The sequence below is a fragment of the Strix uralensis genome, chromosome 2, assembly GCF_047716275.1.
Source record: "Strix uralensis isolate ZFMK-TIS-50842 chromosome 2, bStrUra1, whole genome shotgun sequence".
In the NCBI taxonomy this organism is placed as follows: Eukaryota; Metazoa; Chordata; class Aves; order Strigiformes; family Strigidae; genus Strix; species Strix uralensis.
In genome coordinates, this window is record NC_133973.1 from 123,586,445 (window position 1) to 123,658,533 (window position 72,089).

At 37.6% G+C, this 72,089-nt stretch overlaps 2 protein-coding genes across 2 annotated transcripts; one reads left to right on the top strand and one right to left on the bottom strand.

Annotated features, from left to right (window-relative positions):
* Positions 1–334: 334 nt before the first annotated feature.
* Positions 335–42,608, bottom strand: CEP126 (centrosomal protein 126). The gene is made up of 10 exons (XM_074860793.1): positions 42,351–42,608; positions 41,185–41,279; positions 31,822–31,967; positions 24,714–24,937; positions 11,910–14,043; positions 7,182–7,306; positions 6,813–6,900; positions 6,144–6,347; positions 3,714–3,778; positions 335–1,907 (listed from the first exon to the last, which is right to left on the bottom strand). Exons 1-10 carry the CDS (start codon positions 42,606–42,608, stop codon positions 1,800–1,802), a joined length of 3,447 nt encoding a protein of 1,148 aa, XP_074716894.1. The 3' UTR covers positions 335–1,799.
* A 3,240-nt stretch (positions 42,609–45,848) lies between these two features.
* Positions 45,849–58,200, top strand: ANGPTL5 (angiopoietin like 5). Its single transcript, XM_074861045.1, has 8 exons — positions 45,849–45,947; positions 47,656–47,803; positions 48,784–48,887; positions 49,449–49,542; positions 50,452–50,552; positions 55,353–55,473; positions 56,471–56,656; positions 57,881–58,200. The coding sequence occupies exons 1-8, from the start codon at positions 45,849–45,851 to the stop codon at positions 58,198–58,200; spliced, it is 1,173 nt and encodes a 390-aa protein (XP_074717146.1).
* Positions 58,201–72,089: the final 13,889 nt, after the last annotated feature.

Here is a 72,089-nt window from a genome sequence, read left to right on the forward strand (position 1 = left end):
TATGAGGGGGAATAACAAAGCTTTAAAAATACTTTTGCAAAATAATTAATTGCTTCTTTTGCGAAGATGCATTCCATTTAGAGAAATGCCAGTGTCCCTCTGGGTGCATGTTCCTATGGTTGCACTGGTTCAGCACTGAGCCCCCTCCTGAAATACAACTCTCCTAAGCCCCCATACGCTTTAACAAAGACTAGTAGTAACACTTGTGTGGGATTCAGGCACATCTCTGGTGGAAATATGGTAGTACTTAAGTCCCCAGACAAACCCCACAATTCTTACTGTGTAGATATGAACAGAAAATCAGGCATCTAATAGGGAGTTATAAACCCAGAGATTTAGTAAATTGCTTTTATTGCTTCTTACAGCTAATTACCAGCCTAAATTTGTTGACCGATTCTGTGCATTGTATGTACCTTCTACAGCTTGTTTCAATGTTTATCTACTTTGTACTGAAACAGCAGAGGAAGAGTGAAGAGAGGAAGTTAAAAAGTTACCACTCCTTAGCAATTAACTAACTTCACAGATTTAGGTATCATGCTAGTTAACTAACAAAAGGCCTTTAATCAGAATTGACATAACAATGCAGACAGGTTTATCACCAGACACATCAAATCTGTTGACATGTTAATCGTCATGCCTCAGATGAATTTAAAACTGAGGGATCAATGTATAATTTGCCAATCCAAGACTGCCAAAACCAATCTGTCCCTCCAACATAACCACTTGCAAAGACAACTGCAAGTGCATCTAGCTCTGCAGAAAGACACTCAGACATGTTCTTAGACTATACATGCCCTTATGCAGAAAATACTAATATTTGGCTCCATCTGGGTATCTTAAAGACAGGAGTGGAGTCCTTGTCTCCAGGCCTGTTGTCCCCACTTAGCTTCCTTTTATGTAGAGATTTTGTAATATGGCTTAAAAAGGTCAAACCAATCAGGAAAACCAAAATCCAATTTTTGCGGATGAGTTAGCTGGGTGCTTATGGTTTTGTGTTTCTAGAATACTTGTTTTAGTCTAAAGCTGACACTGATGTAAAGAGGTTTCCTTACGTGCTTCAATGAAAGTGCATCTACATACCATTAGTAGTATATTTCCTTCCAAAGCACCTTTCTTTCCAATTTTCTGACAGGTTCAGCCTGGGGTTCTTTACAGAAGGAGCTGGGGAAGAATTCTTCTTTAAGTGCAAGTGTTGATAAAAGTTGTTGGGAAAATCTGGAGAACAGGAATCTCCAACAAATTCAGCAAGACCTGCAGGAGCACATGCTATGAGAAGTATGATGTTGGGAGCACAGTCAGTTTTAGAGTCATCAGGTGTGGCTCCTGAGTAAGGGCAACACACAGTCTGCAGTCATTTGCAATACAGCCATCAATATAAAGATAAAAGGTGAAACTGCATGTATTATTTACTGATAATCAAATCACGTTTATAACACATATTTTACAATTGTAGTAGAATCCATTAGCAAATCTTAAAAAACTTGAGAAATTATGAAAGTAGTTTACACATAATCTATGTAGCAAAACATTTGTTTTCCTTTCATTATTATGAAATTACGGGTACAGGAAATTTACGCAAACAATACAGACACTAAAAAATGTGAAGTATTTTCATTCTTTTAATAAAGTGCATAATAAAATAGACTTAATAAATTATCCTAAAAATGCTTACCAGTCAGTTGACATTGATTATTTGAATTACTGTTTTGTCTTTATTTTGTTGCTAATTTTATAGTGTCAGATAGTATACACATTACATATAAAGTACATAAAGCTGCAATAGCCTGGGTCATATGATGTCAGTATCTCCTGTACAATCGCAATTGATTGTTAGCTGAGGCATCCTGGTACTGCTGTGAGGCTATTGCAGTGTTCACCAAAGGGGAGGATATACGTTGCTGAACACTCTATAATAAAATGGAGAATATTGAGATATACATGTATATAAACAGAAATGTGATTATGCATAATATAACATACAAGAAAAATAATTTGATGATATCATGTGATCTGTTTTCCAGTATATAAACAGCTGTGCACCTTCATCTCGATTTAGAGGTTGGTATTACAGGGTACAATGTCATTCACACAAATTACTGAGTTTATTTGGATGTTGTGAAACTAGGAGAGCCAAAGCAGGTTGTTCTCTTGGTGAAGTAAAAATTTAAAATCCCACCACTTCTCATTGCAGAAGATTTGATGAAATCTTGGTCATCTATACCTTTTCTGCAGCTGGGAACTTATACGATAGTGGTTCACTCTTATCAAGAATTCCAAGCCAGTGCCAGAGATCTGAATGTATCCCTACAGCAAGACACCTGTTTAAATGCTTAAGTATATACTTGTAGGGAAAGAAGGGTCTTAAATGTCCATCAGAGAACTTACAGTTCCAGAGACTGGACAGCCTGAGTAATGTCTAGTGTTTATATCTTATTCGTGAAACAAAAATCTTGCAGATGAAGAATCAGTGGGAGAAAGCTTTGTCACAGACCAGCCAGCCAAGAACTCTGACTATTGAAAGCCAGGAAAATGCATTGGTGGGAGAAGAGCTTTTTTTTTTTTTTTTAAAGTAGGACAGGCTATGAAGAAAGCCCCAGAGAACACACAAGCTCAGAAATGCTTTAGTAAAACAGAGTTAGATCCAATAAAGGTACCTATGTTACACTAACTGCTGAAAAATATAAAATTTACAAGTTATTTAGCCATAAAGAATTAAATTGGTAAGACAGGAGGTAGAAGAGAGGAAGCTCAGGTTCCAAGTCACACCTACTACTAGGATTCACAAGAAGAGAGGTAATGATGTGCTCCCTGTTCTTTTCACAGTCCCACTTCAAAACCAGGCAATCATTTTTAATTTAGGAGCCTGGATACTTTCTGGGGTTTTTCAGTCTCAAGCTCAGTAAGTGGCAAAAGCTTTCTGAATAAAGAGTATTTTTCTCTAACATTTTTGGTAACAGTTTATCCAGTAAAGTATATGAAGTATGTGGAAGTATATAAAGTCTGTGAAGTATACAGTCATGTGTCTGTATTTTTCCCTCAGTACAAATATATAGTAAAGGAGGAGACTGATAATACAGAATTATAAATACTAACTCCTGCATTATAAACTGAACATTTGAAATGTGTATTTTGTACTTTGGACACTCATCTGCCTATTCAGTTCTTCATATTCCAGGTATCATAATTATTTTGTTTCAAACTGACAAGATTTAGAATATATGAAACAAAATACAAAACCTTATTGAAGAAAGATAATACCTATCACTTATAGAACACGGCATACCTGCAGGTCAGACTAAGAATTTATTGTATTACCAATTATTTTATGCACCACCATGCATCATTCCTCCCTTCCTCTCTATGTTATTAAGAAATACAAATTAATTATGACCAATATATAGTTCAAATGGACCCTACTAAATCACTATTCCTTAAAAGTTCTTGGAATTTCCTGGACTTTGGAAGTGTCTTCAGATTCCAAAAGGAAAATGAAGCCAGAGGGTGAGGCAGTCTGGTATAAACCATTAAAGCCTATTTACAGTACTATAAGGTTCATACGTGTATTTTTTTTTTACATAAATAGAAATCTGAAAATCTGGCAAGCCAGTTGAGCAGATTGATGTCAATGTTTTCGATTATATTTTTGCTATAAAATAAGCCATAAGGTCAGTTTGTAGGAATTAAAGCTGAACATGTTTAAGTTAAATACTTACTAAAGGGGTGGTTATCTGCAAAACATTTGAAGCAGATGGGTTTCTGGTAATGGCTTCTTGAACATCTAAAAATAACACATATCATAAATATTACATAAACTAAATACTACAGTGGAAATATGATTCACAGTCAAATATTCAACACAAACCTTCACGAAGATTGTGGAAATGTAGTTTAACAGCCCTGGTTTTTTTGCCCTTACCAACAGCTGCTGAAGTATATGCTATATCTGTATTTTTAAAGTTTGCAGCTAGATATTATTATCTGAACAAAAAAATTAGTGTCAACAAAGAAATCTAAAGCTAGAGAAAAGAGTGCCAGCTACTCTAGGCTGGCAACAAAAATTCCAGACTTGGATTGGTTAGTGACTGTTATTCATTAAAAAGACCACTATGAATGTACACTGTTTTAGTCACTTAATTTGGTCACATGTGAAAACTAAGCCAAAAAAAGGGGTTCAGAAAGGTCATGGTTTAAAAACATGTTTTTAAACTTGTTTTACAACACTTTACTTACTTACAGGTACATACTTACAGGTACTTATATGTCCCATAAGTCTACCTGTAAAATTTCCCAGTTTCTTATTACCAATTTTAATCTCCAAATAATTAGGCAAGCTAATTAAATTTCTAAGATACATATATATATGTATTAATTTTCACAGTTACTTCATTTGCAGTTAACTCCTATGATTCTTTCATATTCCTTATGTACTTTTTTTAGTTTTCATAGTTTTCCTTTTCACACTTTGCACACTTCAGCTTTCTTTCTCCCAGTTCTTTTGCTGCATTTACCTTTGCCTCTATTTCTTTGTCATTTCTTTGTTATTTATACAGCAATTTATTTTCTATTTTCTTGTATTTCGTTTTTCATATTTACTTTCTTAACCCGAGCACATCATACTAAAACTCCTCTCTGACAAAAGACAGAATTGTTCACGTCTATTTGCCCGGAAGCATGAGGTACAATATAATGAAATTTGGAACTGCTGTTTGATGGAAGCAGGAATTGTAGGATACAGCTGCAAAAAGTTTCTAAGTGGTTGCAAAGATCGTTTACTCTGTTGTTGCAGTTTACAGGAAACTGAAGCCTTTTTCCTCAAAGTCAAGAAATTTACCATTTGACGTAGAAACGTATGGGTAGTGTGCAGAAGCTTAATAAGCCTGGGTTTAGTTTGATTCCAGTCAATAAGAGGGTAACCTTGGGTATATGTGACCATGAAATGATGCAGTCCAGAAGGAAAAGTAGTGGAATTGTAAAATAAAATCAATGGACTTCAAGCAAGCAGACTCTTATAAACTCAAATAATTGGCATGTAAAATTTCATATGAAAAAAGTCTGAGGAACATGTAAAATTCAGGAGACTTGGCAGTTCCATAAACAGCAAAAATAACAAGCAGAAGTTATTCCAATGATATGGAAAGACAAGCAGTCCAGTGAAAAGACCACATGGACTAAGTCACAGGGTCCCCACTGATTTCAAATACAGGATGGAGCACACAAAATACAGAAACGATGTCAAACTAATGAGAATTTTTGTGAAAGACCTGTATGATCACATAGGTCAAAGCAAACACTAACCATTAGTTACAGTAGTAAAAGACCCAAGAAGTAAGTTTGTTCTACAAGTATGTTAGTTATAAAAGGACGACGAATGAAAGTGTTAGCTAACTAATCACTGGAGAGAAAAAATTATCAAGAACACGTAAATACTTTTCCCCCACATTCTTCAGCAAAATGGAAGCTGTGATTGGAGTGCTCATGTCAAAAATACCAGTATAAAGCAGGTAAGAAATCTGCCTGGCATAGAGAAAGAACAGGTTAGAGAACACTTAGGTAAATTTGACATTTTTAAAATAGTTGCATAAGTGATATTCACTTAAACATTCAGATTTGGTTGCAGCATTCTCACGACTCAGTATTTGTGATCTTTAAGAATTCATGGGGAAGACTAGAGGAAAGAAAATTAAAAGCCATTCATTATAAACGGTTACATTTGCAAAAATGTAGGATATATAAAGGGTAATTATTTGCAAAAATAATTGCAAATAAATTAAGATGAATAATCATTGGAACAGATTCTCAAGTGAGGCTGATACATCTCATACATCTTCAAAGAACAATTGTAACAAACGTGTTAGAAACAACAGCTACAGTTGGGCTGAGCCAGCTTCTGAAGGTGTCTAGTCACATTTTGAATTATTTTTTTGACCAAGACAAAGTCACCATTATTTTAAATTAATTTCATTGACTGTAAGAAAGGTTTCATGATTTTGATCTACCATTTGCTGCATTTAGTAAAGAATAATAATAATAAAAGAAAAATATTTATATCATAGGATTCATGTTTTTAATCCAAATTAATCCATGACAACAAAATATAGTTATTTAATCACTTGACGTAGGATCCTATTTATTCTCAAACTTACCTTGTAGCCTTTGATTGAGATGATCAAGAGACTGGAAAATCTTCTGTTCTTCTACTGAAAGTGCACTCATGCCTGGACATGGAGCCCTGTTAAGCGGTAAGGGCTGTCTGGCCAGTTGCACACTTTCCATAGCTGCCAGGATTTCATCCTTTGCAGTGGATGTATTTGCTAGCTTTTCTGCCATAAGAAACTGAACAGTGCTTTCTGAAATCGAAGAGATTACAGGGGTAACCTCAAATGAGAAGAGCTCATGACATTTAAATATACTTGCTTTCATGACTATAGGTCTGTGAAACACACAAAATTAACATTAAAAGATCAAAAAGGTGGCAAAGTCAGGAAGCATGATATGTTAGAAAATGACATAATTAAGATCACTAATGCATCTTACAATTGGCACCATATCATGTAGTTATGTATGATCCATACAGCTACAGTTAAATGCAAACAGGAATGGAATGAAACGAGTATATATTGTAATGTATTTATAAAACCATCAATGACACATGATGCTATATCTTACATTTCCATGAAAAAATTAGGTCTAGACAACTACTTTTTCTTACTTAGAATCGCTAATGCCAAAGACACAAGTGATGTTATACAGGGGATATATTAGGTCACTACTTTATGTATAAAAAAGAATTGAAATGGGATGTGTTACGATACCTTCATCAGACTTATAGGTGTTATTCATATTTTGTACTGGATCAAATGCAGATTGAACAGGACTCAGCGGGACAGTACATAATGAATTCTATCAAAAATATTATAAGAATATTTTAAGTGTAATTTAAGGCAACTATACTACTTTCTGAACATTTTTAAAAATTATTTCATATTACTAAATGTTTTCAAGTGCTAAAATACTAGTGTATATTAATACAGTGATGTATGCTGTTATTCTTTTCATTAGCAGTGACAGCAAGCTGACTGAATCAAAATAGCGTGACACTGAACAAATCTTTGATATTCCTGAAACTCTTTCCATTTTGAAGATAAATACGATTTTTATTTTATACAGTATTTAATATTTACCTGTGCATGATGAGTAGGTTTCCATCTTTTAGAGGCTACACTTTGTCTTCTGTGTTCTGAAAAAGCTCTGTGTTTATTTTCATGGTTGTCAAAAACCTGGTTTTGTCTTGCAACAGGAACAACACCTTAAATGACATGCATACAAAAATAAACCAAAAATGTGCAAAACCACAATAAAGATAGCTGTAGCAAAACTAATAATGGTGAGTAAATGTCTGTCCAAATTTAGACCTTTACCTTGTGTATGTTTACATCTGATCTCACTAAATGTATTTTCTTACAGTGAAAAGAGAGAAAGAGGCACTTCTAAGGCACATTTAATTTCATGATAGCATAGGACTATCCACAGATGTGGATTGTATGTGGACATTTATAAGCAGGCTAAGTGAAGTCCCACTTTGAATCCCAGATAACAAAGATGGTCTGTACAAACATACAAGGTGGTCTTACCAAGTAAGAGGGGGAATGAACAGTGAACTATGATATAACAAATGTCAAATAATGTGCCAAAAAGTAATGTTTTAGAAAATAAGTTGCATTTAGAGAATAATCCTAAAGTCCAGTTGTCCAACACAGTAAACGCCTGTTGCCAAGATGCTGTATCTTACATCTTAATAGATTCAACATTTGTTAAGATTACATAGCACTGCACAGAAAACGTGTAATAGCTCACACAGTTTATTTGATTCATAGAATCACATAATGGTAGAGGTGGGAAGGGACTTCTTGAGGCTATCTGGTCCAGCCCCCTGCACAAGCAGAGCTGGTTACCCAGGACCGTGTCTGGATGGCTTTTGAGTATCTCCAAGGGTGGAGATGCCACAAAGTCTCTGGGCGACTTGTGCCAGTGCTCTGTCACCCTCACAGTAAAAAAAAAAGTGTTTCCTGATGTTCAGAGGGAACCTCCTGTGTTTCACTTTGTGTCCAGTGCCTCTAGTCCTTTCAGTGGGCACCACTGAAAAGAGCCTGGCTCCCTCCTATTTGCACCTTCCTTCCAGGTATTTATAGACATTGATAAGATCCCCCTGAGCCTTCTCTTCCTCACGCTGAACAGTCCCAGCTCTGTCAGACTTTTCTCCTAGGACAGATGTTCCAGTCCCTTCATCATCTTCACAGCCCATCATTGGACTCTCTCCAGTCTGTGCATGTCTCTTGTACTGAGGAGCCCAGAACTGAACACAGTCCTCCAGGTGTGGCCTCACAGGTGTGATTCGAATGCAAAGTCCTGGTTTAAAACCTTAGTTCTGCAGCTTGGGATTTTGTAGTTTTTATTTTTTATTTTTTACTAATTTATACATCTGTATACTAATTTTAATGACAGTACTGCTGTATAGTATTTTCCCTCAGCTAGAAAGGCCTAACCTAGACACTGTACCTCAAATTTATCTCAGTTTTGTCTGGTGTAATAATACATTTTCAAAATTAAAGCATCAAGTTTCAAAATTAAAATTGAGTTCTTAATTAAACATTCATGCATCAAACTGGAGATGCAAATCAGCATTTTCATGTCCAAGTCAGGAATCTACACATCCAAGAAGATACTGTATTCTCATCTGTAAACACAGTTACTTGATTTGTAAATGCAGTTACTTGATTTATACATTTGCAGCAAAAGAAAACAATTCATTGATCCTAGAAGCAGATTTGAAACTAGTCATCTGGCTGCTGCCATCAACAGTAACATGAGACACTTTAGCTTTAAAAGGCTGCCATTTAGTTATATGTGAATTACTGTGATGTGACACGTGGTGCTGAATAGCACCTGAAAAGAAAAGGAAATGTGATCATGTTATATTAAATACAGGGGAAAATTTAAAAAGAAGCAGAGAAGAAACCCCTTGTTATATTAGTAATCACATAATGTTTTTCTGAAAAATAAAATCCAAAGTTGCTCTATTGATATGCATTGGCACTTAATTAGTCTAGCAAGTCATGCTACATCTATGCCAAGGAAAAGACTCCTTTGAAAAACATAACACAGAAGTATACTAAGCAATAGTATCTTTAAGGGCATGAGATACTGGGCAGTCTACCCCTGTTTAACTATAAGCATGTGAATTAGTTCCGTATTTGTCGCAGGCTTAAATGTTAAACATATTTTTAAAGCATTTTACTGACTGAACACCAAAGGACTTAAATCTAATAAAATAATTAAAAAATAAATAACAAATTCTAATAACAAATTAAAAAATAAATATTTCTAATATCCAGCTACAGTATAATATGTGTCAGCCAGAAGATATACTTGAAGCCTGGAAGCCCAATTAAAGGAAGATCCTCATGGATAACAATTTTATTTATTCATCTTGTTCTCACTTATTCTTTCTGTATATTTGGCCAAGCTTTGCAACTGATCACATTTTCGAGTGTCCTTACAGACCTCACTGAACTCTGTAATAGAGCCACAGCAGATATTTTACTCAAGGTATTTTACTCAGTATTCAGTCTCTCATAGCAAGCACTTCAGGACAAAGACGTGGTGATCTATGTGCATTTGCAGGCAATCGAACAAATAATAGCAAGTCATTAAGAGTTATCTAGAGTATTTAAAATAAAGAAGACTTTTAAACACAAAATCTAAGCAGATACTGACAGAGGGCCACCCAACCAAATTTTAAAAAGAGGTTACTCAGCTCCTCCTCTAAAAAAGCTGGAGCTATGTGACACTGGGGATGTAGCATGTAGGAAGTTGCAGTGAAGACAGTATTAGTAGCGCACACAACTCTGACCCAGTACATTTTCTGATTCATTGACTTGATGTGCAAATAAGGACAAGAGACAAGTAACTCTGCTGGAGGCAAGGCATGGTAATGCAAGACTTCATTCATTTCCAATGTAAAATCAAATAGGTTAACTTAAGTCACACATATCTTAAGCTCATCTGTTTGACTTCGAACTGGAATGGACAGCTGATAACATTTCTCATTTCCCACCCCTGCTTTAGGCCAAGAATATTCATCTACATCTGATCTTACACAACAGAGCTGTTCTGAATCACTCCACAGTTAAAACTATGTATTAGTAGATAAAACTAGAAGTTTAGTTTTTTTAAGTTACGGGAATTACGTATTTTGCTAGACAGTATCTTTGAGCTGCACGTCCAGTCCTCAGGGTGATCCCAGCAGGTGAAGCAGTTTGTACCTGAAGCAGGGTCTACAGCTTCAGGAGCTCTGCGTCCAGCTGCAACCCTCAGCAGGAAGCAAACCAGCACACAACATACAAATTATAAGCATGAGGATGCCATCAGTGCCCAAAGCACAGAATATAGCTAGGCTGAAACAGGGCAAATCAAAAAGCTTGAAAGCTATTTTGAAATGTGAAAACTAGGAGATTAAAGTTTATTCTCCCTGATACAAGGAAATATGATCATCTGCTTTGCAATTTATTTACTTATAGCAACTTATAGCAATTTATAATGATTTCTGCTTTAATGCTTAATAATCCTGCTTGCCCTGACTGTTCTGTGGAAACTTACCAAAGACTACTGTGTTCATCAAAACAAAGCAGTTTTCTGTGGAAACTTACCAAGAACTACAATGTTCGGCAAAAATAAGAGACACGTCCTTGGAAAGCAGATGGGTTCTATCAAGTTTAGTCTTTGTAGTGTATAGATAGTCATATATGGGTGGTAGAATCTAATATACTGGTGCTTTTAGATAAGATAGAGGTGGTAAACCAGCTGGAACCACTCTTGTTGTTCAAGAAATTGGCTAAGAGAATCTGCGCATGCTCCGAGGAAAAGTACAAGGTGAGGAGGACTGTGAGCCTTCCTCCAAAAGACCCCTGAAGACGACCACCAGGAGGCAATGCGCAGGCGCAAAGAGAACATAAACTGCTGACACCAGCCTTTTGAACTAACCCAGCCTTACTTATGCATATGTATGTTTGTGTTATGCAATCCAATGAATATGTATATCCACACTCTATAAGTTTCTGGTAAAATGTGCTGTTGGGGTGCAAGCTTTGTGGAGAAATCCCCTTGCACCCCGGTGCTGGAGTAAACATGTCTGCTTTATAACTCTGAGTTGTAGAGTCTGTTTCCGTGAATCATCCCAAAATTTCTTATGTATCTTTCCTCTATCTTACCAACCAATCTCTGCATCATATTGTTCCCAAGGTTAATTTTTAACAAAATGAAGGATTAGTCCTCAAATTTCTTCAAATTCTTTGTAAATCGACATACTTTGCAGCACAGGAAAATTTGTCTGGTAGAAGCTCTTTAACTTACATTTAATTTTTTTGAGCATTAATGTATTACTGGGACTAAAACTTAAAAAATTTAGGCATTTACAGTGTCATCATTTTAAAAACATGGTAGATCTACATTTCTTTCACTCTCAGGTGGCAGTGACTGTTGGACAACAAGCTATGAGTCCCAGTTACCTTGTAAAACTTGCTCATATAAACTTAGTCACTTCCTCCTATATCATTACTTAGTCCACCTGTCACATTTGCTCATTAGTCAGGAATATAATCTCAGGGAAAATACTTCCTTTTCATTGAATACTGTAGAGAGCTATTAAAGATGCAGATGGACGTTTGAGAGGCCTCTGGGCACCACTAGAATAGAAATGACAATGACAAATGGTGAAAACTTGTTAAAACTGGCTGTATTGTGTGAATGGATGAAAGGCTGGATGTTTTAACTGAAAACAAATTTCTGATGTAATTGAAAAAGACTTTCATCTGAACATCCCCCCAGCCCAACCCCAGAAACATGACTCTTACCAGCAGCAGAGTCTTGAGGAGCTCGGGCAGTATGTGCTCCTTGCCAGGAGGTACTTGTTTTTCCAGCTGCTGGGGTATGATGGAGATATAATCCATTTTCTGCATTAACAGGTCTTCTTTCAGTGCAGGTCACTGAACAATCTTGACAGGCGCTTGTCTGAACACTAGATACAGAACAAGTATTTTTTGCCCAAGGTTTGTATTTGGCCATGCTGCAGCCAGGTGTAGATATTGCAGTGGCCAAGTCAGAACGACAAGTAATACTCTCACTGCTTTCTGTACCGTTTCTATTTAAAACCCGATCTGCTAACACAACATGCCTTTCAATTAAATCATTCCTGCTTGTAGTGGTAGCTTGAAGACGTGAAGGCGGCAGTGGCTGACACCCAGGGCTGGCTGTGTTTCTGACACTTCTGTTTCCCAGCAGAGGTGCGGATGGTGGGTGAGGTGCTAGCAATTTCCCTGGAGCTTTTCGAATTTTGTAGGCTTCAGCGGCTGACTGCGGTTGGATTATAGTGCCTGTTCTCTTCTTGGGCATAAAACTTGACTGGGCTCTTACAGATGTTGTTCTTCCAGTTATTTTTGACTTACTTTTGAGTTGATTACCTTCATTAATTTTAGAATTATTACTACATACTGGGGGTTTACTTTCTTCATCTTTTGGTAACGTCCAAGCTTTTTTAGCAGAAAAGGATCCAGTAGACATAAATATATTCAGAGACGTGCATTCTTTATTTGATTCTTCAGAGTTAACATTTGGTTTTGATATATGAAAGTTTTCCTGATGATTTTTTATGAACATGGGGTTTGAAGGTTGAGCAACAATACTTAAATTAGTCTTAGGAGCATTATTTGTAGTTTGAACATATTGCAGCTGTGCAGAAGATATTTTAGTGGTGTTTTTTTCATAGCATTTTTCATTATTTTCTATTATTATCTGGTTAATTTGATCACACCATGTTAGGTTTCTATTGTATTTTTCATTTTCTGCAGTTTTCTTTTTTATTTTTGCCAGTTCTAAACTGTCTCTGATAGAAGACATGGGTCGAGTTCCAAAACTGATCCCGTGGTTCAAAACCACAGCTTTGACATGACTGGGTTCATATTTAGAATCCTTCTTTAAGATACTTCTGAATAACTTAGCTCTTTTTCTTTCAAGAATATTGTTTTTCAGGGTTTTGTGCTGGGCAGGAAGGCCAGAATTGAACTCTGTATCAGACACCAGTGACATAGTTTCAACCATATTTCCCTTTTCTTCCTCATTGTTATTCTGTTGCTTGACTTCGCACAGAACTGAGGCATTTGGTATGTCCTGAAATAAAGATGATCCTGGATTAATGTCATCAATACATTTAATATTTTCTTCTTTTGTTTCAGTCATTTTTCCTGATTTTTTTTTTAAAAACTTTGTACAGATGTTTTTGTCCTTTGGTAATGTATCAGCTGTGCTGGGAATGACAGTGGAACATCCCTGATTAGGAAATAAGATTATAGATGTTGCAATAGGTTGACTGGAGGTTTGCACAGATATAGTTCTTTTTTGTGGGGTCATTTTAAAACTCTGATCTTGCATCAGATCCTGATCTCTTTCTCCTGGAACAGAATCAGGGCTGGCCCAAGCTTTGCTAGGACTGAAAACAGGATGACCAGTGGCTAATGTGCTAGACATTCCAGAAGCAGGCTTGCTTCTTTCTTCTTTTATATTTTTCAGAAAACTAAATGTATTACTTACAGAGTTTTCTTGCTTACTAGAGGTAGAGAACTCTGCGTTTTTTCTTCCAGATCTGTGAGAAGCAGATGATTCCTCTTCTGAATTGTTTACATGTTCAGCAGGAGTTAGAACATTATGTTTAGCTAAAAGATCATGAATAGGTAAATTGTGGTAGTATTGCAAATCTACATTTCTCAGACAATTATTTAGATGCATATTTTTAGAAGTACTTTGAGCTGTATAAAGCAAACCATTATTTCTAGTCTGTGATGTTTCTGGATTGTACAGGACACAGTCACACTGTGTAGTCAAAGATGATTCACTTGGTGTTGTGTAATTTCCATTTTGTTCTCCAGCCTCAAGACTGTCAAGGCTTGACAGGCTTTCTGAATCATCTGTTTTCTTGACTTCTTGATGAAAATTCTGAAATACAGGCATAAAAGCAGGCTATTGCATTTATCAAAAATGGTTTTTTTGCTGATACTAATTTTTCATTAATGAGAGCTTCAGTTAAAATACAATCAATACGGAGCCTGGTGTTTTTATGAATCAGCATCACAGCACCATAACCGTTTCCATCAGGTCAAAATTTACCTGTGTTCAATTGCAAAAGAAAATGATGTAGTTTGTGTATGAAATTCAGAGGAAAAAGCTGCATAGTTCAACAAATTTAATCTTAAATTTTATATAAATTCTACAGTATCAAAAAACGAACAAGGTTTGTCTAAACAACGCTACTGTTTCTGGATTGCCCTATGACACAGGATGGTTTTTGTGCTCTAACATGTAAGGGAGTTTACAAAATGAAAGAGAATACATGAAAATGCAGATTTGACAGTGGATCTGCCCTAAGCTGGAATTTTCCATAATACTAGACTGAATATTTTCAGACAAAGTGCCACAAGTGATGAGGATTTAAACCTTGTCATGGCAAACACAGAAAACATCTCTCAGATGTCCTAATCACAGTGATTAACACCTCCCCGCAGTGAAACCCCCTCTTCTCATCTTTCAGAAAGAAGAAACCATCATCTGATCTGTGAGGAGAGATCAGGTCTAAGGGCATATGGGAGTCCCATCCACACCCCCAACTTCTCCATCGTACTTTAATATAGTGATGAATAAGAGCAACTGGCACCATCTGAATCACCACTGGGACAACTTTATGTATGTACTATACAAGCATTTTCTTCACTATTACTTCTCCATCCAAACACTGAGATGGTTGAAAAGACATACTTTTTTAAGGCCAAGATTCCAAATACATGTAAACATAAAGGAAAATAAACATATCAACTGTTTTCACAATCTTATCTACTCTCTTTTGTGGAAGTGGAAGTTCGCTTCCATGCAACCGAGCAGTTAAGTGATGTTAAACCATATGCTGAAAAAACTTGGCATGAAAAACTAAAAGAAACTGCATTAGATATGCAATCTTATGCAATGAAGATTTTTTTTTTCATCAGTGACTTTAAATGGAAAACGTTTCAAGTAGCAAAATCTGTTAATCTAGGTAAGTGATTATATATCCCTAGGCAATTAAAATAGAATTAACATTTTGAAAATTTACCAAAGAATGCATAAAATTCATTAGTGAATAAGAATGTATTTTTATAGTAAACCTTTTTTTTATTCTAATAAAATTGTTATACCATAATACTGTATAGTTTATAGCTGTACAAATATTTTAAATTGCAGAATAAAAGCTTAGTGAGTCCTGAAAGACTTTATGATTGAATTAAATCTTATCTTGCACTAAATGTTCAGAGGTTGGTGCAGTCTTCCATTATAGTTATGATTTGAGATAAAGAAACTAAATAGAAGAACAAAGAACCAAGTGTAGGGAAAGATTCCCCTTTAGGCAACATTTTCAAACTAAAGCTATACAAACCAGTGTCTTTCTAATTGAAATGAATAATTAATGCTTTGTTAGTTATTTATTAACCTTTACGTTTGGCTAAATTATATTGTTAACTTCTGCTTGAACTTCAAAAAACAAGGAAAAGGCATATGCTCAGAATTTTCTGTACCAGGCCAAATTTAAGAACTAACTTTGAAATTTTCAGATGGGAAAAAGCCGTAAAAAGAAATTACAGGTGTCAGGCTTACTTCTTGTCTAATTTGGAAACTGAACCTGTATAGCTAAGTATGTGTTTCTAAAATGACTAAGTTTAGCAGAGGAAAAATTTTGTAAGGATTGATTCAAAAGACCCTGTTCCAATAGCAGGTTAGCTTAAATTGGTAAATCTGGAGGGTGCCAGAAAAATTACAACTTTTAAAAATTAAGATCAAAAAAATTCTAGCCAGTTGTGCTCCAGAGGTTGAAAATAGACTTGATCCTGCATTATATATAATTTTACTCTCCTTGTAAAACAAAACCTCATGGGAACACAAAATCTCAGTTGAGGCAACCTTCAGAAATGTTAGGAACGAAAGAATAAAGGATTTCTCGTTTAAACACATACCCACTTTTACTTAGCTCATGCAAATTTAGTTCATTTACATTTATTTTGTTGCATCATACAATTTCATCATGTCACACATTAAAGATGCTTATCATTCTCATTAAAATATTTACATATTTTATTTCCCTTGTTAGCCTACTCTGTAAAGAAAATGAATGTCATGTTTTCTTGTAAAAATGCATAAGTAGAACTACTTCTGCAGACCTAAAAAAGCATTCACAATTACTCTTTTTTAGTGGTCAATAGATACAGGGAAATAAACCTGGAAATCCCAATGTTTTAATTTGATTTAATCTGTGACAATATTATGGGATGATAAAGAAACAAAATGTTCATATAGTGAACTATCTTTATATTTTCTGGATTTGCATATTGTTTGTGTTATGTAAGTACAATTTATTGTTTTGCCTGTTGCCTGCATTATCTTATGTCCTAATGCATGAAATCTAAACCCAGCCTGTCCACATACTTGGTATTCTAGGAAAGGGAACACTTATGAGGACTTAAAGAGGTCACTTGTATATCTTAAGACTTAGAACAGCTGTGTCAAGGAATTTCATTTCAGTAAACCACTAAAACAAGAGAAAACATGAGCCTAAGGAATCTTTCATGAGGCCAATGAAAAAACAACATTGCAACAAGTAAAATTTTAAGAGAACCTGACAAGTGAATTTTCTGCCAAAGGACTCTGTCAGAATGCTATTACACTGAAGAGCTGCTATATGTATATTTGACATTTTCTGCAAAAGAAATGCTGACTGTTCGCAATTCCAAGAGGTAAATGGGAATATTCTTGTGAAGATAAGTGCTGGAAAAATGCTACCTACTCTGAAAACCCAGGCCCCTCACCTCTCACACTACTTGCTATTCTTGATATTTTTGACCGGTTTATTTATAGGAGTTCTTTGTGTGTTATATGTGTGTATATATAATGTTATACTTCACATTAATTGTGAAGAAAAAGACACCAATGGTCACACAGATACAAAGCTACCTCTAAAAGACAGTGAGGTATCTAAACACCTTTACGGGTTTTGAGTTTACCAACTATGAAATGGGAAAGTCCATTACAAAATTAATAATCTCTTTTCTATGCGAGTTTGGAAAATATAATGTACATGGCACTACACAATATTGATTTCAGAGAAGATGTGGGCAGATCCAAGAAAGCAAATGCCACTGAGGAAGGATTTTGGTGCTTATGTTGCACAAGAGATCCATTATATTGTGCCAAACCCACCAAAGAAGCTATGAAGGTGTAGGATGACCAGAGAAAAGCTTCCTATCAACACCCATGTCTTTCCTAGGCTAACTCCTAGGTGCCTAATTTTCCCCCAAGCTACCTAGGATACAGAAATTAGCTATCTATGAACCTGAGTATTTAAAAGGACCTGATTTGCCTGTTTGGGAAATCATCACAGGATGCTAGAAATACAGGTTCAAACCTCTTGGGATAAAAAGAACTCAAGTTTCCAGTTTTGTAGGCACTCAGGCACTTCAGTAAGCGATACTGTACTGAAGGATTGTTAAAGAAAAGTGATCTGAACACTGAACGTCAGGGTTTCAAGTTCTGACTTCCAGTTTTAATGAAGACCTGAGGTAAATGTACATAACTGTGTAGGAAAAGGTTTTCAGCTAAATGTTTCTCTCTTGCTTTCTATTAATTTATTTTGCATCTCAATACTGAGAGTGATGATTCTCAGGATCCCTGTTCCAGATGCCTAACGCCCACAGACTAACCTAGTCATTCAGCTCCAGAAGTGGAATTCATAATGCTAGTTTTTAAATACTTTAAAAATTATTAAATGATTAGATGTTGAGGCAGTGAGCACCACTGCATTAGTCCCTTTTTTGTTTGTAACCTATTAGTAAATCTGTTTTGAGCAGGCGCCATCTACCCTGCAAATTTAAGGGATGGGGTCATGTAAAAATAGTATGGGACTGCATAACTGAAAACCGCCATAAGGGGAATAGACATGGAGAAAAACTGGACATGCATATCCAATATTAATTCTAGAATTTCTTAACTGCTTAACTAAGAATCATGTTAATGTTATATATAAAATGCAATGACATAATTTAATGAGTAAATTAATAGTTATTTACAATCTATGTTATATTCAATGTAATTTTGGTTATCCTAAAAAAGGAGAATGGAGATCAGCTAAAACACCCATTTTCACTTCTTTGGAATTTGCAGGTTGTAGGAGAAATGATGTTTTAAAAAGTATTTTGTAGATGAAGCTATTTCTAGACAATACTTTAGAGACAGAAATGAAAGGCAAACAATTCTCAGAGATTTTTTTTTTCCATTTTAAAGCAAAAAAAATAATCCTCTCTCTCACTGATAGTTAAGGTCTTAATGATGAGACTCAAAGCCCTGAAATTATCCTTTTCAGAAAAGTTTTCCAACAAAGTCTGATTTAGGGGGAAAGAAGAGAAGAATAACTGATGGAGGAAAGTATTCCTTCGTCTTCTAGAAAACTCAGAATCTGTCTTCCTGGTTTGTTCTTACTCACAAATATAAAAATAAGGCAAAGCTTTAGGGTTAACAGATTTGAATGAACTGCAGCTGTAGAATCAGAAAAAAATTATTAATACTATTTGACCAGTACACACCTCCTAAAAGACCCATAACCATACAGTGTGTGAATATAATTTTAAAAATAATTCCCAGTTCAGCTGAAGGACTATCCTACCAGATCTCTGATTTGCTAAAACATCAGTATACATTTTTACAGTTTATAAATATTACTTTTTCTTTTAGCAGTCTAAATACATTGCAAAGATGGAACAGTTTTTAACATGTTTCCACTCTATCTTGTGCACTGCACAGCAGCAACAAAGGCAGAAGGTGGATTTATATTAGGAAATCCTAAAGGTCACATACAGAAATACTCTTAGATTCATAGAATATCCTGAGTTGAAGGGGACCCACAAAGATGATCGAGTCCAATGCCTGACTCCACACAAGGCAACCTAAAAGTTAAACCATATATCTAAGAGCATTTTCTAATATTATATTTTTATACCTCTCCAGAAAAAAATTTATCCAATGAGACAGTTTCATGTAATTGCCAACACTCACTGCACGCTTCATTAATATAATCACTTATCTTGAAAAAAATATTTAGAGACTGTTATGTTACCTGTTTTACAATTTCCATTTGTTCTATCAGATATTTTTCAAGACATACATTCCTCTTAAGAACTTTATGGATATGATTTATAAGAACATGTACAAGATTTCAGCATCTACCTTCCCCTAAACAGCCTCCTGAGTTTAAAGGCTGATATTTTTTCTTCTTGCAGCTGTTTGGAACAGCACAAATCTTTAAACTGTTTGTTACAAGATCTTTCAGTCTACTGGATTTCAGTTATTCTTTGCTTATTCCTGTTGTCTGAATTCTGGGTCTTTGGTTTAATGCTTTATTTCCCAGTTGGTGAGCCATACTTCGTTATGGAGATATGCCAGTATCGGGTGTAAACTGCACAGCAAAGCTCAAGCTACTAAATGCCTCAGAAGTGCTGCTGCACATTTATAATAATAAATATTTTAAAAAAATGATTAGGTTTATGTGTACCCAGGCCACCATGAGCCTACTAGGATAGAAACAGAGTACTGGAAGAAAAAAGTAGTTAAATTCTGTTTTGCTTTCCACTTCACAGAAAGTTTATCTCTTTAAAAAAAAAACCCAAAACACAGCTCTGCTATCTCCAAAGGGGTAGAATTACTGTGGACAGTGACACTTTACTCTTGATGAGAAAGCAATAGATTTCCCAACATCCTCTTGAGACATTAGCATATACTGTCTCTGATAATACCAAGTTCTCATAACATAATATAGCATCCTGGCAGATCACTATGCACAAACTTTTTTATCTTCCATTCCCTTCCCGCAAGTGAACATTTTATTATTACTGTAACTGAAGTAAACTACTGTTTTTTCCTCTGTTCCTTTCCTTTAGCTACATTCATGAACATTTTACTCAGCTGCAGTAAAACAAATCACTTCAAAAAAAGCTATGAAGTATGGTAGAAATAATTTAGTGCATAGCTATATATAAATATTTCATAGATAGATATATATATGGATGGATGGATGTATATGAATGTAAAACCAAAAATGGACTCAAGCTAATATGTATGGCAATTCTTATGAAAAAGTATATGCTTGTAAAGGAGGAGCAGGTATATATATAAGATGACAGTTCTCAGTTTCCCTGTTTCTGTGGTTTGTGAGCCATGCTGTATGTATAACAACCCTAACGTATCCACAAGCAAGGTCTTATTCATGTATTAATCTACCTGTGAAACAAACACTTTTGTACTGAAAATGCTGTTTCAGCTTCAACCCTACATGATCACTGATTCAAGCAGGGCTTTAAATTGAGGCAAGACACTCTTCAAATGACTGAACATTCAGATTGTCAGATACGAAGATTGCAATGGCATTTTATACAGCATAGGCTTGGAATAAACCACTATTTTACATTAAAAAAAAAAACCCTAGTCTTGAGGAATACACAATCAAAACAAGTTCGAGTATTTGGGTATAATAATTTAGTCTGGAGATACATTTCAATTTGCCTTTATAGCAAATGCGAATTTTGGATTAGTGAAATAACGTGGAAGACAGTGATATGTTGCAATACTGGTTGAAAGCCAATAATAACTGAACCCCTCTGATCTTGCCAAAAGGAAAACGAATAGGGAAATCACTTGAGTTTGTCATGTAATTTAAGTGATCAACATAAAATATGTTAACAATCACAGTTATAAGTAAAAAATGGCCAATGTTTCTAGATTTAAGGTGACCACAGAAACTTATTTCAAGTCTTTGAACGGTCTCTTCAAAATCAAGTCTAACCAGTTCCAATGATGATTTATCCTAACCCTCCCCTTAAGAGTCTGTTTTCCCACTAACTAGCCCGGAGCATTCTACAAGTTCTTGACACTTGGGAGAGACTCTGTACACAGGCACTCCTTTTTTCCATGCTGGTCTTGTCTATGCCTCTGAAGAGTTAGACTGACACAATAGACCTTGCAGAAGAAACCCTTGTTTAACTCATCCCAGTCATAAGTCATATTACAAACAGACTTGAAAATGAATTCAGTTTTTCCATCAGTTAGTTACCTGAAACATCTTCATTTCATAGACACAGTCTAACCTCAGAAAAGCAGTAACACAAACAGCTAACACTGATACAGATCAACTCACTCATGCAAGTAAGGCGATGTCCATACCCACGTGTTTGCAGCATCTGCTGCTTTCATTTAGAGGAACATCACTCAGAAAATATTCTTCATTATTTCTCAGAGACTTATTTAATTCTATATGTAACATATATAAACACACAGAGAATGTAATAGGATACAAAATTTTATTGTCTTAGAGATAATAAAGAATAACCCTCTGACCTCATGGTTTGGGTTGCAGTTTCTGAGAAATGATAACCTGCATTCCAGTCCTTATTTCGATAAATACTGAAGTATTTTATGTCAAGGGGAACAGTATCCATAGAAAGACTGATACCGAGTACTTCAATGGCTGCACAGTATGCTTGAAAAAAAAGGAGACCCAAGGTAAAATTTCCACTTCTAATCAATCAGAAAGTGATTGAAATTTGGATTTCACAGATACCACTTGAATAACCTAATAATGGTCATATAAAGGAGGGAAGAGGAAAATACAATCTCCATGCTGTAATCTATACCTATTTTGTCTGTGAACTAGCTCTTACTTCCAAGTATTTTGTTTAAAAAGTGAAACAATAGACGTAAAATGTTACATCAATCAAACAGTTTAATTCAAGCATAATGTATTTTTCTGGAAGAGCATAAAAATATTGTACTGACCAAACCAATTTTGTATGGCCACCAAATTAAAGAGGTGATGAAAAGAAAGAGACAAAAGTATCTGAATAATACTGTTCCTTGTCACAGTTAAGTCATTTTAATGGAAATTTTCTAAATAATTCAGTTCAAGGCAGGTGCCAGAAATGGAAAATTTCAACATAAACAGTAACATTTGGAAAAATGATAGTTTTAGCCATGAGAGTAATGTCTTGGTGAAAAGCTGCATGCAGCTTTAGCTAAAGACCATGCTACCAGCTCCACGTTAAAGATTTTGTTTACCCCTGCAACAAAACCAGGAAAGGACTGTGCAACAAAACGTTTGATTGCAAATGAAGTTAACAATATTAATTTCTTCAAAACAGAACATACTTATGGACATATAACAAAAAAATAATTTGATGTACTGGCTCAGACGTAACTGTTCCACAAAATAAAATCTACTGCTCTCAATATTTTAAGCAAAATAATTTAGGAGAATTGTAGAAGGGTCCCTAAAATCCTTGGCTTACTGCTGAAACTACACATTTTTTTAGGGATGGAAAGCAGGGAACACACCAAATCTACTGGTCAGGGTCTACATAGGACTTTATTGCCCTGTAGGAAAGAAAAGAATTTTAGGAATCTTTATAATCCTGCTAGGCCTGTAAAAACAGAAACAAAGAGAGGTCAAAGGATCTCAATGGATGGTTAGGCTGCAAAGCATGTGCACAGTGAAATACTTTGACGTTAGTTTCAGAAAGGCAAGCACTGTTGGAATGACTTTGGACAACAGACAGTAGCAAGACTACTGAAGACTATTCATGTCAGTAAGAGTATTATAAATTATAAATTTTATAAGTAGAAGTATTATAAATACTATTTCACATCACAGGAAGTCAAAATGCACATGCATACCAGAACAATCCAACCCTTCCAAAATTCAGGCCTTAGAACAATGACAATAGCTTTCTTGACTATTTTTCTAATCAGAGTCCAAAGCATGCAATTTCAAGGAAGAAAGTCCAAATGTTTGACTTATAAATATTTACAATTTGAAACTATTTATCAGAGGGAAGAAGCTGAGCAACCCCTAGTGGTAGCAGAAAAATACATTCTGGAAAAAGAAGCAAAATTTTCTACAGGACCAAAGGATTTTCAAAAATACATTAATTTGTAAACACAAATTACTATATTATATGCAGTGTCCAAAGCTGATGAAACATGTAGCAAAACTATAAGTAAAAAAATCATGCATGACTCACATCAGTTTTTCCCCTAGAATTCAATTAGAATGTGATAATTGTGTTTGATAAAATACACTACAATTTAGTTGCCTTACAATATATTAAGAAGAATCTTTTAATACATTTTTCTCAAAGAGATTGCAATTTTTTTCCTAATTCTAAGATTTCCTAGTGTAGCTACTGCCAAATTCAGCATCATCATTTAGGGAGGGATTTGCAAACACTATACAAATGAAACACAAAATGCATTATATTTGTATTTTGTTTGAAAGTGGTTATCTAAAATTCAGTTTTATCAGCTCTCTTCTATAAATTGCCATTTGCTCTTCCTTCTTTCATGCTTGGAAATAAGAATGAACACTAATCAACAACCTTGCAGTACAAACTGCACTTTCTGTCTTCTCAACCTTTTTGAAGTTTACTCCAGTTGAGTGAGATTTTATGTGTTAGTCATCAGCTGCTCAAGATTCTCATGAATACCCATCAGAACAAAGTAGGTACAAAGACAGAGATGACTGTGCCTGGAAACATCAGTATCAAAGAACTCAAAATATATCTGAAATGTATACAGTCTTTCAAAAGTTATCCATACACGTGCATCAAAAGGAAAAGCCATTGCTCTGTTTTCACCAATGACCCCATGCCTGTAGCTGTCACCAATATAAAGGGACTGTGCTTCATAGAGTCAAGGTCATTTCAGACACCACGAGTCCAGATATCAGTAGATAATATTATAGAAATAAAAGAATAAGCCCAAAATTATGTCCTCTTGTTTCCAAAAAATGTAATATTGAAGACAGTATTTCCAAAATCACAGACAATACTGACAGACCTAAAATCACAATTAAAAGTGCAGTTATAAGAAATCACTTTGGAGCTCAGTTCTTCTTGATTTTCACTGTGTTTCTAAGGTCACTTTTGAAACTGATTTTGGGTCAAAAAATTAGTTTAGGCAGAAATTTAATGGGCTTGTTACTGGAACACCTGCATCTATTCCAAAGATGACAAAAAGGGATCTCAAGAGACTTGAAGTCAATCTCTTAAGAAATCACTACACATTGGGAACAAAAAAAAAGAATCAAAAAACCCCCTAACATTTGACCTACCATAATTATACTGCTCTAGCATTTTGCACTGAGCTGTAGCAATCAGCAAAGCAGGAACTTAAGAGTGAACTGCAAGCTGTCAATTTAAGTTTGGAGCTAGCACAAGATTCCTGTGATAGACTAATGGGTAGCTACTTCGGAGCCAAGAATTCTGACATACAAATCTTAGATTCACAGAAAGAATGACAACATGACAGATATCTTTGAAGAATTTGTGAAAATATTCTTACAAACATTTTGAAAGATCTCTGATTTCTTACTGAAAAATATGCATAATTTTACTATAAATAATCTATTGGTAGGGCACAGTACAGTGTGCTCTCAGGTGTTGTCTACTTGGTAAATAGTAATTAACAGAGCTTTCATTTTGATCACATTCAAGAAAACTTCTATTACATTTAAGAAGCATCATGTAATGAATCACATGGAAATATCATACCTCCAAGTTGCTGAGATTCTGTTTTTCAAGGTGATGTTGCATTTCTTTCAGATTTTTCTGGAAGAGAAGTCGGCTACTATCCATGTTTGTTCTACTGCTCTCTTGTATTGTTTTATCCCAACCAACCATTGCTGAAATCTGCTTCTGATGGGAAGAACCGTATCTAGATGCTGATGAGGATGAAGTGTCATCTGTGGTTCTTGAGGCAAGCAAATAACTTATTACTTTGGCTTATTTCTATGCGTCAACTGTACACTTTTAAACACGATCCTTTCCAAAAGTATATATCATCAATATATGCCTGGCAAGTAAAGGACAGCTATACTATATATAACTACAGGTGGTGCTGTTAGTACTATCTAAAACTGTCCAACACTTTCCATTTTAAACCTTCTCTTCTGTTATTTATAAATAGTCAGACTTTTCTGATTGGGTTGTTGGGTGACTGCCTCAGGATGAATTAATCTGGAAAATGTCAGCCAACAGTTTGGTCATTTATAGAAGTGGAACACAGAGGTGCTTCTTTTAAAAAAAACAAACAAGAAAAATGGCCTTTATTTTTGAATAAGGTTGGCTTATATAGAGGGTAACTATATACTGATGCTGTCAGATATTCCCTTACTTCAAATAGCAAGAAGGCTTTGTAGTGTCTAGAGACCCCAACTCTACTGATGACGTGTAATGGCAGTAATGTGGTACATTAAAGAATTTGTATTTGCTGCCTGAAAAAAAAATCTTTGGAGTAGCTAGTGTAGCTGTGTACTGTGGTCAGGGTGAGCCCAAATTAAGATAGAGGAAACCATAGTATGAGAATTAGCAAGAACTATGGGGCTGGCTGACACTCAGAAATCAAAGAAGCCAAAAAGCATGTGAAGCCAAATGACAAGGAAAATGTGCAATCAGAGACTAGGAAAGCAGGGAGTGTGTAACAAGATATGTTCAAGAACAAAAAGCAGACAGAACTGGAACAAGGCTGGGTAAGATCACTAAGAATAGGAACCAAGCTTTGGAAAACAAGAAGCAAGAAGTAGGTAGATATCAAGGATGACAAAAATAAGACACAAGTAGCTTTAACCAGTGAGAAAGGTAGGCCTTAAAAAAAAGCAAAAACAACCCACACACCAAAACCATCAGCTCATAGGTATATCAAGGTTGAGCCTTCTGGAAGTATAACTATTACCAGGTTGCCAGCTATGCTTGACTAGGTAGTGGAACAGTTTAGTGAAGGACATTGATCCTGTCTTTTGGCTCCAACCATGTTCAGGGGCCCTAAACGCCCTAAGTCTGGCATACCCAAAGCAGCACTTACAGAAATCTCTCACCAGATCCATGCTTTCATCTGTTCAGCAGAGCCATAACCGTTACAATTGGTTAGAAAGCCAAGCTTATGTCTCACTGTTTTAGGATCAGTTGCTATTCTCCACAATGATTGCAAATGGTGGTAGAAGGAGAATAGGTCTTGGAAACAGATTGTCAGTATAAACTTTCAGTGAAGTTATTTGTAAAATGGGTATACCTTTACCAAAAAAAGGGGAAATCCAGCTCTTATCAGCTTGATCGGGTCCAATATTTGAAATGATACTCTGTCTCAGCAATTACTGGATTTTGAGCAATAAACCAAACCCTACTATCCATTCAATATGCAGATGCTTTCCAACATTCCCAGGACACATTTCTCATATACAGTTCCTTAGCAACATCAAGATGATCCCTTAAATATTGCTAAATTGGGTGAAGGTGTTTAGCTAAATTTGTGGCAAAAGTGAACTTTTATTCTACGTGAGATTAATATGAAAAACGTACTTCCACATATTTCCCTCTTCCTCTTTTTTTTTTTTTTTTTTTGGTTGGAATCTGGCCTGACAATATGATCTACCATGCACACTTTACCCATCCACATTTCCAGTGAAGGTGATGGTGAAGATGATGGTTCCTCTCATATATGGGCAATATGCAGTGGAGGAATTTATAAAAAGATATGACTATTTCATGCCACACAAAGCTATCTCCCTTCACAGCTGGCACCCCTATTGAGCAAATCTGAACAGTGCAGTCTCACAATATGTACACAGACCTCATCCTCCTCTACTGCCTATCCAGCATAGATGCATTATTAGGAAACATGTATTGTTCCTAGCTGGAGATGGCTACCATATGTCTAATATATGTACAGAAACTCAGTAACCCCTTTCCTTCATTTCATTTCTTCAGCTTAAGTTTCCACAGTTCCTTCTTCATGAATCTTCATCTGTTTATCCTCTTTCTGTATCTAAAATTATACTCCCTGTTAAAAGCAATCCCTTTTTAGTACATGTATGTCACATGGGTATTTAGTCTAATGAGACCTTTTCCTGTATTTATTACAATACTTATAATTTTAGGACAATGGAAAACGGAAACTTTCATCCCATCGAGATTATTATTTTTCAGAAGATTTTATACAATACTCCAAAAAGGTTGGCATATATTTGGTAGAGACTAAAAAGGAATTTATTATTTCTGATGAGATGGCTAATAGCAAAAAAGGGAGAACAACTTCTCATATTTATTTATAGAACTCAGAAAACTGCATTCTATATTCTTTTGAATGGGAGATATCCTCCCTATCCAAAAACTTTCTGCACTTATCCACTTTTAAAGACTTTGTTACTGTGAACCAGACTGATATACAACTGGCCCTCAAAAAATCTGTTTTTTTTGTTTTTGTTTTGGTTTTTTTTTTTGGGGGGGGGGGCAGAATTTTCTTAATATCTACATGGATGTTTAAACTATTTATATTTATAAAAGTTCGTACATTCCAACTTTTTTTAGAGAACATTTTTGATTTTTCATAATTAAGTTTCTATCCCAAGGCTGAACCTAATCAAATACAACTGTTTTTAAACACAAATAGGGAAATATATCTTGTACAAAGAGCAGCGCACCATTTACACACCTAATGTGAACACATCCCAATGCCTGTCAGTTAATGAGTTGACCAAAATCTTTCCTTCAGCATTTAATTACTAAACCTTACTAGAAGCAGAGTAGCTCTACTTCAAGCACAGAATACAATCTCTCACTCATTAGGTGTTTCAGGATCTTCTGTCCTTCTCCATAAGGAGGTAATATGTCTCCATTGCTTAATTTAATTTTTTACAACTTTTAAAACATAGACATTAAGAATTCTAAAACCTTATAAAATTCACCTATATCCAGTTGGGTCTGCAGCCATATTTATCTTGAATACGTAATACAGTATTCATGTCTTCCCTTAAAAGGGGACTGTCAATGAATTCTATACATTCTATTTCTGAGGGAGGGTGAATTCTAAAGATACAAGATTTTGGTGTGAGTGTTTGTAGAAGTGTAAGAAGAGATAGAAACACAGAAAGGAATTTACTACCTCATCTGAGTTAGTTATTAGCTCTTCCAAAATTTCCAATTGAAGGGATTATAAGACATTTTTAAAGCTTTACAGCTCAGAACTGGTGAGTTTTGAAGAACCTTCATCTTTGAGAACCTTCTCAAAATGCTTTTTTGTATCAAAGCTTACCTTGCTGTACTGATTTTCAATAAATTTCTTTGCTCTCTAAGAGAATTTTGCACAATTTTTGGAACCAAGTCTGAAAACACAGAAATGCCACTTTTATGACCCATGCAAACTATGGCTCCCAGACAAAAACTGAAAGGAGCAACCCCGCACTAATATATTCTGCAGCAGGCCAGAAGAATCTATGCTGCATAACACATGTTCAGCTTGAATCTCAGTGCTTAGTAAGGGATTGTGTGAGATGCAGACAAAAATGCATAGATTATTTTCTGTCACAAGGAAGGAAGACAAATTGTTAGCATTAAAATAAGCAAAGCTTTATTTCATATTAATTTGCATACCTTGCCCCTATACACAAGTCTGTACTGCAATAACTTAATTCTTTTTGCCTCATTATCATACCCGTAATATTCTCTACCTTCTCCTTCACCCACTCAATATGGCTCCTTTCCAAGTCTCCTAGTTACCAGCTAGGGAAAAAGGCAGCACATTCTGTAGCAGTTTCCAAGATATTTGTGTGCTGCCTTATCCATACTAACTGGCCTGTGAACTGCCAATAGGTCAAAATGGACTCAACCTTTAAACCTGTTTCATGCTGGGGTCTCTTGTTTGAATAATTTCTTCCTTGCCCAATTGACAATTTCAAACTTGTAGAAATATAATTATCTTTGAGATTCTTATCTCTCTCTCAAATTTGGTTAATATGGGAACATAAACTGTAAAAGAATATGAACACATAAATTTAATTTCCTTAGGAAATGAGGTTATAAAAATGAAAATCAGGAAAAAAACACACCTATTATTACAGGATAGTGAATTTTTAAAATTATACAAATATAATATGGAGTGACAACAATGTCATACTGTCAGAAATGGTAAGTGGTTTGAAGAGGTCCTGAGAGAAAAATGTAAGCCCCTGAGGCACAAGGAGCAGTCTGAAGAAAGATGAAAAGTAAAGAAACAAATGATAAAGGCAGGGGGAAGAGGCACTGAGCTGCTGTCCTTAATCAAGCCTCTGGGTGAAATGAGACAAACAATCAGAGACCCTGAGACAGGGTTCAGAAACTTCTCCATTCCTTTGCCATAATTTCAATTTATATTTAGCAGGTAGATTTTTTTGTTTGTTTGTTTTTATGGCTGCAATCCTCCTTTATTATGTCAATCCAGTGTAATAGTTGTAGAACTATATGCGTGTTGACCAGCAGATAGCATGAGTATTTAGCTCTAAGAGGTATGAAATATCTTCTCAATTGCTCAGTTTATTGCCTGCAAACATGTATTAATCAGCAGTAGATATGTAATCAAACTGAATATTAACATCACAATGAAGAACACACTGAAGCTCAAAAGTAGGGAGACCCATTTTAGACAGAATTTATCTCTATTCTGAACATCTGCACAATTTAAAGCATGCAGAAAATAATTATAATAATAGTAATAACAAAAGCAGCAACAATGAAAATATAATCCTGAACTGAAATATAAAAGAAATGAGAGATAAGGAAGGGGATAATCAGGAAGGATCAAATACAGCTGACAGATAAACTATGCATAAAGAAACAGTCTGTGATAAGTAGGTATCTCAGAAAAAGTGTTTAGGTAGAGTGAAAAGTATGCAATTCAAATTGTATGCGATATAAAATGAAACTGCGGGTGAAATTGTTATCAGGACGCTCAAGATACGTATAGAGGATGAGAAATTTAAAGGAATGGCAGTTGGTAAGAAGATCATGGGATGAATATACAAACTAAACTATCCTTGAATGTCAAAAGGAAAAAAATCTGGATGAGAATAAGAAATCATCTAGACAGAATACTTTAGAATTCACAGAATAACAGATGGTTTGATAACCATGGCAATCTGAGTCAGGCTATAATGAAATGGAGGCCGGGTTAGCCCTGACTATTCCCAGAATTCCACTGAAGGGGAAAGGTTTGTGTCATCTCCTCTGCTGTTTTACCAAATGGACACAAACAACTCAAGGATGTTTCATAACGTTTCATTGGAAGAGTTCACAGAAAGGCTTTCTTTACCACAGTTTCTTAAAGAGTAATTAATTGTCTGCTGTTATTGAATACACTAAGCAATTTATATCCTTTGATCATCAGAGTAAACAGAAATGCTTACCTGAAGTTGGTTTTGTTTCTGCTGGGCAAGCACAGTCCTGGTGTTAAAACTAATCCTTTAATTTGTTCAAGAGCTTCTTCTAACTGAAAAGCTGCTTTTCTCTGGACTAGAGGGATTAGAGTAAAAAACACAATGGAAAAAAATATTTCTAAAATGGGAATATTTTACCATAAATGGTTTGGTTAAGTTTCTGAAGTTTGGAAGCCTAAATCCAGACTGTTACAATAAACTGAGTGGTTTAGCATCATTAGACATGCTGGAACATCTCTAGTTCCCCTGAAATAAAATCCCAGCCTATTTAAGAGTTTACAGTAACACATGTACTCAACAGTTTTGCTATTTGTTTTTAGACTGCACTGTTGAAAAAGTATGAGGTTAAAAAATCCAGCACTAACTTTGTTTTTACATCAGGATTATTCTGCTCATGCTCTAAGCCAAAGTTATGTGCAGATATTTTATAGAGGCCAAATTGTAACTTAGTAATGGAATCAGTGGAGAAAGAGAGTCCAGACAGGCACAAGGTGTTGCATCTTTCAAGTAAGTAGGGTAGAAAGTGGCAGAGGCAGAATTGCTATAAAGGAAAACCAAGAAAAAAAATCGTGATTCATTATATTGCTACACAGTCTAGGCTGTCAGTAGAGCTATGAATAAGCCCTAAACCAGTACTGTTCTATTTTGTTATTTTAATTTGATATTTGATCTTGAAGTCAGAGACATTATCTCACAGTTGGCACAATTGCAGTTGGGAGAGCAAATCTGTTAAAGAATACCTAAGTAATATACCATATCTTAAGAGTTTCAACACTGGAAAGTTGACTGGAAATCAGACTTGGCTGATGCTGTTAAAAACTTCTGCCAATCTGCACTGATTCCAAGAAAGCAGGAACTGAGTTGAAGTGATCATTACTTCCCAGCAGCGAGAGAACAGCTTAAAAAGCTGACTAATTCAGCAAAAGTTATGTAATACATTAGTATATGCTCGGACTGCTTTTATTTAATGATAAACAAAATGCACATTCTTGAATATTTCATAAACAGGGGTTCAAATAGCAGATCATTATCTACTGAAAGATACCATCATAGTAGCTTTCAGTGCCTTTGTAACACCTCACACCCAGCTGTGAAAGCACAGGATTGTAAGCACACTGCAGTGAAAAAAAGTAGGGAAACCCCAGGAAGCTACAATATCCCAAGGAGGTGAGGTACTTACTGTGACAGGAATATAATGAAATATCTCACAGCACAATTTTTAGAAAAAAAAGGGTTTTTTTAATTCCCTCTACCCAATTTTCTCATATCTATCAGATCTGAGCTTCTTGTCAGTTAAGTTTTACTTATATGAACTCAACTGATTTTAGTGAAGTTAATTGTTCTGTTTTCCTCAATTATATTCTATTAATAGAAAAACAGTTGTATTGTGAATAATGGTTAAATTTTAATTTGCAAACCTATTTGCTTGTGTTGAGAAAAAGGCAGATGAGCACGCTGGAACTTACCAGTTGCTTCCTGAAGTTTAATTTTCCTCTGCTGCAGAACTCGTTCTCTAAATCTTTGTTCTTTTTCTTCTGCTTGCTTCTGTCTTTCTTCAAAGGCTCTGCATTTAAGAAGCAAAAGTAGATGATTCTTATGTTTTCTAATTACATTTACCAAAATATTAGTAACTTACTTGCTTATCAGTTTGCAATTTCAGTACAAAAGCTTGCTTGTCCATAAATTAAATGCTATAAACTTCAGCACAGCTAGATTTTTATGGTTTGTCTGAACGTAAATGGGTAAAGAGACACACCATAATATTTTTATTTTTTAGCCTCAAACAGAGATTTGATTCTTTCTTATACGTGAATTAACATGCAGACTCAACCAGTTTTTGTCACCAATGTGACTTCCACCGCAGTCTTTACATTACCACCTAGATGTATCACAGCAGGCAGATCAATAGGAAGGTGAGCTGCAAATGCTCTGCGTGTGTGTGTGCCTTTCATGAGCTGTTGGGGAAACAGTAGCAGTTTAGAAGTATGAGATTTCCCAATTTTATGGACAAATTATTACATTTCATTAATAGAAACTGAAGACAAAATAGATACCACTTTTTTAAAAGTGAAAATGTACTGTAAACAGATTCCATGTAGCTATTCAAACCTTAAATCACAAAAACTACACACTTGCATTCCTGCCATCGAGTGCACCTTAAAACTCCATCCCATATCATAAGGGGAAACTGGAAGTTGTGTAACATCTGATCTTCCTTTCTTCAATACTACACCTCCAGTACTACCAATGTTAAGCTCAAGAAAGACAGAAAGACAGTGGTGGAGCATATGAAAAGCCAAAAGCAAGTAGAAAGACAAAATGTGCAAAAGGATCCACTGCTTTTGCTAATGTATGTAGCACTCTAGATTAATGTTCTCCAAGGTCAGAAATCAAAATGCTAGTGAAGAACATATGCAATTACTGCTTCTACTTCGGAAGTACATTCCCCTCAGAAAGGTACAGATCTCCCAGCAGCAGTATTCCTCACAATTGTCTCGGATCACAAGAACTGCTGAGACTACATCCTGTAATGTATACAGATGGTAGCTTATGTTTTAACAACCTCTTTATTGCAACTGACACTTAATAGTTACACTTTCCAAAATCCAGGTGAATTTCTATGACTCAAGGAAACTCTCCTTCTAGAGATGTTATAAAACTCTGCAGCTTCAAATAAATGATAAGACAGAAGATTCACTTTTGCAAAGAGAAACAATTAAATTATGATCCCAATACTGCAAATTTCATTTGCAGACTTCAGTTTTTCAGCAAGCAGGAATGGCTTCACTTGAGGCATGAGGTGAAGTCAGACAAGCAGTTATCCAAAAAACAGAAAAAATCTGCAAAGAACTCTGTCCACATAAAATGTCATATTGCAATTTGGTTAAAATTTCACAGGAACTTTAATTGTTCATACAATCCAGAGGTTAGAACTAAAAAAGTGGAACTAGAGTTCATTGTCAACTTTCAGTATTCCTCTATTTCACTCATATTAAAATCTGATACAGAAATCCGCAATATTTTACAACTTTATCCTGACTAAAGAAACAGGAAAATCACAACAGAGGAAACAGACTTGCTTATCCTAGTTGGTACTTTAAACACATTCTTCTTAATCCCCTTAATATTTCTAGAAGCTGCTCAAGAAGGCCTTCAGTTGAACTGTAGTCGTTAAATTCAGACATGTGGGAAATTCTACAACTTTGCACCTGGAGTAATTCCAGCATATAACTCCAAAAAGGAAAGAGTAAATTCTGACAGAGTCTTTATTTATTTCTTTTTTAAACGATTCTGGAGTATGACTTAGCTGCACTCTTCCACATTCCTAATAACTGGCATTAAAAAAAAGACTGTTGTTCTATATAGCTGGAAATGGCAAGTCCAAATGCTGATGCAAGAGGTCTTTTTCACCACAGCTCATCATGATCACTATTTGGTTTGGATTAAGACATGAGGGAGAAAAATGATCTTGTTTTAAATGTAAGGAAATTCATTAAAGATACTCAGTGAAGTCTGCACCATTAACTTCTTGACCTCACAGAATGTAAATTGTGACACCCAGGTGCATTATGTAAAATAAATAATTTTACAAATGCACATTGACATCTTAGAGAAAAACAGTTAAAGAAAATGTTTGTTCATCCACTCTTCTTAAGCCACCAGCTTAGCTTTGTATCACAGATGTAACATGGGCAAAAAAGTATGGCTTTAAGATGGAGAGTTAGCAGAAGAATTTCCTGACTGGTGTTTTTTTAACCCAGTTTTTCTGTCTACTATAAACAGCTCAGTGGTGCAGCAATTTTTGAAACGGCTGCCAAAATGTTTATAGTGAATTTGGAATACGAAACTTAAAATATTTAGCAGTTTCACATATACAGACATTATGCGGAAGGTATTTTTATGTTGAAAACAGTATGACTAGATGGTGGAACTATTTCCTGGTTAATTTTATTAAATTATCTTCACAGTGAAGTGATGGATGCTACATTCCCAGGTGGACTAAATGCTTACTACTGCCTTGGATGAAAATAAAAAAAGGAATATATACAGTGCTTATGGAATGCTATGAAATGAACCTTTTGACAGTGAGTTAGTTGATATTATTTAGCCATTGCTATATCATGTTTGCACATCAGTGCACACTAATGTTAAAATTGAGGTAGAAGGGTACTTGTATACTTAATGACAACAGAAAGTTCAAGAAAAGGCTAGAATGGGGTGTCACACTCAAAATCCCCTTCATGGGCAAACAGGAAACACACCTTACATCCTTAAAAGGATCTGTGGACATTGCCCATAAATCGATTTTTTTCTTTATGTGAGATACTTACCAGGACCATAAGAACACGTATTAACTCTATTCCCTCATTTTCTGTGATTATCATATGCTGAATACAAAAGGAGAGCCTCAAATTGCTGTAAGGGCTTCAGAAGAACCAATCCTTACAATGCCGTAAGAGCCCACAGAAGGCTGTCCTCCAAAATGCCCCAAAGGTTCACAATGCCTGCACTATCCACTGGTTGTTACACTCCAAATCTTGTTTATAGGCAAAAAGTAAGCACACCTTATACAAAGCCAAGAATTTTTTTGTTAGCATAATTCAAATCTTAATAGCCTAATAATTCTTAATGCAGATATAATTGTTACCAAAAAAAAAAAAATAGTTAGAATACTTCTATACAGAGAAAGCCTCAAAAATAGTGATAAAACAGTTTGAACTGTTATTCAGACATTGAGTTTCTACCCCTTTTCCTGATGCTCACACTTTCATTGCTCTTCTGTGTCCCAAGGCTGGTAGTTGCATTCTGGCGGTGCTGGGGTGTTATGGTGAGCTATCAGCATCTGGAGTCCCTTCACCAGGAACAATATGATGTTCATGTTAATGCTTTCTTCTTTCTCACCTCAGGATCCAGTTGGAGTCCTTTTTATATTTGCTGACATGCTTTTACACTTTTGCTCTTTCTTCATCAATCTGCAGCTCCACAGTACCTCCAAATATTCCATACATGGTGCCTTTTACATTTATTACATACTATTCTTTTGTTCTCTTTGTTACCCCTAAAGCCAGTTTTGTCAGATCTAGGTCTGCTTTTCTTTAACCAACTATTGGTGAGTTGTTTATAGCTGTGGGGTCTCCAGTGCCAAGCCTCTGCACCATCTCTTATCATCCCCTGCCTGTACTCTATGCCGCATCCTGCACCTCCAGTTCTCAAGGCCTCTGCTATCGTACCAGGCCTGTATTTTCCTACACTACATCATTATGTTAAAGTCATAAATATCTCATTCTCTACACAGAATAACTGCTTGTTACTGCTATCTGTATAAAACCATGGTGATACCGTAAAAAGATAAACAAAGGCAAAATAAATTAGCTACAGACACCTGGTCAATTAGAGAAATCCCTCTTACAGCTAAACCAAACAACACAAAGCTGCGGGCAGGTCAAGAAAAGTTCAGAGAGAGCAAGCTTGGCAAGCATCTGTCCTGAGGCCTTGCAAATTCAGCACAATCCTGGGGCCTGTTACCAGAAATGGCAATACTGCATTTCACATCTACATGGTTACAGTCTCAACTACTTCGCACAGTTTCATTCTGATGTAGAAAGCAATACAAAATTCTTAATGCTTTGCCCACCTGTTTACCAAGTGCTAACATTTTTCTCGTATTTCTGGCACTAGACTGTTTTCATTCTCTATCAGCAACACTGATGAATAATTTAAAGAGCTTTTATTAAATAATCAGTGATAATCAGCCAGTAGGTGGAGCACAAAGCTTGTGCATATGTTGAAAATAAAGTATTTTTGAAAAAAACAACAGTAATGGGAATAGACTGGAAACTTGACATAAATTGGGAAAGCATTTCCTTCCCCAATTACAACAGATGGATTAGCTATTCAGATTTCAAGGTAATTTAAAATGCTGAAGCAAGATAGCTAACTGTAAGGTTTATTTAAAAATGCACATAGACAATTGCATTTCCAGAATGAACCAACTACCTGCAGCGAGTAACATCACAGTAAAATGGGATGCACATTTTGTATTGAGCACTTAGAGCAGGAAGGCTACAGTCCCCAGCAAATCGGCAGCTGGTATTTAGAAAGTAGTGTGGTATATAAACACAAAATATGATATCCTATTCAATTTACATCGAGTATGTGCTTGGTCAGTAGCTCTTATTTCCAGAATACTGTTATTTAAACAAAGTATCTGTCAGCTACTGTCCCACAGAATATTTGATTCTTAAACTATCTTGAAATCGCAACTTCATGTATCAGTGAGACAATAAAGGAATTACTTTCTTAATACGCTGGCAACTTGTGGAAAGATAATCAGTAGGCTGTTTGTTCGCTGTGTTGAAGTATTGCTGTTAACACAAAACTAAGGAGCTTGGTCAGTACAAGAGATGCAGAGAAACTGATGGCATCAGATAGGAATATGGGTGCCTCTAAGCATTCACTTAGTTACAAAGATCTGTGACTTAAGTTAGAGACCTTGCTTTCCAAAGCTATACTTGCTCTTTTCTGTGCAGGTGATGTTTTTGTCTTCTACTAATAAACCAATTAACTGAGCACATCCAGTCAGAAGTTGAATATTTTTATGCTGAAGCTGCTGCATTTTAGAGGTATTGACAAAAGATCAATACAACACAGCCAGGAAAAAATTAATGACAAGTACATTTAGAAAAGGCTGAAAACAGAAGACTTCAACCTGCAAGCTCTCTGCATATGCAGTTCTCATTAGCTTAAAAACTGCTGGGCACTAGGGGCTATCAGCCTTGGTATAACCTTGTTTAAAGGTAGGCTGGTGGTGGTTCTTAAAAAAAACCATGAAAAAACCCCACAGAAAAAGTTTTCCTCCACAATGCAACACAAAGACAATGAACCTAAGTGACACAAGATTGAGAATAGAGCAGAAACTCTGCTGTATCTTCCCTAGATCTATTTGCTAAAGGGAATTCACTGCTATTACTTTTCAGCAGAGGCTTTATAAATTTAAAGTTGACATTAAATTTATAACTTATAAATTGATATGTCAAACTTGATAAACTTGTACAAAGAAATGACTGGCTTGGTAGATGAGGGGGGAACAGTGGATATTGTCTATGTGGACTTCACTAAGGCTATTGATACTGTCTCCCCTAAGATCCTCATAGATGAGCTGCTGATGTACAGGCTGGATTAGCAGACAGGGAGGTGGACTGAAAACTGGCTGAATGACTGGGCCCAGAGGGTGGTGATTAGTGGCACAAAAGACTGGTTGGAGGCCAGTACCTAGTGGTGTATCCCAGGGGTCAATACTGGGCCCAGTTCTGTTTAACATCTTCATTAATCATAGAATCATTTAGGTTGGAAAAGACCTTAAAGATCAAGTCCAACCGCAAACCTAACACTGCCAAGCCCACCACTACACCATGTCATAAGCACCATGTCTACATGTCTTTTAAATACCTCCAGGGATGGTGACTCCACCACTTCTCTGGGGAGACTATTCCAATGCTTGACAACCCTTTCAGTGAAGAACTTTTTCCTAATATCCAGTCTAAACCTTCCCTGGCACAACTGGAGGCCGTTTCCTCTCATCCTATCACTTGTTACCCGAAAGAAAAGACCAACACCCACTGGCTACAACCTCCTTTCAGGTAGCTGTAGAGAGTGGTAAGGTCTCCCCTGAACATCGCTTTCGCCAGGTTAAACAACCCCAGCTCCCTCAGCTGCTGCTCATAAGACTTGTGCTCTAGACCCTTCACCAGCTTTGTTGCCCTTCTCTGGACACGCTCCAGCCCCTCAATGTCCTTCCTGTGTGAGGGGCCCAAAACTCAACACAGTATTCGAGGTGCGACCTCACCAGTGCTGAGTACAGGGGGACAATCACTTCCCTAGTTCTGCTGGCCACATTATTTCTGATACAAGCCAGGATGCCATTGGCCTTCTTGGCCAGATGTTGACCAAACATGATCTGGATGATGAGGCAGACTGTACTCTTAGCAAGTTTGCAGATGACACCAAACTGGGAAGAGCAGTTGATACACCAGAGTTGTACATCCAGAAGGACCTCAACAGGCTGGGGAAATGGGCTGACAGGAACCTCATGAAGTTGAACAAGAGGAAGTGCAAAGTCCTGTACCTGGGGAGGAACAACTCCAGGCACCAACATATGCTGGGGGCCACCCAGCTGGAAAGCAGCCTTGCAGAAAAGGACCTGCGGGTCCTGGTGGACACCAGGTTGAACATGAGCAGCAGTGGGCCCTTGCTGTGAAGGCCAATGGTATCGTGGGCTGCACTAGGCAAAGCATTGCCAGCACATGGAGGGAGGGATGTGATCCTTGCCCTCTCCTCAGCACTGCTGAGGCCACACCTGGAGAATTGTGTCCAGTTCTGGGCTCCTCAATACAAGTGAGACATGGACATACCGGAGAGAGTCCAATGAAGGGCCACAAAGATGATGAAGGGACTGGAACATCTCTCCTAGGAGGAAAGACTGAAAGCTGTGACTCTTCAGCCTGAGGAAGAGAAAGCTTGGGGAGGATCTTATTAATGTCTATAAATACCTGAAGGGAGGGTACAAAAAGGTCAGAGCCAGGTTCTTTTCATTGGTGCTCAGTGACAGGACCAGAGGCAATGGTCACAAACTGAAACACAGGAGATTCTTCTGAGCATTGGGAAACACTTTTTTTACTGTGAGGATGACTGAGCACTGGCACGGGTTGCCCAGAGAGGTTGTGGAGTCTCCATCCTTGGAGATGCTCAAAAGCTGGTCCTGGGCAACCAGCACTAGGTGGCCCTGCTTGACCAGTGGGGTTGGACCAGGTGACCTCAAGAGGTCCCTTCCAACCTCAACCACTCTGTGTGAAGGTTGGAAGTAGAAAACAGACTGTTATACTTCACAGTGCACTCCTGTCTATTCTCCACATGTTGAAAGAAAAAAAATATGAAAGAAACAATTTCAGTTTTGAAATTATAAACCAGCAGTGCCAAGAATAACTTCTGATACATTCCTGTAAGCCCTGTCAGGGAGAATTTAGGGTGCTGCCAGGTAGAATGTGGAGCTTAAGGAAGTCATGCTACCCTTGAGAAACCATCATCATAGCCAACACCTTTACATGTGTTACAAAGCTAATGGATCTTGGCTCATACACAGATTTGAGACATGACCTGATGGTTGATCAATCACTTCCTACCTGCATAACTGTCGGGAAAAAAATATTCAGTTTCAAGGAACTTTTTATTTCCAAATTACTTTCCTCCATATACGCAATGACCCTTAATTTTGAATTATATTTCACAGCTTATTAATACTGTATGCACTTACTACCTTTCTAACATTAGACGACTAACTGCTTTTCAGTTATTAGGGGAAGACTTGTCACCACAGATTTCCATTTGAACTGCTTATTATGCTTATAGTTCTGCCATTCTCAATTATCACAAATGGAAACAATTTCATTTTATGAATACCTGAATTTTTAACTGGCTCACCTGAGTAACTTGGATTTATACTGTGTTTCTTAAGGCTCCAATGAAATACATATGGAAATGTATTTATGTATCAATGAGTATTAGTGTAACTACACCACTGTCAAAAATACGCAGGCTGTCTGGTATTTGCTTTTACATTAGAGTATAATATTTCAGGACCAGCAATACAATAAGCAGTGTTCATCTGAGATGTGTAGCGTTACAGAGGTACTGTTGCATAAAACTAAATAAGATATTTAATCTTTCAGCTGAGACTCAGTTTATTATCTGCAAAGGTTGTGAGTCGCACATAGTCTTTAACCACTCCCAGGTGATTATACTTCCTCTTCAATTTTTCTTTATATTGCAAAACATATGCTGACAACACATACTGTCAAGCTAAAATGGCAGTATAAACAATATCTGCTGCCTCTCTTATGAGTTATCAACATATTTCAATAAGTAAACATTGCACAACAGAAATAATCTGATACAGGAACTATGGGGGATGAGTGTTAACAAGTTAACACTAGGCAGGGGAACCTGGCCCAAGGCGGGGGGCTTGCAAGGAGGGACCCCTCTGCCTCTACAGTATACACAGCCGAGTCTCCTGCATGTGCGAGTACGATCTCGATGCTAGGGAAAAGCTCCCTATGCCTATTAAACTATTTACAGAACTTCACTGAAACATCTCAGTGTATAATTTACTTAATCCATTTGTCCCAGAGTATTTCATGACTGCATTCTCATGTGTGCAGAAAGACAGAATATTCAAAGCTCTGTTTAAAATGTCAATACAGAATAACTTTAAATATAATCCTGTACTAGAAAGACTTTGCATTGTTTGCGGGGAAGTGGAGCACAAAGCCCCACCACGTAGGGCCGGCGGTGCAGCTGTTACACCGTGCAGATGGAAAAGCATACGCTTCAGAAGGCAACGACAACTGCCTGCCGGCTGGCCCCGACTGTACACCTGAATGCATTTTTCACACATTCGTTGAAGCTAATAAAAACCAGAAGAATACTAGAAATGCAGATCAGAGCCACAAGATTAAAGCACTACTTGACCTTTACTTCTATAAAATAAGAGGTGACTATAGTGAGTTTCCAAAAAGTAGCGAGTAGATCAGAATACTGTTCTTTTTATATTTTGTCCCATAGCAAGAAACTGGAATGGTGGAACTTTCAGCCTAGATTCCTCTAGAATAAAGCAGCGAGGATATTTAACAAAGTGAACATGCAAATAGAAATATATTGAGCTGTCTCAAGGTTCTGACTCTTTTTTCTTTTTACAATCTCCCACCAAAGGGACCCTAGTTACTTACCTTCTTCTTCTGTTTGTCTCTATCAAATATTTCTGTGCCCTACTCCGACATATTTTTTGATCTTCTTTCAATGCCCGACGTTCTTCTTCTAAATCCTGTTCAAAATGGAACGTTAAAGCTCTATCCCTAGTATTGTGTTAAGGCCAATGGAACCTGTATCAAACAGCTCATCAAAAGATAGAATAGCCTGTTTGATTGACCTTATATACCTTTTGGGGAACGAGATACAAAATGCTGATATGCCTTTTGACTAAGTACACAACAGTTGGTCTTGTGATTGTATATTATAGTCATAACTAACTTTATGTTAATCCAGAAAAAAGATGTAATTGCATTTTACTGTTTACTGTGATTTTAACAGAGGCTTTGCACTCAACTTTTACGGTATCAGCAGATGAAAAATCTCCCCTTTGTTATGTTTATCTGAAGAGACCTCTTTCTGTTATCTAAATCTGTAACATATGCATATATATATCACAGGGAAAACGTTTCAATTGTAAAAACAGCCTCCCCCAATCTAAAGGACTGGTTGTTTACACTGAAATTCATTAACATCACTGGATAAAAGCTCTCCACGGAGCAAGACCAGTCCTGGCTCACGTCAGTCATGATTTAAGTATCACTGTGCAGGTGGAGTTTAGAACTTGTGTCAGTATTTACTACTTAAATTCAAGAAAATAAGGATCCCCAAGTTAGGATGGAAAATACAATTCCTAGTGGCAGTATCTCTTAGAAGAGGGAAAACAAAACTCCGAAGTTGCATGAGAAGTCAACTTTTCTGCAGCAGTTTCAAAACCCCAGCACACAAGTTTTTTTCAAGCCACCCCTGAGGCGATCCCTGACGGCGGGGCAGGACGGGGCTGCGCCACCACCGCCGCTACCCGCCCGGGCCCCACGCACCCCGCGGCCCCACTTCCCGCCCTCCCGGGGCAGACGCCCTCGGGCCGCCCTCACGGAGAGCCCCAGCCCCGGCGCCCCGCCGCCGGCGGAGCCCGCGAAGGATACACAGCCGCGGTCTGGCGCCGCGCCGCCCCGCCGCCCTTCCCGCTGGGCTCCATTCAGCGCCCCGGGCCCGCCGCCCCCGTACCGCAGCGCCCCGCCGTCAGTGCCGGGCGCCGGCTCCACCCTCAGCGCGGCCCTGGCCGCGCCGCCGCCATCATAGCAACCAGAGACGCCGCTTCCTTCGCAACGGGGCGGGGCCGCGGCTGAGGGGACCGCGGGGAGAGGCTGAGGGCGGCGGGGGAGCGGCTTGAGGGGACGGCGGCGGCCGTTTGGCCGGTGCCGCCTTTACGAGGCTTCACACCAGGCGCGAGGGACAGGGCAGGTGGGGCCCGGCCGGGAGCGCTCCCGCCGGGGCCGGTGGTCCCCGATCCCGGGTGGAAGCCAGGCGCGGGCACCTCGCTGCGCCGCAGGGCGCCCGCCATGTCGGCCCGCCTCCCCAGGGACACCGCTGCCGGACTCCCAGCCGAGGTGCTCGGCTCGCACCGGGCTTTCCACCCTCTCTGCACTTTCATAAATAACAGGATGCCGTTGGAAAAAATCCCCAGCAAACGGTATCCAAACAAATACGTTTCCCATTAGTTTTGCAGGGCAAACGAAACACCTCCCTGAACTCGTTTGCTGCTTGTGGGTTTGCAGAGCTCTTTGCGGATTTCTGTTAAATCTCTTGACGGTAAAGACTTGTAGTTAACAGGATAAACATTTTTTTTTTTTTTTTTTTTAACCACAGGGTGCAGGAATCGGAATGGAAAAAAAATTGTGTAAAATTTTACAGAAAAATTAAAAAGTATATAAAAAAGTAAATAAAGTTACACAAAATTAAAAAAAAAAAAGTAATTTGTTCTTAAGACTGCAAAGCTTTTTTTTTTTTTTTTCAGGCAAATCAGGGTGTGTTGTCTTGGGATATTGCCATGCCTTGGATGAGCTGTCAGCAAAAGGCTAAATGCCTTTGTGATTTCCTGGCGAGACATTTTTTGGCTGTTGTATTTGAGCTTAAACCAATTCTTCTCTTTTTCAGTGTGCAGCTGTTCTATGTCTTTGACTAGGACGGTAAAAATAGTACTTGGCATTTGTAAAATACTTTCTCCACAGACACACCACCCCCCCATATGTGTAGCTCAGTTTGTGAAGTAGGTGTTACTATTACCACTTTACAGTCAAGACCACTGATGCTCAGATCACCAAATGTGCTTAATATTTATAATATCCCAGTTACCACAGTTGAGAAGATGACTCTAAAATGGAAATCTTCCACCTCTAGTTCAGAATACCAGCCCCAAATTCACCACCTCTTTGCCCAATCTGAACTCTTCGGTGTTGCAGGTAGAAGACTTGTTGTCACTTTACTACCATGTGCTTTTCAACCCACATGCACTTTTAAGATCCCAGTTTGCCTGATAAAATGCAGTGTTTCATTTAGGATGCAGTAGAAGGCTTTATCAGTATGGAGAACTGAGTCACCCAAACAGGACTGAAGCAGAGGTGGGAAACAGCTGCAGAATTTGAGCCCATGTCACACCTAGGAACATTCAAGCTCACGGTCAACTCACGCTGGCAGAATTTGAAGTTCTTTAGACTTACTGCAAATTTTGATCTTATCCAGCACAACTTGCAACTTCACCTTAGATACCTTCTGAAATTTAGAATTAAGAATAGAGTTTATATATCTTTACATCTTTCTCTTTTTTACCTTTTTCTTTTTCTTACTTCTTCATAGCCCTCCTTTACGGTTATTAGATAATTCCTCCTGGTGAGTAGCCTCAGACTGTGGGATGAGAAGGCGACTAGCTGAGGACCATGTGTTTCAGAACTGTATAATTATTCTGGGACAGCAAGCAGCCTGATCTCATGTGGTTCCAAAATGGAAGGTCCCACTCTGGCAGCTGGTTTGAAAGAAGTTTCATAGAGTTTACTGTGGGCTAGAGATATTCCAGGGAAGGATAAAGATCAGCTCCTAAATCTTTGTGGGATAGATTTTGAATTTATTACATAGCGTAGCTATGCTGCTGCAGAAACACATTTTTCTTTCCTTCTTGTTCCAGTGGGGGATTAATCTGTTAATGCCCTTTAGCTTTCCTCCAAGCTTCAGTTTAACTGTGTAGGCGACTGCACGGGAGAAGGAGTTCAGTCAATGTTCTGACCATTTTAACCACTCCTTCCTGAAATTTGTCACCTCTTCCTATTTCTGTACATAGGAAAAGGAATAAAAACTGTTCGTCACCCCTTAATGTCATATATGGGTAGCCATCAAAATCTTTTCACCTTCTTCCTGAGACTGAACTATGGATCAACCTGCATCTTCCTGAGAGAGCATCAACTGATACACTAGTTAAATTTTAGTAATTCTTGTATCAGAAAACTATGATGTGCTATGAGGTACTTTAGAACAAACTAAAAATTTGATTTTGAGATACTGAAGAACTAAAGTTAAAAATTTGACAGGCAGTCAAATGTGCTTCTCTCAGGGAGAGATCAGGTACAGGTGCTTACTGCCCTTTAGCTATTTTGAAAGAAAACATGGAATTAAAATCTGGATTTGAAATTGTATTAACCCCTTCCTCCCAATTGCTTTTGAATCTCTTTGTAGCAAAAGCTATTTCCAGAGTATTCCAACTTCAGACAGGGATGGAGATGCATCACAGCATCAAGACAAATTTGGAACTTTGGCTGTACCAGTGTAAGGTGATGTTAAACAGTGTATTCTGACGATCCTTTAGACAGTGTATCTCCCAGTGGTACTTTAGAAGCTAAGGCTTTATTTATTCAGCCAGATCACAAACAATTTAAATTCTCTAATGTGGATGAGGAGTTGAAAATCTGTTGGACCTTTATGAAGTTTCCAAATAAGATTTCCACATAATTTGCTTTTTGGTTAAAATATCAGATCCAGTTTTTAAGATACAAAAATAGTGGATTTGAGTGTGTGAAAACTGTAAGTGCCTCGTAGCTTTAATTAAGTTTCTGTGGACTACATTTAATTTTCTTCTGTTTCAGGACATTTTCTTGTACTTTGACATTCTTCAGGGATAAAAATCAATATATTTCAATGATTGTCTCACTCTCAATACCTACATTCCTACAGATGGGCTACCAGTGAGACCAAGAAACTGCTACTATCCTGGTAAACTATTTCCTACGTAATACAAAGCATTACTTTAAAGTAATATTTTCCAGTTTTCTATTTTGGATTTGCTTTTAGGACATATTCTAAAATTGCTTCCACAGCCTGTTCCAGTGCACTACCACCACACCAATATAAACACCTTCATTTTAATGATAAAAACCTTTGTAAAAAGATAAAAACATCAATTAATACTAGTTTTTCTTTCAGGTAGCCCAGACTATTCAATACAAATATACACTAATGCTCAAAAATAGCATATAAGAAAATCTGTCACAGTTTTATCACAATGAAAATATATATGTTTGATGTGTCATGTAGAGGTGATAAGAAATAATTGCTCTCAGGATACAAGCACTAGTATATAAAATCTACTGTGCAACTGAAATGTGTTTTATTAAATCCAGACATTAAAGGAGTGATGTGTTGGCTGCTTTTTGTGCCGTAGACATTCCCAAATAGTTAGCTCAGGACTTCATAGTGTACAATCCTTTCCACGGAAATTTGAAACCCGTCAAAACATTTGCATTTCTTCGAGTAAAAGATGAACTGCTTTAGGGTAACTTCACTGATTTGTCTTAATATTTTTTTGTTCAGTTTAGGAGAGACTGTAATAAGTAATGTCAAGACTTGTTCATCTAAGGTAAGATTTTCAATTACTTTGCTTAGATAAGATAATGAATGTAACAATGATTTCTCAGAGAAGTGACAGATATTGTTAAAATGTAGATTGCTTTATTCAGGATAGATACAAAAATACAGAAGAATCAGGTATTTTCAGAGAAGAGAAAAGAAACCACATTGAAATTGTACGAATATTCAGTATATTAGCATTTTTTTATCTTAATGTCCTTTATCACAGATCAGTTGTTAGGCCATATTTTTAATCTCATCTGCATGACTGTAAATGCAGAGTAACTATTGGTTTTGGCAGAGTCATAGTTTTTGCTTGAATTGCTGAGGTCAGATTTAATTGCCTGTTTCATGTTGGCTTTTGTTAAAAATAAATATTGATTAAAAATATTTGCTTGACAGTATTTAATTGAACATCTGGTGAGTAGCTGTGATAAAGCCCTGGAACAAATCATAGTTTCAAGTGATCTATCAGTTTCAAGTGATCTATTTATAACTCTTAGAGAATTTTACTTCCTTTATTTTGTGCTTATTTCAAAATTAAAGAAACGTTTTCTTTTAGTTCGCTACAATTTATCTCCAGACACAAAATGCAATGACATTAATAATTCAGAAACCTTTTTTTTGTGTAAAATCTCTTTTTAACAGTTTTATGTAATTTTTACTTTCACTTTTTAAAAGCAAAAATCATGGAAAGAACTGTTCAGTGATTTGTCAGTGTAGTGCCGATACCAGAAAGAGAAACCTGAAGCAGGAAAGGAAAACAATTATGTTGAAGATATATTCAAGTGTAAATAAGTCTTCTTTTTCATGAAACTCTTTATGTGTCTAAGGATTGTATTTACATTTGAAAATGCAGAGTATGAACATACTACAAGTCTTTGCTGAGATTATGGAATCAACAAACAAAGACTTAAAAGATGTTTGTCTTTTTACAATGACACATATTTCAGGAATTGCTTTCAGCATTTCCTTAAATGATGAGTCAGAGGCATTCCCTTATTTTATGTCCGATGGCACCATGGAAGAAAAAATATTAAAGATGAAAATACTATTTTAAAAGAACATTAATAAGTGTAACTAATTTTAACCATGCTTTTATTGTTACTATTTCAGATAATTGTGTGCCTGTGAATAGTGTCCCTTTATTCTTTATAAGAGCATTTAAAATATTTTTTTAATGTTAAGTTTGTCTACAAATCTGCTTGGGACAGCTTGTGTGCATAGATTAATAACCTGTGCAAGTTTTTCCATGATCAGAGTCTAAGTAACACTTCAAGAGTGAAAATGTTTTGCTAATATATGATAAATCCAAAAGCCTGCTCCTTTCCAGTGAAAATAACTTTGTTAGCATTTGAGACGTCTGTTGGGTGTGGTGATTCCTAAAATGTGAGCTTCTTAAATGCAAGATTTGCAGGTTCTTGCCTCCAGTTCACAGTGCTCACAGGTAGAATACCTGAAATGTTGGTGGTATTTTTTAAATTTATAGAGGTTATTCTTTACCTCTGACACTCTCTTTCTCCTGTTGAGGTATGGCTAAGCAGAAGACACCTAACAGGCCTTGGTCTCAGCTCTGTCAATTATCGCTTGAAAAAGCTTTAAAAAAACAGGTTTGGAAGGAAGACCCATGGAGTAAGCTACTTCATTTTGGCAGACTGAGCTATTTTATATATGCTTTATGATCAATTTATTTCCCCCTCCATTGTTTGGTACAACAGGGCACAAGGAATGTTGGAGCTGTGGAGGAACCACTCAAGGCAGAAGAGAAAAATAAATCTGCAGATATTTCAAAACAAAAAGAACAATGCCTTGTACCATGTGATGTTCAAGCTAAAATTTTACGAGGGGAAAAACATTACATGTGCAGTATGTATTCATAAAGAATAGTCTCAGCGACAAGCTATGCAATGCCATGCTATGCAATCCTCTGCTATGCTACGCTATGCTGTGCTAATTTATTTTTTAATCTTCTTGAGCACAAGGGACAGCCTTTGACCCTGCTGCCCAGGCTGAGTATTGTTCAGAAAATTTGGGGTGCTGTGTTTTTGGGGTGCAGCTGGTGTGACAAAGTATAATCATGCTAGTCTCTCTGTAATCACTGGTGAAGACAGGCAAATCCACGCAGCAGCTCAGTCCCCTTAGATCTCTGTTACCCTCTGAATGTTGGTAGGTCTCTGTCCCTCACTTAAACATCATAGTTAGGTGTGGAGAAGTTAAGTGGGAAACAGTCAGTTAGTTGGTTAATTAAAGTGGGAAAAAAAAAATCTATACTTCAGCTTGCCTTTTATAGATACGGATGCAGCATTGCATTGCACTATTCACTGCCTTGACAAACGACACAGCAAATGGTGTAATCAGCCTCAGAAAAAAATTGTCAGCATTCTTGTCTCTCCCATGTGATTTTTTAATATGTATGATTAATTACCTGACAGGTTTACTTTTTTTTTAAATTTTTAGCATCAGGGCAAAAAACAGGAGTAGCAGAGTGAATGAGTAAATGTAGGATGACAGGAAACCTTATATATCTGCCTTTTATCATTTGTATTTGTATTTCTGTGATATCCATTAACTGGTCATCCAAGTTGCTGAAGGATAAGATGAAATTCTTCTTCAAATCTTAAGAAGAGCCATCACTTCTTAAGATGTCTTCACTGCTACCAGCGAGGCTGAGGTTCTTAGCATCTTTGGCTTTAATCTGTGGTCCCTGTATACTTTGGTTTCATTTTTAGGTACCCTAAGGTTAAACACCTTCAATATTCACATAGATATCATAAATAAATTGCCATCATTCAGTCAATATTTCTAGATTTATGCTAACAAAGTGGATGAACATATTTCTTTTAAAGGAAATTTACAGAACTCTCTTGTTGAATATGCAAGAAGTACAAAAAAAATGTTAAGAAACATGATGGATGATCAACAGTCTTCTTTGGATTACCTTTCTAATCAGGTAATTTTTCCTTTATCATAAAACATTTTTATTACTTATCACTGCAGGTGTTGTCTAACTGAGAAAATTAAGCATTTATCCTGTCATTAAAACAGTAGAATTAAGAGTCTCTATCACCATTCCTTGTACCTTGGGTAGGGTGTGAATTCCATTTTTACAAGGAGTGAGGAGCATCACCTGATCCTAGTTTAGTGGCATACATGGCAGTAGGGTAAGTGGAGGACTACTCCTCCACACTGGTTGCTATCTCCAGTCCTGTCGTATTTGTGGAGATGACATATTATTTTATCGTTAACTCTGATAGTAGTTTACAAACACTGTGCATCACTCAGTACAGATAAAAAGCCTTAATCAAACTGAAGGAATTTTTTTGAATTAACTGGAATTTTGTCTAAAAATGATTTTGGATGAAAAAAGTAAAAATCAGACCAATACACCTAATGAAGGTACGAATCACTATCACACCTTCAGATTATATTTACTAGGAGTCAAAATGAACATCTTTAGAATGTAAAATTCCTCACTGCGACCTAATTAAAGATCTTTTATTTGAATTTGCAGGTAAATGAACTCATGAACAGACTTCTTCTTTTGAATGCAGAAGTTTTGAGAAAGCATTTGGATCCACTTCCTTACAAAGCAGTTCAATCTCACGGTAAGTATTGTTTGCATTTAGTCTTGACCTCTTCCCTTTTTGTCTTTGCATCTTGACAAAGAACTAATTAAAGCAAAGGTAAGCAGTTATAACATTTACAGTATTTATTCTGTGTTAGTAACAGATAAACTGTGTAAAATTTATGAACTGTTTAAGAATGTCATCATAAAGACTGCTATAAATCATTTGCAACTGATAATTCTGCACATCCTGTTTAGCATCTTGTTGATTTTTATGCAAAATACCAAGTATGATCATCAGTTTGTAAGTGATCTGATGTTGCAGAATGGCACTTTCTTTTGTAATGAAAGAAAGTGTGCCCCGCATTTTCAATATCCTTCTTCAAATAGGATGGAAGTCACTTGTACACTGGGCAGTTAATCTTTTTTTGTAGTGTCCATCCCAACTGAAGGAAGCAGTCCTACTGGTCGTAGAAACTGCTTGTTTGAGTATGTTTAACACAGACCTGGCTTAACACTTAGAAGCAAAGGGGTTTTTATGTATACTTTATGATGTAAAGGCTTTTACAAGTATAAATACAAATCTCTGCAGGAAAAAGACATCCTTCCACAGAAAATATGTCTTTTTCTCAGTAAAAGTGTTACCCAAATAAAATCTGTAAAATGACCCAGATACATAATATTTAATTTCTGTATCTTATCCGTTAAGATTAGAAAGAACTTTATAAAATATAATTTATGCATCTTTCTGAGCTTAATGGAGTTCAGAGAATTTTCATTTATAAGGTAAATTCATGACAAAATATGATTTTAAAGTCTGCATGACAAGAAAATGCTATTTGAAATCATTCATGCATGACCAAGAAAAGTAATAATTCTGTGCTTAAGCTGTATTTGGTTTTTTTAACATATTTTGCTAATGAACTTCATCAAATACTTTGTTCTCTAGGGTTGGATTGCACTGATATTAAAGATACTGTTGGTTCAGTTTCAAAAACTCCAACTGGTCTGTACATTATCCATCCAGAAGGATCAAATTATCCTTTTGAGGTAATAAATTTAGCACTCAGGATACCTGTCACAATTTGCTTGAGAATACGCACTTAGAATATATTTCATAGATTTAAAGTGTTTTCCTTGACAATTTCTCAACAGATGAATAAGAAATGTATTAAATAATTCAAATGTGTCTGCCATTACTATAATTTTGATGAGTTTCTCATTTTCTGTAAAGGAATTTAATCTCTGTCGTAAGATCCCATCATCATGTTTTCATATACAGTGAAAAATGTACCAAGGAGGAAAACCCGAGGTATTTTCCAGCACCTCTTCTGGACAATGAGGAGTGCTGTTCTTTTCTGTTTTAGAGAGGGAAAACTAAGGAGCCAAGTGACTGATCCACTTGGCTCCTAAAATGGGACCTTTGGCTTTTTGAATTATTCTGCTGGATGACTGTATAGTGTTGCCTTCTCTTGAGAGGTGACTCCGCTGATGCCTATAGCTCGACAATTATATTGTATAGGTGTCTAAATATAGGTACAGATGTACATTAGTTTGAGGAGTAGGTGCTTAGCTGTTGTCTGAGCATCATTATAACTCAGTCTTGGGGCAGAGAGGCATCTAAACTTTTAGTTTTCATATCCAGCTTGCAGGATATACATTCTTAAGACAAATCAAAAGATGAAATTCAGCATGAACTGCAGCAGTCATGCTTCCTGTCACCATCTGCATTTTCTGTAATTGCTCAGAGTTACAGGGCTCATCTAGGAGAAGAGAGTTTTGGGTTAATTTCCTCAGGCTCAGGACATTCAGATCCATGCAAACACAAGGAATACTTTGTTTTGTCTGTTTATTTCCATTTCAGGCTATTCTACTTAGGGAAGTCCTTATGCACAGTGGAAAGACAGATATAGCACTTTCAAACCTTTAATTTTGCAGTACATGCTGGGGTCATTAGTTTTTGGAGAAAAAATGTGGAATTTAAGCCAGCTAATAAATAGCAAAATTTAATATCTAACTTTATAGTTTTCCTTTATATATAACAAAGGAAGGATGAATCCCTTTATCTCTAGCCAATTGGAACCCTAACAAAATGCTACAAAAAAGAGCTCAAACTGGTTATGAAGAGGCTTCCAGAAGTATGCTGGATCTCAAAAGAAAAAACAAACTTGGTTCTGCAGACCCCTGATAGAAAAACCTGTCATTCTTTCTCTACAATGCAGAGAGCTCAGGGAAAAGATCTGTAACTCCCTGGCAAGTTCCTTTCAGGTAAAAAAAGGGCAAAGACAGGTTCACAGAACAACCATATTTATAGTATGAAAAAAAATGCTGTCTGCCTCACCCCAGGATGAACCATAGCACAAAACGCATCTGTTTCAGAACTTCTGGACTGAGGGGGATTCCATTGAGGAAATTTTCATACCTCACCCGAATTACTTTTCCTGAGAGATGGTATGACTAATCTCTTTGAGAAAAGTGATTTCTCAGTTCATTTACAGCTTTTGTCAAATAAATCTCAAATGATAAAGTTCCTTTCACTTCAAAAGCATTTTTGACACTTTTCCACATTTAAAGTTACTGCCAGAATCTGAGAATCAGTTATATGAGTGGAAAGGCTCCTTAAGGAGAACAAGAAACAAAAAGAAAAATCATAATAATTTGATTAAAAGCACAAGGTAACAATAAATAATGAGAAGAAACGTCTGCACTCATGAAATGACTGTCTCATTTCTTGTCTGGTAGATGTTACACAGAACTGAAAAAATAGTTCCAAAAAGTTCTCAGAGAAAAATATCTAAAATATGTGTGTTCCATAAAGAATGTTATTTTAAGGAAAACTGTTTAATGCAAATTATTCCATGTGTTGAAGTATGAGAAAGGTACGAGACAAATTGTAGGTGAGCAAAAATATCAAGACATTAAAACATAAATTGTAATGCATTTTAAGGGGCTAATAGCCAAGAGTTCTGGAAGTTCTGCAGACTAGCAAAATAAGGAAAATACCAAGAGGCACAAAACCATAGTAAGAAACTAAAAAACAGAAAACAAAGCCAGCATGAAACAATTTATTTCAGTGAGGACCCTTTCAGCAATAAGCTGCCCTTCAAATGTAACTGAAAATACATGAAAATGTCTTTGGAATCATTTGCATAAAAGTACCAGAAAATGAAGAAAACTATTTAGAAAACTTGATGCTGTTCTCATATTTAAAACCTCATGTTTTCAAAAGTGAGTATAGATTTTGATGCTTGACTTGGGCTGATTGAAACCTGAATTCCAGGAGCTCTAAGAATGTCCAGTTTCAGTGGGAGTGGCAGGTTCTTGTCATCTGAGATCATTAGTCCCAAATGGGATTTTGTCTGAGCATTCAAACATGAGGCATTTAAAACCCATTTCACTTCTGGAAAATTCAATCTTGATCACTTTATGATACATTTTTCAATAAGTAAATTTAGATCAATTATATTTCTAAGGTGGATCAGACAAACTAAACAGTTGTTTGGAATATACCTCTTATACACACTAGAGATGGAAGGGGAAGAAATATTCAGTAGAAGCACCTTCCTGCTCATTTAATTTAAATTGTACCTGGCACAGTCATGCCCCTTATATCTTGCACAATAAGAGGCATAAAACAAGTTGTAAAGTGGATTAACTATTATAAGGCTTTAAGAAAGAAAATTGCATTGTTTCCAGCATATAAGGGATTAAGAAACTACACAGCAATGAATGGTTTTGTGTGTCATTTAGCTCATATTTTTACTTAGCTGGTGTATGTTTTGGTGCCATATCTAACTGGCTGATGACCTTTCATGTAGAATCAAATTGTCTCCTTCTGAGAATTAGCAACACTCCCACTGATTATAAAGATTGGTGTTGTGACCAAGTGGGCTCCTCTCTGTATTTCTGACTCATAGTGACAGGAGTAGCCAAGCATGTGATCATCTTCTCAAGACAGCAGATGAGGCAATGGGATTATTTTTAATGAGTTTTAGGTATTTTCATCTAAATATTCATTTTGAAATCTTCTATACTTCTTTTTATTCCAGTTCTACCCTCCTTGGGTGACTGAAATAAGCATGTGATTCTCCAGGGAATAAGGTCATCATTTTCTTCCATGCACATAACCCTTACTATGATTCATTCAGTATTTGTGTTGCAAGGATTGCTCAAAGCATCCAGTGGCATTGACTTACTTGAAGATCCATGATTCCCCAGGTTGTATTAGATCACATCGCAGCTCTGTCCTGTTTCTTTCTTTTTGTTCATAGAGAAGATGTTAAGTCACAGAGGTTCTGAATATGATGTTGATGTGTTCCTGCCAAGGAACAAGTCTTTGGTTTCATGAAAAATATCTGGCTTGTACAGGCAATAGGGTACAACGTATAAAGCTCAGACTGCCACAATGTTTTTGAGGGTTAAACTGACTTCCACCTAGACTTTACTTTTAGCAACTGGCCAAGATTGCAAATCTCTTTTCTGATACATGTTTCATGAACAAACACGAACAAAAAATTCCTGCTTTACTCCATCAGTTGTGCATCTGCTTACTGTTATGATTTACTGATAGCCATCATTATATTCTGAACTTTTGTTATCATATGTAGCTTAACGGCTCTATAGCTATAAGCATTTTCCAGGTTAATTCTCCTGATATTAGTCACATTGGGAGACACAAATGAGCCTGTTTTTAAACACTAATTAAGCATAGTATCCCCTAGAACTACTTTGAACAGCTTAGGTGGTGCTGTGTCTAAATGTGCAATATGCACCTTTCTACATTAGGATGCCCAGACTTTCTAATCCCTGTTAGAACTGGTCAGGCTCTGGCACTGTGGACATACTTGAAAAATACCCAGAGTGAACTAGATACATTCCACTTAGCTGAAATCCCTAGAGAGCAGCCAAGGGTCTAGGGGCCCTTTCTGTAGACAGTGGAGATGACTAACATCTGCAGAGGGTGATTTTGATCTTGGCTTCCCAGAGCCACGCTATGAATGCACATTTCTCTGTATAAGGGGGATTACAGGGGAGACAAGGGCAATAAGATTCCTAATTTAGGAAACTCAATTATGTGTCTGAAGTTAAATGGGCTGAGGAGAAAATGTGCCACATAATGTGATATTCCATAGCAGAGCAGAGGGCAGCTGGACCATTGCCATTTGACAGGCTGTTGGGCACAAATTTTAGCGAAGACTCATAAATTTGAGAGTTGATCTCATGTATTCAGTGGGACTGCTGAGTTGCAGGCTGTTAAATGTTCACACTGGGACTTCCCTGGATTGGGACCCCTTCTTATGTGGACTTTTTTGCTGCTCCAGCATAAATTATTATATACTGGGTTATTGCTATCACTTTTTCCATTTCCTCACCTCTGTTAAGGGCTCTACATTTCCCAGGCATCACAAACACAGTATTTCTGGGGGAGAAGGTACGATGGTGAGAGAGAACACCTATTTTGCTTTGCTGAAATAAAGGTATATTCAGCATTAGTGCCTGTATCTGTAATATTTTGCATGACTAATACATGACATTGCATGTTGCTTCCACTTCATGCTATTATTAATACACAGTAACATTTATCAAAGCTTATTTATTGTATCTGATATGAGCAGACATTTGCACACAACAGTTTCTACTGGTTGAGGAAATATCCAAATAAAGCAGTCTAACAAGAACATATAAGAAAATAATGCAGCTTCATTTTTTATCTTCTTTGAGTTTCTGGTTAAGATATTTGAAAGGTACGTTGCTTAGCAAAACTATGAATACTCCACCTTTATTTAATTAAAATGTTTTCTTCGTAACTGCTGCTTCAAGAATGCTTACACATATCTGTGTCTATTTTAGGTTTTGTGTGACATGGATTTTCAAGGAGGTGGATGGACTGTGGTTCAGAAAAGAACTGATGGAATCATTCCATTTCAGAGAACATGGGCTGAATATCTGGATGGATTTGGTGACCTTTCTGGTATTAACTCTAAAGTGCTTCAGACCCAACGTTTTTGCTGTCTTTATGTGAACTACATTCCACTAAATTCTGTGGTATTTTTAGTGTAGAGAGTAAAGTTCGTGTTTCTTAAAAGTCCTATTTATACTTAAAAGGTTTTTTTCATCAAATCTATTGTGTGATCTTCTCAATAATGACTATCACCCTACTAGAGTCTTTAGCCATTGCCCATCTTCAGTCTCACAACAAGTGTTTAAACTGTAGTGATATTTTCTTCCTGAAATAATGTATAAATTGTATTTCCCCTTTTTTTCAGAATTAAAAAAAAAAAAGCCTTAGTTGGTTTTAATCACATTTGTAAAATATTTCCTTAAAGCAGAGAAAAATCAGTAATATATCACCATAGGGCATGCAAAGTTAGAACCAGAATGGAAATATTTCAGTAGGTAATACCAACACAACTGTGATAATAGTTTTTTACTGCCACCTTTCATCCAGCAAGTCTAAAACCAGTTGCTTTTTCAGGAGTTTATCTGGGATTGCACTGGAAGCACACAAGTTTACAGCTACAAAAAAGTCCAGCTCATATAGGACAACCTTTCATGGAAAAAAGTGTGATTTGCAGAGGCAGGAAATCTCAATAATAGGGTTTGAGTTTTGTTGCATTTCATAGAATGCTAACATTTATAATTTCTCAGTATTGCCCTTAGGAACTCTACTGAATTCTTCTTAATCAAGTGGATCTTTAGCACATCCAGTTTTTGTGATCTTCTAAGGTATATTGAAGATGAACGCTTGAAAGTTATGTGGAAATTTTCTAAAAATGACAGAGAAAAAAGATGATGTGCACATGGGAATTCTTTCCACGGATTTCCCATTGAAGTAGGAAGATTACTCTGTACCTTCATTAGTCTTTCAAAGGAATATAAGCCTGTCATACAACTTTTATTGCACTTTGTTCAGAAACTTTACACTTTCCATTTCTAGAATTTTATTGACTATTATATTTCTGGTTTAGGGGAATTTTGGCTTGGACTGAAGAAGATTTTTCACATAGTTAATCAAAAAGCCACTAGTTTCAGTCTTTATGTGGATTTGGAATCAGAAAATGACAAGCATGCCTATGCATCATATGACGGATTCTGGATAGAGGATGAAGCATGTTCTTTTAAGATCCACTTGGGGCGTTATTCAGGAAATGCTGGTAAGAATTCCCTTCTTAACGTATTTAAAGACAGCTGCTCCCTTTTCTAATGTGAAAAAAAAAACATTCAAAAGAGTAATAATTAAGATAACTTTACAAATGTTTATTTCTAATCTGTTTTTCTCTATTTGGTACATAATGAACACTTATGCGGATAAATGGTCAATGATGTAGCAATTGGTTATGCCAACATCAATCTTTCCATAAAATAGAATCGTTTTATTCTATTGCTTCAAAGTTTTTAATGGAATAATTGAATAAACACTCCTTTAATAAAGAAAATGAATAAAGAAGATAAACGAGCTTTAATGGATTCAAGTCCACAGAATATATATATATTATACATAAGGGATTTTGTGTGTGTTTTTGCATTTCTATCTAATGGTCCAATTCTTCAGATGTCCATTATGTCATCCTGAATTTACCAACGTTAGTGGAAGTCTTCCTGATGTTGTTGCTTTGGTTCGTTCAGAAGTACCCAGACAGTGGTGTAGAAAGGACAGAGAAAGAAGCCGACTGGAACAAATCAGGCCAACAGTGTATTACAGTTACTGGCTGATACGTAGACACAAATTAATTTACAGTTCCAGACCACCCTTAATATCATAGCTATACCAAATGTGCAAAGACTTGTGTTAAGTATTGCACCATGTGTTACTGCTTTTTTCTAACTTTTTTTTGCATGTTTACTAATATGGAAGAATGTTCCTTATTACCAATGTAATAGTTATTCTCTAAATGTGTTGGTGCTTTACTTTACCTGTATTTGTAAGAAACATTATTTCTTTAGTCGGACAACAGACTAGTGACAGTAGTCACTGACCTTTGTGCTTTAACAATTCCATTTTATCTCATGACTCACTCTGGGGCTTTGGGCACACACTAGAAAATCTGAAGTTAACAACCCTTTTTGTTTATTTTATCTTTTCTTCCACTGTCTTTGAAGACAGAAGCCTTTACCTTCATTGCTGGTGTGCATCACTAAATGCAACAATATAAAGATGTTTCAATGAATTTCAACTTCTGTACTTCTCAGTATTTTATACTTTTTCTTTCCTACATCTTTAACACATTGCCAGCTCATTATTTGGTGCTCTTGAACCACTTTGAAGAAATCTATTCTTCTAATAAATTTGTAGGAAAAGCTTGTGAGGAGTGCAACAAGTGAGAAATGTTATGTTTCTCCATAAATAACTCTTTTATCCTTCTATCTGTTGTACTTAGGTGATGCATTTAGAGGATATAGAAAAGAAGATAACCAGAATTCAATGCCTTTCAGCACATTTGATGTTGATAACGATGGATGCAGGCCAATGTGCACTATTAAAGAACAGCCTGTGAAGAGCTGCAGTAACTTCAGCGATAACACTGGATGGTGGTTCAACCAGTGTGGCCTTGCAAATCTTAATGGTGTTCATCGCTACACAGGTAGATTTCTTGCAACTGGGATTCACTGGGATACATGGACAATGAACAATAAACCAGTCAAAATTAAATCAGTTTCAATGAAAATTCGGAGAACCTATAATCCATATTTCCATTAACCTATGAAAATAGAAATAGATATCGTCTTGCAGTTCTGTGGGATAATGTATCACTGCATCATAAATACTTTTCATTTTCACTTGAACAGTTCAGTCTTAAAACTTTATTAGATATTTCCATAATACAGTTACTCATTTTTATTATGAAATGTCAGCATTTGTAGTGTTCCCACTTGAGTAAGAAGGTCCTAAGAAGAATAGGGTTTTCAGAAAACGGATGAAGCTTAAGTGTTTGTCAGCTTTTATTCAACTGCCACTTATGCAATCTCAGAGCCAGCAGAAAAATTATAAAAAGGAGTGTAATGCTAACTTCTGAATGTGTTTTTTCTATGCTCTCTGCATACCTGAATTGCCAAGAAATTTCAGCAAATTTTCTTTTTAAAAGCCATATACCTTATATTTTGGAAAAATACCTTTTCTTCACCTTCGGTTAATTTTCCAGAATCAGCTCTTTCTATATTCCTTATCAGGCAAATTAACACTGACTTACTTCAACACATATATAAGGTTCTGTATACTCTCAGGACCCAATTTTTATACAAGTAGGGTAGACACTGACATACAAGAACTATGGTCTCTTTTGTATTTAATTTTCACAGTCAATGTGTTTCATAATCAGATTTTTACTATTGTCTATTTCACACTTCACTACAGATGAACATCTTTTTTCAATGCAAGTGTAAAACATTTCATATAACCTTTGGAGTTTTAATTTTTGGATATGTGGGCCTGATGTTATGTTTTCCATTCTTACTGGCATGTGAGTGATCATGTGGTAATGAACAAAACCAATTCGAGTTGTATAAATACATTTTAAGTCCTGTGAATGGTTTGAATTTTTGTCAGAAAAAAAAAATCAATAAAAATGTGAATATTGTCAGTACCTCAGTGTTTCTGGAACCTGGCATCTATTCTGTAGCAACTAGGCATGATATTTCTCATCTCTGCTTCAGTTTCAGTAGATCAGCTCTGTAGTAACATGTGGAATGAAATCAGTTAAAAACTCTATGGGTTTCCTCTTTGCTGTCTCTCAATTTGGCCAAGCATTAATACAGTGAGCAGAAACATTTACCAGTTCAGAACCACCATGTTTTAGCACCTCTTTCCAAAGTTATATGTAGTTATAGGAAGAAATTAAGCTTTAGATAGGTATGTTACAAGGTTAAGGGAGAGAAAAAATTACTCTTTTCTTCTATGTTTGACTAGTCCTTAACAATTGGAGGTAAAAAGTTGCTAAAAGCAGAAGGTTTCTTTCTGCTAGAAACTGTCCTTACAGTGGGGGCCTACGGTAGAAGCACAGTAGGAAATTACTTGAGGAAAAACATCACAGGCCCCATGGAGGGACTGTGAGAGAGGGGGTAGCCATGAGGCCCCATGGAGGGACTGTGAGAGAGGGGGTAGCCATGCTCTTGCGGGAGACTGAACTCTCTGAAGGCAGGTGGATTTTGTTGTCAGACCCTGTAGTCTTTGGAATCAGAGGTGGAGAAATAGTATATACACCCTCTTTAGTCCTCCCTCTCAGTCCAGGCTTATCAGGAATGCAATCCCTTCTAACAGCAACATGGACCCAGCAGACCGATAAAGGTAGATACTAAAATGCAAGAGCTTCTGCACTCAGATTAACAAGCATTAGAGCATATGTGACTGTTTAAAGAGTATCAATTCTGGCTGCAAACCTGGATGTTGTCACTGTATTATGGTCATTATGTCAGAAAGAGTCCCCAGGCTGCAGTACAACAATCGTACTGGAGAATGCCAGTGGTTGAATTTCATGGAAGTTTAATGGCTTTGATGAAAGCCTCAAACTCTGTGAGCAGAAAGGAAGAGTCTAAGTAGGGAATTTGCATGCTGAGTGTAGAGCTAGAGTCTACTGACAGTCTGAGGCTCCTTGTGGCTTTATTAGAATCCCTGCTTAAAAATGAAGGTGGAAAATTAAGATTGTAGATCTGTGCTGGCAGATACTACCAAATTTAATCTCTCCTTTGTCAGTGTTGGTTAGATTGGCTGGCAGTAACAAATCACAGAGGAGAGGGGCCTTAAAAGATAACTAAAGCTTGAAGGAGCATTCTTGCAAATAGACATTGGATCTTAAAGTCATGTCAAATTGTAAACCTATACAAAAAAGGAATTGAATTCTCAGTATCAGTACGGGTGGGGGGTGGGGGGGGGATCTGAATATTTGCTGTTCCTTGCAAGAGAAAAACATTTCCAAGACTATTTGCAGAGACTGCTCTGAACTTAATACATATGCTTTAATACCATTAAGTACTGCTCTGCTGGCAGGGTCACAGGTAGGTACTGTTCTCTGTGGATTAGAGTTCCTTCCCTTTGCAGATAAAATTAATTCATTTTGCCCAGGCTTGACTTGTGCCTTTGTTGTGCTGTGAGAGCTGGACCTGCAGTGTAAACTGCAAATGGGATGAAGACCAAATTCCAAATACTAGTCAGGTTTTAACTCCTTTAAATCATTTAGGTATGAGTGTTCTTAAGAAATGATGGACAATGCTTTATTCCTTTTTCAGATTAGAAACCATATATGAAAATAGATTGTTATGAATTTCTCCTCTTGTATTTGTCATATTATCTGCTAGTCATGATCACACTTAGTGCTTCTGTGGCACCAGAACAAGTAATTAGATAATTAATATCATTTAATGATTTAATTTCCTTTTACGGAGTCTAACAGCTGAGAGGATCTGTATAAGGTTCCTATAAAAAGCTTTTGAGCATGGGAATCTCATAGTTTTATCATCATTTGAATGTTCTGACATGTAAGTATTGGTATAGTCTGTTTTTGTTTTAAAATGTAGCATATGCTTAGAAAAGCAGAGTGCTAGGGATTAGTTGGCAGCTTGCCTGGTGCGGATCTGAAATATGGCAATGACAATAGAACATTTTCCATGTGATAGATGGCTATTGTCTTCAAAGGTTCATTCCATTTCCTCTCTAAGAATAAAACAACTATGAAAACAAATAATTTTTTAGTTAAACACAGAGAATTTACAAGGACATTAAACTGATTCCAGGGGCCTATGTTCCATATTTACAGCTGATGGTTCCCAACCACCATACATAAGATTTTTGTGGCCACATATTTAGGCCTGGTAATCAGCTGGTTATTGCCCAAACAGTCTTGTTTCAACTAAATAAAAAAGAACACGTAGGGTGTAGCATATGAAGAGAAACTGATTGAGTGTTCCAAATAAAAAGTAGCTTGGTTAAACTACACTTAATATCTATTCCAGGAATGATACTCCAGACTGAGAAGTTGTCTTTAAAGGACATGTAATCTCTGATGTTATGAAACTGCATTTCTTTCTTTTGTTCTCTTTTTCCAAGAGTATGTCTTCAATTTGTAAATCTCAGTTTGGTGAACTCAAATTATTTGACCCAGTTTATGATGCTTCAGTAATATAAATAAATGAAAATATGGTTTCCACAGCCTGAGTACTACTGACGTGGCAGTGCAGGGTTCAGTGTATTAGACATCTGGAAATAACAAAACAGTACAACTAAAGGCATTTTACTTTCCACTTGGAAAATCCTTAATTGGGCAGTAAAAGATCCCCTAAACTACTTAGATTACTTTTTTTTTTTTAACTGTAAATTCTGGCATGTATTTAAAGCTTTATAATCAGTCATGTTTCATTAACATGAAAAAACATTTTGGTTTTATTACTGGTCTCTGTTATGGAACATATTTATGAAAAAATAACACTACGCTGTGTTGGTACTTTACTACAAAGCACATAGGATGTTTACGTACATTGTACAGTACTCCAAGTTGCAAATAGGAAACTCTGATTCATAGCGTGACTCTAAATTTTAGTTGATTGCTTGCAACAGTTTCCGTAAGTCTTCTCAATTATTTAAGGATGACTAATGTAATGCACAATTAACATGCAATTATTTAAACTACCATCTCAAGAACTCCTGCTTGAAATCTACTATCTTGGATGTTCTGCAAATGTTGGCAGCATGATCACTGACATGAAGATGCTGCAACCTGAAGAGCATGGTATCACGAAATTCTGATGCATGCCTCTAGGCGGTTAAAGCAGGGTGCGCAGCTCCACTGCCAACGTGCAATGGGATACGAAGCACAAAGCTGTATGAAGAAGGTTCTGAGACTGAAGGAATATCTGCTTTTCCCTCCTCCCCATCTGATGCATAAAAGATAAAACACTAAAATGCTAAACGCAGTAACGTGATAAAGTTCCCTTTAGCCTCACTCTAATCTCTGTAGACTCTCTTTGAATGGAATCTGAGGTGGTTTTAATGGAAATATTCACAGGATCATAGAATGGTTTGGGTTGGAAGGGACCTTGAAGACCATCTAGAAATTTTTCCTAATATCCAATCTAAACCTCCCCTGGCACAACTAGAGGCTGCTTCCTGTCATCCTATCGCTTTGTTACATGGGAGAAGAGACTGACACCCACCTGGCTACAACCTCCTTTCAGGTAGTTGTAGACAGTGATAAGGTCTCCCCTGAGCCTCCCTTTCTCCAGGTTAAACAACCCCAGCTCCCTCAGCCACTCATCAGAGGACTTGTGCTCTAGACCCTTCACCAGCTTCGTTGCCCTTCTCTGGACAATCTGCAGCCCCTCAATGTCTTTCTTTTAGTGAGGGGCCCAAAACTCAACACAGTATTCTACGTGTGGCCTCACCAGTGCCTTGTACAGGGGTCAATCACTCCACCAGTCCTGGTGGCCACACTATTTTTGATACAAGCCAGGATGCTATTGGCCTTCTTGGCCAGCTGTCGACCAAACATGATCTGGATGATGAGGCAGACTGTACCACCCTCAAGTACATCAACACTCCTGCCCAAATTGGTGTCATCTACAAAGTTACTGAGGGTGCACTCGATCCCCTTGTCCAGATCATCGATAAAGCTGTTAAACAGAACTGGCCCCAATACTGAGCCCTGAACCACTTGTGACTGGCTGCCAACTGGATTTAACTCTGTTCCAGTACTTGGCCACCCTCATGGTGATTTTTTCTTCCCTAATATTTGATTGGAATTTCCCATGTTCCGACTTGTGTCTGCTGTCATTTGTCCCATCCCAACTGACTCTGACTTCTTGTGTACGTCTGAAGTGGGTTAAATGTTCTTGAACTCTCTCTTCTTCTAATGTGAGTCCTGCTTCAGTCCCACAGACTCTGCTAGTACCCTTGGAGGACTAGAGAAGCCTAAGGACAAGCCTTACCAGTGAAAACTGCGGCAAAAAAGCCATTGAGTACCTTGTCCTTTCTCATGTCCTTGGTCACAAGGTCCCCTGTCCCCTTGAGCAATGGCCCCATTTTATTTTGCTGCCAATGTAATTACAAAACCTTTTCTTGTTGCCCTTCACCTCCCTTGCTAGCTTCACCTCTGGCTCAGCTTTGGCTTTGCAAACTTTACTCCGACATGTGAAGGGAAAATCTTTGTGTTCCTCTCAAATAGCCTGTCACTGCTTCCACCTTCTGGGTCCTTCTTTGTGTCTGAGCTCAGTCAGGAGCTCCAGGTTCATCCGTGCTGGCCTTCCGCCACGCTTGCTCAACTTCCCATTCTTTGGAATGGATACACACATGTATGCATTTTGGGGTGCTTTTCTACATTCTAAAGTTCTTCAATGATCATCTTTTTTACTGTGTGTGTGGTTTTTTTTTATAGCAATTATTACAACAGGGACCAGGGCCTGAGGGCATTACTACATTTCACCTACCAGAACTCTACTTTTCTAGGAATTGATTATTCCCCTTTCTGGAGAAAAATCTGGCTCTGCATAGTATATACTGTCTTTAATTAAAAAGCCCCCTGAGTTGATTGCAGAGCAATTATTTGTTGCAAAAGTGGTGACATCACCCTGGTTACAGAACTACAGACCAACAGCAAGCAATAACATAATTTTTCTTTGTAAAGTCAAATTTCTGCAACAAGTGTCCAATGCATAGAGAAATACATGTAAGCTCTTCCTGTTGTAATAGTAAACTGAATTACTTTGCCAGGAATGAAAGAGGAGCATAGGATTGTTCTCTTCAAACTTAAGATAAAAAATCCTTAGAACTTCTCACATAATTTTATTTTTCCCTACTTTCAAAGTTGAAAGGTGACTGAAAAGTAATGTGACAAAGGCAAAAAAATAAGCCTTTAGCATACAAAATATCCACCCTGTAGAAGTTCTTTGAGTAAGTACTAAAATTTCAGTGTGATGATTTTTTTTCTGAATCTCTGCCTAAACTGGTAACTTAAGGTAGGATCCAGTGTCCACAGTGTAGGCCCAGATGCACTTGAAATTCAGCTGACTAGTCCGGAGCAATGACAATGACACTTTTCTCGGGGTGCTGTTTCAAATTCCGATAAAATCAATAGAAAGAGATCACAGAATTACAGAATCATTGAAGCTGGAAGGGAATTCGTGAGATCATGTACTCAAGCAGAGTAACCCAGAGCAGGTTGTCCAGGACCATGTCCTGTTGTATTCTGAGTATCTCCGGAGATGGAGACTCCACAGTCTCTCTGGGCAACCTACTGCAGTGTTCAACCACCATCACAGTAAAAAAGTCTTTTCCACTTTCCACAGATCCACCTTTTGAAGTTCTCCACAGAGAGTTCCAATGTTTTATTCCCTTCATTGACAATACAGTAAAAAAGAAGAAACTTTAGTGCCACAACGTGTTAGATAAACTAAAAGGAAAGAAACTCTCTAGGTTAGAAAAACAAGGGTATAATTAGGAGATCTGTGATTCACTGTTAATATCATGGAGAAGATGAATCCTTGCTCATTGTGAAGTAGCTCCCAGTGTAATCTGTGAGCAGCTGGCTTAACACAAACAGGAAATATTTTTCATATATGTGATTAAATTGTAGGACTCATTGCCATTATGTATTGTGATGGCTAAAAATACCACATGTGTTCAAGAAGGGACAAGACATAATCATGACTCTTTAGGCACTGTTAAATGTGATGCAAACTCCAAACGTAAGATCCAGTTCAGGAAGTTCCTAAACAAAGGTGGGAAAGTATAAGGGAGAAATCACTCTTTAACTGCTCTTATCTCACACTGATTCCTTGAGCATCTGAAACATCCACTGCAGGCCAAGTCTAAAATGTGCTATGAGGCTGGGTGCGGCTCTGAGCTGTGCTTGGGGTCTGGTGCTCAGTGCAGAATAGAGTGACCTTGCAGCAGGGGAAAGACCTCTTTTTAACAAAGAAGGATTAAATTCCAGAAGGAGAAGAAGGTAGCAATGCTGCCAAGCACTTCTTTGGAATAAGTGAAATTCCTGACCTGACAGTATCAAGAATAAAACAGACAATGCTAACGTAAGAACACATACTGTGAGGGAGAAGACAGAGGAAGAGAAAACTGATGGCTCTTTTTGCTCTGGAACCGATGAAGGTAACTGTGCACACTAAGCAATTTTTTATGAAATACAAGAGAAGAGATCAAAGTAGCCAAATCATCACATTCTGCAGATTGACTGAAAGAGACCTGTGAAGGCTGTGGTGGAAGTTTCTCCTCTGATCAAAATAAAAACAAAGCCACTGTGTAAAGCTGGCATTCAGCACCAAGAGGAGATTGCAGTGGGTAAGGAAGTTTTGATGTGTGCGTCCTTGTGGACAAAAAGAATGAATCCACTAAGAAGTGAGATAAAATAAGCACACACTCATTATGTCTGGAGACCATGTAATTAGAATCTTTCCAAGATTAAAACAGTGAACAAAACCATTGCTTTATTTGCTCCAAACAGTGATCTGACCAGGTTAGGCCTATAACTTAGTCTTTTATTGCAAAAAAATGATATAGGAAATAGTAAGATAGTTCTCTTTTGAACGGCTGCTCCCACAATATGGATAACAACAGGCAGCACTTTTTAAACTTAGCTTTAGTTAGATTAGTAGGAAATAAGATGACTTGGAAAACCTTGCAGATAAGAAGTTGCAGAAGAGAGAAATAAACCAATACTTTCCACATGCAAATGTCAGAAAGCCAGTCAGCATAAATTAACCAAGTTTTCTAAACTTGCATACCTCAGGACAGGATAATACTGCTTATTGCTCATGACTTTGTACAGATCAAAATTATTTTGTGGCAGTGATATCAGTAAAATAAGGAATTTGCATCAGAGTGCTGCTCCTCCAGCACCGTGCTTATGCAGAGGTTTCCGTCTGCAGGTGCCATGAAGTCCTTGTCACTTACTTTCTGAATTTGTGAAGAGTGCTCAGGCTTAACAAATTACCATCTGAGCAGCCCGAATTTTATACTGGCCTCATCACTGGGTTAAAAAAAAAATTAAATTCTGACATGCTGAGACTTTTAGCTTGGGAGTGTAGTTACTCAGTGCTCCCCATCTCACCAGTGGAAGACATGCACATCAAGAGCTTCAGCCAGATCTTAAATGGCCCCGAGGAAAGTCAAATTGTCTCTACTGATAACACAGGGAACAGTGGAAACCTGCATTTCTTACCTGAGCTCCCTTGAAGGGTGAAGGGAGCTCAGCAGGACAAATCAAGTCCTGGGGGAATAGAGACCTTCAGAAAGGGACTCATTTGCTTACACATAGACACCAGAGCCCTTGGAAATGTCCTGGCACAGGGTCTGTCTGTAATGACAGAGAAGAGGTTAGAAATGACTTTGATAGTGACACCCTGGCAGAGCAGGCCAGCATGGAACAGGTCACCATGGGGGTGAAACTGTGCCTCCCCCCTGAGGACTTATCAGATACAGACTGATGTTATCTGTTCTCTCTTCTCATCTCTGCAGTGGTGGTTCACACCAGAAATGCTGCCATAGATGTATTTGGTGTCATGACTGTAAATGAGCTTCCAACTGGCAAAGTGCATTGAGCCATATGTAATCAGGGAGGTAACAAGATGTCACATGTAAACCAATTCTACTTTTGACTTAGATTCTTTCCAAATGCAACCACTGCAACTAGTTTTATATTTGTTACATCTAAACCTAAAGAATAGGAGCTATTTTACAGTTACAGCCAGTGTATCAGAAGCCTTTCTGGTGACTTTAGTTTTGTTTTGCACCCCTCCCTCTGGAGCGGGCCCTGCAGGAGCCCCACTGCTGACCCAGAAACCAGCAGAGATAAGCCATCAGCACGGGAGAGCTGCTTTGTGGGACTTCTGTTTGCATGGCTGTACAGAGGACGTAAGTTATTTACAAAAGGGATACTGGAAACGTGCGCACCCATTTCCAGGCTGGGTATTGATCTGCCACGTGTTCTAATCTATAAAGACAGGCTGTACTTCATTTTGCAGTTCATTGTAAAATGAGTTATAATTGAGGAAAGAAAAGCATCCTTGGCTTTCAGCGGAGGCAGGTTTTGCTGACATGTGCTATATTCATCCAATAGAAGTTCTTACTTTACCATGTGCTCTAATAAATACTTCTTACACAGAATGGTGAAAACTGGATTGTATAAAGATACAACTCATGTAAAGAAGGGAACAGTCCTTTCATTAAAGAAAACTTTTTGCTCTGTGATTTCAAATTTGAGCTTTGAGTGTGCAAGTGTGTGTAGAAATCCCACATGAGCAGACATACCCAAGTATGTATTTCGAATGCAGTTCTCAGTGAGAGAGAAGTCTGGTAAGACCGGTATAAAATAGGCTTGCAAGCATTTATTTTCCACGTGCTTTTCTCCATTGCCTCAGCTTTTCCCCAACCTCATATGGTCTGACAGTTTTGGTTTTTATTTTTGCAGAAGACTGTCCTTGGCAGGTGGCTCACAGACAAGACTGCATAACAAAAACAAGCCCTCAGAAGCAAATACCAGGCTCAGCTTTGAGGCCAGCAAAGCTTTTGTTTCAAAAAACACTCAGAACTTCAGAGAGTTTTTCCAGGTACACCTTTCTTCTGTCAGCTGCGCAGGACTGCCAAGTGCCTCAAATCCACCCGATTTCAATCCCAGGCGTGTGACGGGAGGGAAGGCCTGCCTGGTTTTGACCCAGCGGTTTCAAATCTTCGTCAAAGCCGGCGGGATGGCCCGGCTCGGGTGGCGGCGCGGCGCGGGGCCGCCCGACAGGGGGCCGCCGCCTCTCTCCCGCTGCGCGGGTCGGCCTCCGGGCCTTAACTCCTGCGACTCCGGGGATCACCGGCCCCCAGCACGCCCTGGGTAGCCCGTGGGGCCCCGCGGGGTGCGCTCCCTCCCGCCCGGGCGGCACCGCGCTGCCCAGGCCCCGCCGGGCCCCGCCGCCGAACGCCCTCACCCGCCTGAGGCGCGCCCGGCGCCCGCGGGCGCTCCAGTTGCGCGGCGCCGGCCGGCAGGGGGCGCCAAAGCGCCGGGCGCCGCGCGGGATCCTCCACCGCGGCCGGATCGACGGCCGGCCCCGGCCCCGGCCTCGCTGCGCCCCCCGGCCCCGCTGCGCCCCCCGGCCCCGGCCCCGGCCTCGGCCCCGCTGCGCCCCCCGGGCCTGCTGCGCCCCCGGGGCGGCAGCAGCCCCGGGACGGCGGCCCCGCCGCCTCCCCCTTCCCACAGGCGTGTTTCCGCCGTGCTGACATCTCCCTGGGAAGGCGGTGACCCGCCGGGAGAGGCTCTCTCGGGGAAGCAGGGAAGGAGTTGTACTTCCCAGCCTCGCTGGTTCCGCTTTCCAAGAAATATTTCTTATTTTACTTTATGTTATTTTCTTCTTTTTTTTTTTTTTTTTTTTCTCCTTAGTTTTTCTTGACCCTGAGCATATTTTGTACACAGTATCCTCCAGCTGTTACCAACGTGCATCGCCCAGCCCAGGATGCCGGTGGCTGGAGGCACAGCCTGTGCTGGGCAGGTGTTTGCTTTCCATGAGAAAACCCTTAGAGCATGCACCGCCCATCAGAGCTCTCACGCTCTGTGGTTTTCATGCACGTCCTTTTAATTTTTTTTTTTTTTTTTTTATATTGTATGTTTTTGGATTGACTCTGTGCAGTGCCGTGCAATGTTTTAGGGGGTATTTTATATAGCACTAGGGAAGAGGGGCTCATGGTGATGAATCTTTGCACATAAAAGTAACTGCACTGAGTTCCCTGCAACTTGGATGTAGCACAGGCACTGAATGTTAAACAGTAAAATAGAAGGTACGAGCGTAGTTGCAGTGGACACTTCCAGGGTGACTTGAATGAGGCACCTTCATGGGGTCCATCCCCAGCACAGCACAGAGGCAGCTGTGGCTGCTACCTGCTTCTGGATGGGCGCTGGAACTTAGGGGCAGGTGCTGGAATGGCTGGGAAAAAATTAATGACCCTCTGTAGGCAATATGACACATGAAATTGGGGTAAAAAAACCCAAATAAAACAATGAAGCCACTCCCAAACTTTTCTGGAGCCCAAACAGAAGGCAGAGGGAAGAATGGGAAGTGATGTGGTCCAGTACCCTCAATATTCATCTCAGTTACATAGTGGGACCAGAGCTGATGCAAGCTGCAAAGAAAGAAGATACGAGGAAAGCAGACAAAGATTATTCAAGCTAGGGAGTGGCTTCCGCGTGGGAACAAATAAACAGATCAAAACTCTTAAATAAGTTGACTGTCTTGGGAAGCAAAGAATATAAGAAGAATCTAGAGCATCCATAATGACGTGGAAAAGGTGAAGAGGGAAGAGCTGTCGTGTATCTTTCAAACCAAGACCTAGTAAATAAAATCAACAGATGGCAAGTTCAAAATAAACAAAAAGCAGTATGTCTGTACACAATTTCTAGTGAAGCTTTGCAATTTGCTAAAAAGACAGTAAAAGTTTGAATGTATTCAGAAAGGACTTGGACGGATTCACAGAAGATGAATGTATGAAGGCTATTACGTTCACAGACATTGACACTGGATCAGGAAAGCCCTGAGTGAGGCTTGTTTTATCTTGATAGCTTCCACAGGGCTCTGCTGTTGGCTCCCATCAGGCGTGGGGTTTGCTTAGATGGACCTTTGGATGAAGATTGTGTAATGGGAATGTGCAGGGTGGATAATCTGCTTCTTTAAGTGCTCAGAAGTTGCATTTGTAGAATAGATATGGGAAGTACTTCCTAGTTCCTAAGGTGGGACGGGTAAACTTTGGCAGTGGCTTGACGCTGCTTGTGCTTAACTCCTCTTGTGCTTAGGTGCATGCTAGACCCTTATTCCTCTTATGCACCTGGGTTTTCATGCAGAAGTAACACGTGGTGTTTTCTAGGCAGGCATTACAGCACACTTTGACCAGGTGCTGGTCGGACCACTTGGCAGACCAGTTCTTCTGACTTCACCATGCACCCACATCTAAGTGCAGAGGGAGAAGGTGTCACCCTCTCCCTCCTTGTGCCTCTTTTCCTGGACCGTGTACAAAAATGTAAGTTTCTGTCTCAGTGCTCCAGTTCCAGCCACATGTGCTAACATCTTCCTGCAGGCGAGCCTTACAGCCAGGCCTGTTGACTGCAGCAGTAATCAAGTTGGCACTTCTGAGAGTCACCTCTGTTTCTGATGTATTTAACTGAGTCATTTCCTGTAAACTAACACATGAACATGTTATTCTGAGACAGCAATCCCTGAATTTTTGTTAATATTATAGTACAGTTCAGGCTGCCCTCACTATGCTTATGCACAACCTTTTGTAAATATTCACTAGCTAGGAATTTAGGAAACAGCTATCTTTGAACTGCAAGTCAGGAAGCAGTTTAATTGCAGTGCCAGCAGACATCACTTTTAGGAAGTTTCATGACTATTCTGAATATGGCAAATATAAATTTATAAATGGATGCAAGAAGACATTTTCTTTATAAACTAATTTCTTCCCAACTTCTTTTTCTACTTTTCCCTTAAACTTTTCTGAGCATTGTAATTTATGTTTTCTTTCAACACTCAGTTGTCAACAAACTTCTCACAAAGCTGTTAAACTGAACCAGGGATGGGGAAACTATGAGATATGCAGGAAAATGCAGTAGATGTTTCCAGGTCTCAGCTATTTTGTGGTATGTAGCTGCAGATAAAAAAATGTCAAAACCCAATTAATTTTCTACCACGAGCACATATAAAATAGAAGTTATTTTTTCTTCTGTGTTTTTTTGGTTGCAAAAGTAAATATATGAGTTATGAAACTGAGAACTCGGCACAGACACACAAGTACAAAACTAAGTATTCAAAAAATAAGGCTTCATTTTTTACGTCTCCTGCCTATGCCAACAGATTCATTTTTATATTTGCAGCTATTTTTGCCTCATAATATTCAATAAGGTCCTGCATTATTGCAAGGTTAAGTATTCTGCAAACCTTTCTAGTGCTCTAATTTAATTCTGATCCAACATAGATTGACAGTCCACTAAAATGCTGAGCAATAAACAGAACAGAATTCAGCAGACCAGAGTACAAAAGCTGAGAAGGCCCAAGTAATATAAAAGAATATTTTGATACAAATCCTGTTAGATATTACAATTTTAATAACTTTTTTCTTATTAGAAAATTGCAATCAGAAGAAAAAGCACTCTATTTTCTAGTGAAATATTTGAAGGAATCCAGCTATGTAATTTTTCAGATTTTGCTTTACATTCTTTTTCTGACATCTTTTTAGATGCTTAAACAATTTGTCTCCACTTCCTTTCTGTCCTTTTTAATTAATAATTAAAAGGCAGAAGCAGAAATAATTCCTTCATTTTAATGAAAATGAATGACTGATTAGTGCTTATCATTCTAAAACACTGTATTTATTGGGTTTGTGTGGCAAGGTTTTTGGTAGCAGGAAGGCTACAGGGGTGGCTTCTGTGAGAAGCTGCTAGAAGCTTCCCCCATGTCCAACAGATCCAATGCCAGTTGGCTCCAAGATGGACCCACCACTGGCCAAGGCCGAGACCATCAGCGACAGCAGTAGCGCCTCTGGGATAACGTATTTAAGAAGGGAAAAAAAACCTGTGCAACTGCAGTGGTAGAGAGGAGTGAGAATGTGTGAGAGAAAAAACTCTG

Excerpts from the sequence above, each read along its gene's own strand:
- ANGPTL5 (XM_074861045.1), top strand. The coding sequence starts at position 45,849 with ATGAACTGCTTTAGGGTAACTTCACTGATTTGTCTTAATATTTTTTTG. Across the intron at positions 47,804-48,783 it reads GGAAAAACATTACATGTGCA|GAAATTTACAGAACTCTCTT; the intron begins GTATGTATTCAT and ends TTTCTTTTAAAG. Across the intron at positions 56,657-57,880 it reads GCGTTATTCAGGAAATGCTG|GTGATGCATTTAGAGGATAT; the intron begins GTAAGAATTCCC and ends TGTTGTACTTAG.
- CEP126 (XM_074860793.1), bottom strand. The coding sequence starts at position 42,608 with ATGGCGGGCGCCCTGCGGCGCAGCGAGGTGCCCGCGCCTGGCTTCCAC. Across the intron at positions 6,901-7,181 it reads AACCTACTCATCATGCACAG|AATTCATTATGTACTGTCCC; the intron begins GTAAATATTAAA and ends TATTTTTGATAG. Across the intron at positions 6,348-6,812 it reads CACCTATAAGTCTGATGAAG|AAAGCACTGTTCAGTTTCTT; the intron begins GTATCGTAACAC and ends CTTCGATTTCAG.